Raw genomic sequence first — 70,823 nt, forward strand, 5'->3', positions numbered from 1 at the left:
TCTCTCTCTCTCTCTCTCTCTCTCTCTCTGTGTGTGTGTGTGTGTGTGTGTCTGTATCTCCCTTTATCTCTGTCACTATGCCTTTCAAATAAATAAAAATGAATAAACATTTTAAATGCATTTTATGAAAGCACTATGCATTCATTTAAAATTTTTGCATCAAAATAAATTTATCTTTTAGTATCTTTAACCCAGGAACATTTTGAAGTCCCTTTGCATTAGTTTGCAATGTAAACTAAGTGCATCTGCCTTTCAGATGCTACTAAAAATATTGTATATGTGGGAAATTGTTTTTTCTTTATAAGGAGTAGCTTAGTGGAAAACACAGTTTCTCTTTTTACAAATGTGCTTCAGGCAATTCTCTTACTCCTGTAGTGGAGAAGCATGAATTGTGAGGAGTGTACTCTTAAAAGTTAGAGTATTTTTGGTAATAAGGACTTTCTTTCCTAAGGACTTTCTATACCCACATGTCCTTAATCCTTGTCCCCCTTCAAGAGAAGACTGATTAAGGGTACTGACCTCTGGTGAAATTGAGAGCCCAGAGAAAAAGGAAAGGGCTAGCCACCTGATTTCCTTTAATTGAGTTAATTTGTCACCAAATTTAGAGACTACGAGGTTTGGGTATATTCCAACGGAAGCTATTTTATTTCTTTACTTGTTAAGCTTCACTGACCAAGAGGAACCTCAGGCCCCCAGAAGTAAATAAAAGACTTGCTCCACCATCCTTGATCATACATCACTCTACTGAGCACTCAACCATGAGACTCTATTCCCTTATTTCTGTTCTCCTCCTGTTTGTGACTATAATACCAAAAGGTAAGATGGTGAGTGATTGTAGAGGTAGGTTTCTTAAAGGGCCTACTAGGATGCTCAGTAATACTTCGGTCCCTGTAACTCAGATCCTCATGCATGGCCTTGAGGATTCAGAAGTCTGACAATGATCTGCTTTATTTAAAAAGATTTTAATTTGTCATATTTTATTTGAAAGGCAGAGAGACAGAGGTAGACAAAGATCTTCCATCCACTGGTTCACTCCCTGAATGCCCGTAAGAGCTGAAGCTGGGCCAGATGAAAGCTTGGAGCCTGGAACTCAATATGGGTCTTCCATGAAGGTGGCAGGTACCCAACTAACAGCCATCATCTACTGCCTTGCAGGGAGTGAATTAGCATGAAGCTGGAATTGGAGGTAGAACCAGGACTTGAGCCCAGGCAATCCAATATGGGATATGGACATCACAAGTGACAGCTACTTTGCCAAATACCCATTTCAATCATCTCTTTAGACTAATAAGGTCAGAATTGAGAAGCAGTACAAGGAATTCCAACGTATAAAGGGATCCAAAAGCTCCATGATTAGAAAATGGGGCTCAAATAGAGAGAGGTCTAGAAGCTTTGGCATGCAAACTACCATTTATAGTGTATAAAGCAAATAGCTATCATCACCAGGGGCCTGCTCTCCAAGAAGCAGAATGATGATGACACTTGGTTAGGGAATGAAAGCAATGCAGAGTTGATTAGTGATGAATATTTGTGAAGGATAGAAGTTAAGCATGTAAGACAATGCATATAAGAAAATATTACATCCAGTTATAAAAGACCGATGGAATTTTGGTAGCAGGGAAATTTGAAAAAGGTTTTACACAGTGGAATGAAGTTCTAACGGCAAAATGTTCAGTGTGAAGCAAATCAGGCATAAAGCATTTCAGGAATCCGAGCTGCCTCCGTAGAAGGACCCATGATTCAGAAGCTTGAACATTAAAATGTAGAACTGAAGTGAAGAGGGAATAGTGTCACCCAGATCCAGGCAAGAACTGTTAATGGCAGGATGTTCCTTTCCCTCAACAAATGTCTGGTTATTGAACAGAGAGGTCTTCCTTGGTTCATCTTGCAGACTCTATTAAATATAATCAAAGGTATTTACTTGTTTGCTCTTTGCCTAATTTATGAGCATCTTGGTATCTACCTGAAATAGAGTTGTTTCCTCCCAAAAGAGTTGATGTAATTCTCACTTTATTCTCAGCTTTGGTCAGAAGACACAGCTGTGGTGAGAGATGCTTATAGTAACCACTAAGATAAAAATGATGTCATGTTAATGCTTTAAAATTGGAAGGCACTTTGGTGGTCACATCTTTCATTTTAGATAAGAGAAGCCATGTCCACATGAAGAATGGGATTTTACTATGGCCACGCAAGTAATGGCAACATTGCAGCTAGAATCGCACAAACTTAGTCTGGGTCAGTGTTGTTTTCAGCAATCTATAGATGTGTGTATGCACATCAAAATTGTGACCTTGATTTGTCAGGCTTTTAAAAAAAATCTCTTAATTGGATATTGAAGAAACTGAGGAGGTTTTTCTGCCATACATGACAACATGGCTGAACCTAGAGGACATGGTAAGTGAAATAAGCCTGTGACAGGACAGAGATTAGTCATGATTCCACTTACAGGCAGTACCTAAAATATCAAACTCATAGAAGCAGACAGCAGAACAGCAGTTGCCAGTGGTTGGGAGAACTGGGAAGCTGCTGTTCCATGGGTACAAAGTTTTAATTACACAAGATAAATAAGATCTAGAGATCAAAAAACTTCAAGAGGGCCAATCTCCTGATATGTTCTTACCACAATAAAAGAAGGAGTGAATAGCAAGAGGCTACTTGGAGTTGGAATCAAAGTGAGGTTCCCTACAAATGTGATAAGAAACCTCCAGAGGCCTGCCTCTGAAGTCACGCCATCTTCCTCCAGAACAGGCGATGTCAGCCCTCTTTTGTTCTTTATGTTAGAAGGATGGATTAAGTGAAAGTCTTACAATCCTGCACAGGATGCAATCAAATGGCTTGGTCTCTTATGAACAGAGAATATTAATGCCATATGAAAATGTAAAAATCAAAAGCCTTACTTTTGCATGCTGAGGTGATCCTGGACACATTAGGACATGAGATCCAGAACACTCTTTGGGTCAAAGAAAAGCAATTTGTTAGTACTAGCAGGTTAGTTGCTGAGCTGTTCACATGTTTTTAATAATAGCACACTCCTCAAGGTCCTCATTTAGATCCTTGTTGTGACCTATGGGGAAGTCTAGAATCTGTTCATTGTCTAGAATCAATCTGATAATCTTAGAAACTTTTTATGTGCTATATTAACTTTTATTTCATACAATTTATTTTGCAAAAAATTGAGTGACTGCATCATGAAGAGTTCTGATAAAGACCTTTACAAAAATTCTAATCAGGTAAAACAATTGTTTTCATGAAGAAAATTTCTCCACAAAAACTGTGTAATATAAAATATTGGTTTATCAACCTAGAGTTAAATAAATTTTAAGTGATCATTAATTGACTATCCATCTTCATATATCCTTGTACTTCTCAAAAAAGAATCCATGGTACCACAGAAAAGATTATAAAAATTTGTTCATGCTTATAAACATATGTGAGTATATATATGTTGTATATATTTATTTGTGTGTGTGTGTGTGTACACATGCTGAATGTATGGGCATAAATAGGTAGCAATAGAAAAACTCTTCAATTGATTAATTAACCCCTAGGGAATTAGATAATTATACATTCTTTTTATGCTGATTTTGGAGAATAACATAATACTTAAATAATCGCAATGAACAGGAGCAAAAGACAGCTTGAACTTTATATTATGTAGAGGAAAGAAGTTTGCTATTATTCTATTTTGTAGTTGACAAAGTTTCAAGAAGAATCTATCCCCATCCAAACTCTACCTCCTACCATACAGAAAATTTGACCAGTAAATGACTCAATGAGTTCTGATGCTGAGAAGTCATTACCCCTTTAGGAATTAAGTGCATGTGACCCCACAGGACCTTTTATTGTATTGTGATTCTGTTTTGTCCCTTCCCCTGCAGAAGTTTCGATTGCACTATGAAGTGAGCATCTAAATTGTATCTTTTTCCAAAAGCAATGATTAAATATGTATCCTTTCTGCCACTGCTTTTTTAAATATAACTATTACACATGGTATAAATTCTGAGATTTCTTAGAAAGCCATTCTCTTCTATTGATTTATATGTCTATCCTTGTGCCAATAAGTCTGAAAATAAATTTCTATGTATCTATTCTTCCTTGTGAACCAGATAATTTAATATTATCTTCTTGATTTGAACTAAAGCCTTGGCATAAAGATATATCCCAGACATTGGTGAAAAAGAGATTATAACCCTTTGGCTTCCTATTCAAAAAAATGCCTCCTTAATTAAGTTGCACATTTAGAAGCACTGAACTGACAGGATGAATTGTCCCTCTCCTTTTGGTTGAAATAAAAGGTATTCCCCAGGTAGAGAGACTGACACTACCCTAGGTCATATGCAGTATAAGAAGGCTTGAACTTCACTGTGTAGTGGGTTATGGGTCTCTGCTCTGCTGGCGAGATTAGCTCTGTTGACTTCAGCTACAGACTAGCACATTCTGCTTCATTCTGCAGAGGATGCCTCCTGCTACTACACTCTGCTTCTTGCTGTCTTTCCCAGTTCTAACAACCCTTGGTTTTAACATTAGAAAACCTGACAATCGTGCCAGACGTTGCCCTAAATGCATCGATATAGTTAATGGACAAAGACCAACATCTGGCAACAGGTCCGCTGTGTTTCTGAGCCCGAGTCCATGCTCTATGTAAGATCACACGGCTTCCTCGTTGCCTTCCACAGCCAGCTGCTGAAACCTCAGTTCTCTCCCTGAAAGATAGTCATTTTCTCTCCAAGAATAGTCTTGGCAAAACAGAGATAGTGTCACAAGATATTATCCAGCCCCAATATCATGCCATTCTCTTGCTGCACAGAGACTGAGTTATGGACTGTTAGCTCAGTAGCAAATGGAACCGCAGACTGCATGAGGTTGACGCTTCTAACACAGCACCACACAGGTTGCGAGCACTCAGTTCTGAAAGCCTGCACTGATTTATATGGTTGTGGATATGTTTCCACAGGGTAGAGACACAACAGCGAGAGTCTCAGTTAGGTGCGAAATGACAGTAACAGCAAAAAGATCCAGAGCCCCCCCCCAAAAAAAAATTTAGTCAAGGAATAGAACTTAGGCAACAGAGCAGCCAATCAGGGTTGGTATATTACAGGAGATTAAATGAAAAAACAGGTAGTAGGTTAATGGGATAGTTTGGAAACTAACTACTGTTGGAAAAAAAAAAAGCGCAAGTCTCTCTTAGCTAACACCCACTGCGATCCACGGTGGTGCTGGAAAGGCAAGAGCAAGGAAACTATTGCACTGGAACTCACACGTAGTTATGTGCTCCTCAGGGCCGTGTGAGTTAAGAACACAGACAGACACACTTAGGGAATAACACCTATGGCTCTGAGAGGAATCCTCTTGAGCATCTATATGCAGTGGGCGTTGAACACCATGAAGATGGAATCGAGTTCTGGTAGGCTTTCCGTAGAAGGAGCTGGAGATGAGAACCTGGGTCACAAGATACGGGCGGAGGGAAGCACAGGTCGGGTGGAGGGAGGATGGGTAATTCCCCTGGACAAGCTTCTTAGCGGAGGCACTGTTGGCGTTTGCTCGGACATCTAGAGATGCTGTGCCTTCCCCATGAGATAACAGACAGCTTTCCAGTCGTGGCGACAGCAACAGCCTCACACATTGCCAAATGCTCTGCTCCAGGGGAAGACAGCATCTTTGAAGCCTTTTAGAAATCAGCCTGCTCCCTCCAAGATGTTTATAGTCCCAGATCTTAAGCCCGCATTTTTAAAAAAATATTTATTTATTTATTTGTAAGGCAGAGTTAGAGAGAGAGAGAGAGAGAGAGAATCTTCCATCTGCTGGTTAACTCCCCAGATAGCCGCAATGGCCAGAGCTGGGCTGATCCAAAGCCCAGAGCCAGGAGCTTCTTCTGGGTCTCCCACACGGGTGCAGGGGCCCAAGCACTTGGACCACCTTCTACTGCTTTCCCAGGCCATAGCAGAGAGCTGGATTGGAAGTGAGGCAGCCGGGACTTGAACCAACGCCCATATGGGATGCCGGCACTGCAGGCAGTGGCTTTACTCGCTACGCCATGGTGCCAGCTCCTGAAGAACTCTTGAAAGTTTTCGAAGTATCCTTCATACATTATTGCCTTTAAACTTTATAAAAACTAGTGAAATAAGATTTTATTTTCTATATTTTACAGATGAGAAAACCAAACAGGTAACATTATCTCTCCTATCCCAAAGCTATCTTCTTGGGGCTTAGTGATTTTTAGGGACACCTCCAATAATCTTATGGTGAATTAATGATGTTATTAAATCTCTCTTTGTGCAGGAAACACTGGTGTTATTCCAGGGCAGAAGCAGTGTATTCTTTTGAAAGGGCGGTGCAAAGATGGTGGGTGCACCTCCACAGAAGACACCATTGGCGTTTGCAATGATGAAAAAAGGTGTTGTAGGAAATGGTGGATATTCAATCCCTACCCAACGCCAGTTCCCAAAGGAAAATCTCCCTAGATGGAGGCAGACCATAAACTTCGAACTTCACAACCCATGGACATGTTTTTCAGACTTCTACTAAACCAAACTCATTTTTTCCTCTTGACTGGAAATAAATATCATTCTAATTCCACAGGTACTAATCCTTGGGGCATTTCTTCATGATACACCTGCAAGTCTTTTAGTAACTCAAAGACTAAACAGTAGAAGAATCTCACTCTGTAAAGATAGGGATACAAAATATGAGTATCTAAGAAAAATTCTAGAGCTAAAAATTATAAATTTTTAAATATGTAACAGAAAAAGACTATAGAATGGTGGCAGGTAGTTGTGGGGAGCAACCCGGACTGGACTGAGTTACTGGAATTAAGACTTATTCTATGCATCTGCTCTCCCACAATGTGGCGCTGGGAGAGGAGAAAACAGCTTCTACGCAGCTGCCTCTTGCCAACCTGAGTGATGACCTCCAGGAGCTGATCCTGCTCCTGATTGGAGGAGAGCAGCGTACTCGGCGTGTGGGCAGCCGAGTTAGGATTGGTGGAGGAGGACTATAAAAGAGGAGAGAGACGGCATGCACCAGGAACATCTAAGGGGAACATCTAAGGGGAACACCTGTGCAGCCCCCGAGAGAGCCGGCCAGCGGTGTGCCGCTCCCCTGCGGAAGTGGGGAATGTGGCCAGGGGGAACTGCCCTTCCACGGAGGTGGAAGGGATAGTAGCCAACCCGGGAAGAACCAGCAGCAAACCCGGGGAGGGCCGAGCAGACAAAAGAACAGCGCAGGGTCCTGTGTTGCTCCTCCATGAAGAGGGGGAGCGACATAATGGTGCCGTGACTTGGATATGAAGCCTAGGCAGGGTTTAGTGTCGTTCCTCCACGAAGAGGGGGAGCGACATAATGGTGCCGTGACTCGGATAGGAAACCTAGGACGGATATGAAACTTAGGAGGGAAGAAACGGGAAGAAATGGGAAAATATCAGAGAGAGAGACTAGCAAACAGCCTAGGGAAAAGCCGGACGAAAAAGGTGCCGGAAGAAGCTATTGAAAGCCTAGGCATAGACTCAGATACGGACTACGGGGGGAAGCTGGGAGAAATCTCTAAGGGCGAAAGCGAAAGTGAAAGCTAGAACAAACAGACTCGGATACGGACTGTGGGGAGAAGCCAGGAGAAATGAGGGAGGAGTATTGTTGGAGGAAAGCTTGGGGAAACATACCGGGTAGAGAAAAATGTTAGGGAAATTGAAGCCGCGGGGGGCAGGCCGAGGCGGAGACGAAAGCCACTTTGGGATTCTCAAGTTAGCCCGGGAATAAGGGGCGAAAAGTTGAAACCAGAAGCGGAAACGTAAGCCAGATTGGGATCCGTCTGATTAGCCCGGGGAGCAAAGGACGGGAAGCCAAATCGTGGGGCGGAGACGTGAGCTGGGTTGAATTCGCCAGGTTAGCCCGGGGAACTTAGATTGAATACTAGTGGCGGAGACGTAAGCTACGCTGTGTGACTCGCGGAGGCTGCCGCGCGCAGAGAGAGCGTGCGGGGCACAAGTAGATAGGGAATGCTGGGCTAAGTGCGAGACCGCGGAGTGTGCGCGCAAAGCCGAGCTGCACAGATGAGAGAGGCGCGGGCTGAAGCGGCTCAGCCGGGAAGCCGCTGAGAAGCAGCCTCGGGGCGGGCGCCGGGAAGCCGCAGGGATAAGAGAAACAGAAGTTTAGAAGTAAAATGAGAGAAATAGGAATGTTGGCAGACAGAAGTAAAATGGGAGAAATAGGAATGCCCGGAGATAGAGAAATAGAGAAATAGAAAGGCCTCCCCACAATACTGCAATGAGAAGGCTTGGATTCGGTCTGCCTGATTAGTAAGGTGGTAAGCACCTGCGGGCGGCTAGCAGCTTATGCACCGCAGGTCACCGAAGACGGGCACGTTATTAACATCAATAGTCTCCCCACAATACCGCAATGAGAGGGCTTGGATTCGGTCTGCCTGATTAGGGCGGTAAGCACCAACAGGCGGCTCGACCAGAGTATGAGCTGCAGGTCACCGAAGATAGGCACGAATCAACACCAATAGGCCTCCCCACAATATGGCAATGAGAAGGCTTGGATTCGGTCTGCCTGATTAGTAAGGCGGTAAGCACCAGCAGGCGGCTCGACCAGAGTATCAGCCGCAGGTCACCGAAGACAGGCACGCATCAGCGCCTAAAAACCTGCTCACAACATGGCGAAGAGAGGACCCGGATTCGGTTTGCCTGATTGATAGGACTTGTAAGAACCTGTGGCAACTCTAGCAAGTAGAGCAGAGTGTGTGCCGCGGGACACAGAAGACAGGCGCGTATCAATGCCAAAAAATAAAAACAAAGGGGGATCTGTGGGGAGCAACCCGGACTGGACTGAGTTACTGGAATTAAGACTTATTCTATGCATCTGCTCTCCCACAATGTGGCGCTGGGAGAGGAGAAAACAGCTTCTACGCAGCTGCCTCTTGCCAACCTGAGTGATGACCTCCAGGAGCTGATCCTGCTCCTGATTGGAGGAGAGCAGCGTACTCGGCGTGTGGGCAGCCGAGTTAGGATTGGTGGAGGAGGACTATAAAAGAGGAGAGAGACGGCATGCACCAGGAACATCTAAGGGGAACATCTAAGGGGAACACCTGTGCAGCCCCCGAGAGAGCCGGCCGGCGGTGTGCCGCTCCCCTGCGGAAGTGGGGAATGTGGCCAGGGGGAACTGCCCTTCCACGGAGGTGGAAGGGATAGTAGCCAACCCGGGAAGAACCAGCAGCAAACCCGGGGAGGGCCGAGCAGACGAAAGAACAGCGCAGGGTCCTGTGTCGTTCCTCCACGAAGAGGGGGAGCGACAGTAGTGTTTAACTGTCTGAAGTAGAGTATCAATGCTCTTTCTCATCTGATTTTTAACAAGTGTCATTTTTACTGCTAATGGAGACCTTCTTGGAGGATAAAGGTTAAAATCTACTAAACATGTGGCCTTGCTAGCATTGCACCTGGTTATTTGGCACCTGGATTTGGGCCATAATCCCAAAAGACGATCCCAAAGGCCATAATCCTGAATGCTGAAATTTAAAAAAGATCAAAATCTCTAAAGTGTAAAATTCAGAAAGATTAAAATCACAAAATATACAATTCTGGAAAAAAAAATTTTATATTTATCTATTTACTTTCATTGCATTTAAAGGCAGATAGTCAGAGAAACAGAGGCAGAGAGACAGACACAGAGAGATCTTCCATCTATTGGGTCAATTCCCAAATGCTTACAACAATCAGAACTGGGCCAGGCCATAGTCAGGAGCCTGGAACTCATTTAAGTCTCTCATGTGGGTAGCAGAGACCCAGGCATATGAGCCATCATCTGCTGATTCCCAGGGTGCACATTAGCAGGAAGCTGGATTGGAAGTGGTGGGGCCAGGACTTGAACCAGACACTCCAATATAAGATATGGGCATCCCAAGTGGTAACTTAACTGCAGCACTAAGCACGTGCCCCTGAAAAAAAATAATTTAAAAAAAATTAAAAGACATTTGTTCATATGTTAAAAGGGAGATTTATTTGAGAAACATACAAGACCATGACAGAATACTTCATCAGCCACCATACACAGTAAAATAGACAACAAAAACATGTCTTTTTCAAGCATAAACACTCAGGTGTACACAGTCATACAGTTACACAGGTATGAGACACACTATATTCATTTAAAAAGTCAAAAAACAAAATGTAAGACAAATATTCATGTTCTGCCTGCTATGTGGGAGCTAAATTTTTTTAATCCAAAAGAATGGAACAAAGAAATAAATGTGTGTATCTGTTTTGCTGCCAATACAGTGTTTCGGTATACTGTGTCAAAGCTTTGTCAAATTGCTAGGAATTATATGCCTCTATAGTCTTAATGATTTCTGACTTTTTAAATTTACTTTTTTTTTTTTTTTTTTTTTTTTTTTTTTTTTGACAGGCAGAGTGGACAGTGAGAGAGAGAGACAGAGAGAAAGGTCTTCCTTTGCCGTTGGTTCACCCTCCAATGGCCGCCGCGGCCGGCGCGCTGCGGCCGGCGCACCGCGCTGATCCGATGGCAGGAGCCAGGAGCCAGGTGCTTTTCCTGGTCTCCCATGGGGTGCAGGGCCCAAGCACCTGGGCCATCCTCCACTGCACTCCCTGGCCACAGCAGAGGGCTGGCCTGGAAGAGGGGCAACCGGGACAGAATCCGGCGCCCCGACCGGGACTAGAACCCGGTGTGCCGGCGCCGCTAGGCGGAGGATTAGCCTATTGAGCCGCGGCGCCGGCCTAAATTTACTTTCTATGAGCGAAGTTGAACATCGTTCCATTTGATTGTTGTTTATATACCTTGCCTGCTTTCCCTTCTGACCTATAGTCTTTACTTTTTATTTGTTGAACTCTTTAGTTAGTTGAGCATTAAGGCTTTGACTATAATGTAAGTTTAAAATGTTATCTCAAAAATAATAAAATAAAATTTAAACAAAATAAAAATGTAAAAATGCATGCCACTCTTAGTGTGTGTGTGCACCTTTATAAGTGTGGCCATCTGACATACCAGGATAGACAACTTGAGTTTCTGAAAAGATCAATCAAAAGTCATGATGGGTTACCATTGCAAATGCAGTGTCCCCAAAGGCTTAAATCTTAAGCAATTTCATCTCTCACAAAGGCAGCTATACAAAAGAACACTTCTTCATTTACTGAGAAAGGTGCAGCATTTTCATGTATATTCACAATGCTCACAAAGTTAATATTGTGATATTTAACTTTCATGGTGTCAAAAATGCATAAAACAAATCAGACCTTTCCAAAAGTTTTTATACAATTTATACTTTCAGTACTCCAAATGAAATGAAGACGAAATACATGCCAAAGCACATTACAAAAAAGCAATACTGATCATTTTATTTAATAGGAAAAATAAAACAGAAACAGAAGTGGAAAGGAAATTTGGCACATGAAAGTACGTTACAAGGTCAGATTGTGGCAACTGCATGGTTGCAGTCCGAGGTGGAGGTTGCTTAGCTGCTTTTTTTTTTCTTTAAAGGCAATGTGTTCACACATTGATGTTCACAATTTTTTTAAAAGGCAATGTGTTCACATCTGTTTTCTATGTGATTGTGCTTTTGAGTTTTTCTATCACTTGAGGTACACTGACATTAGCATTCCCTATCACATCTTCCCATCTGTGCCATGTTTCTATGTGAATACTCATTTTACATGATAACTACAGAAGCAACATGGGTGCTGGGACAGCAGCTCTGATGTGCTTGTGTCTTCTTATCCTGCCTGTGTCCATTTCAGACCAGTCAGTAACTGACAGATTCTTCAGGCAAATGTGGCTTTAGCTCATTAAAAGCTCCTGGTATTTATTTGATCAGCCAGAATGAATGTCAAGGCAGCTCAATGGCACAATTTTTTCTTTGAGTAACATTTTATTTAAGGAATACAAACTTCGTGCATTTCATAAATACAATTTAGGAACATAGTGATTCATCCCACTGTACCTGTCCTCCCACTCACACTCCCACCCCTCTTCCACCTTCTTCTCCTTTTCTCATTCTTATTTTTTACTAAGATCTATTTTCAACTAACTTTATACACATACAATTAACTCTATACACATACAATTAACTCTATACTAAGTAAAGAGTTCAACAAATTGTATGGGAAAAAAAAACTTCTCAAGAGTAGAGACAAGGGCTGTCCAAAATCATTGCATCTCAAAGTGTCAATTTCACTTCTATAGATTATCTTTTAGGTGCTCTATTAGTTATCACAGATCAGGGAGAACATATGGTATTTGTATTTTTGGGACTAGCTTGTTACACTAAGTATGATGTTTTCTATTTCGTCCATTTTGTTGCAAATGAAAGGATTTCTTTTTTTTAACCACTGTATAGTATTCCATGGTGTACATATCCCCTAATTTCTTTATCCAGTCTTCAGCTGACAGGCATTTAGGTTGATTCCATATCTTAGCTATTGTGAATTGAGCTGCAATAAACATGGGGGTACAGATAACTCCTTCATTTGCTGATTTCGTTTCCCTTGGGTATATTCCCAGGAGTGGGATGGCTGGGTCATATGGTAGGTCTGTATTCAGATTTCTGAGGTATCTCCATACTGTCTTCCACAGTAGCTGTACCAGTTTACATTCCCACCAACAGTGGATTAGGGTACCTTTTACCCCACATCTTCACCAGCATTTGTTGTTTGTTGATTTCTGTATGAAAGACATTTTAATGGGGGGGGGGGTGAAGTGAAACCCCACAGTGGTTTTGATTTGCATCTTCCTGACAGCTAGTAGTCCTGAGCATTTTTTCATGTGTCTGTTGACCATTTGAATGTTCTCTTTTGAAAAATGCCAATGGTACATTTTAAAACAGTTTTTGTCATTGTTGTATGGTGTGGCATGAACTCCACAAAGAGGGTGATAATCTTTTAGAATGGGCCCAAATGACTTCACAAACAAAATTCGAGTCTTCTTATTTTCTTAAACACAAAGCTTATCAATTAATTAGAAGAGGATGAGTTTCACCGACAGCAGAAGAGACCATCAGAGGGCCATTAAAATAACTCTAATCCAGGGCTGGCACTGTGGTGCAGCAGGTTGGAGCCCCAGCCTGCAGTGCCGGCATACCATATGGGTGCCAGTTTAAGTCCAGGCTGTTCCACTTACAATCCAGCTCTCTGCTATGGCCTGGGAGGGCCATAGAGGATGGCCCAAGTCCTTGGACCCCTGAATCTGTGTGGAAGACTTGAAAGAAGCTCCTGGCTTTGGATCAACTCAGCTCTGACCATTGTGGCCATTTGTGGAGTGGACCAGTGGATGGGAGACCTCTTTCTGTCTCTAGCTCTCTCTGTAACTCTGTCAAATAAATAAAATAAATCTTTAAAAAAAACCTCTAATCCAATTTTCATGGACCTGTTTCTTTAATAATAAATACTCTTTCTAGAACCTTTTAGTACCACTCAAGAACAGTTTACAGTTTGGTCTTAGAATAATACATTAGTTAAATCTTCACCAGGTACACATTGCTAAACATTGCACCTTATACTTTTAAGTAATAAATATTCTCCTATAATAAATATCAACTCTCCTAAAAATTTACAGGCAGAAATGAAAGTTCTGTTTAAATAGATTTTTAAATTAATATATAGAGAACAGATTTTATATATTTCATAGATACAGTTCTAAGATAAGCATACCTTCTCTCCCTCCCCATCTTTCTTCCTCAATCTCCCCTCCTTCCTTCCTTTTTTTCTTTAATTTTTTCAAAGAAATACTTTGAATATACTCTAAAATCACAGACTTAATTCACCACTATCCACAAAATTCAACAAATAAAAAGTAGGAAGAAAAATGACCCGTAGGAATATGAGCAAGTGCTGAAAACAACAATCATATCACAAGATATTCATTTCATTCCCTGATATTTTTGTTTTCTATATTAACTGTGACATATCAGAAAATATATATTATAGCTGTCTTTTTGGGATTGGCTTATTTCACTATACTTAAGTTGCTTCCATTTTGTTGCAAAAGACAGAACTCTATTCTTTTTTATGGCTGAGTAATATTCCATAGTGTATATATACCACATTTTCTTTATCCAGTCATCAGTTAATAGACATACCTATCAGTTGATTCCATACCTATCTATTGTGAATTGAGTTGCAATAAATATGGGGGTACAGATCACTCTTTCATATGCTGATTTCTTTTCCTTTGGGTAAATTCTCAGCATTGGGATGACTGGGTCATATGGTAGATATATATGCAGATTTCTGAAGTATCTCCATACCGTCACCCTCAGTGGCTTCACCAATTTACATTCAACCAACAGTGGAATAGAGTACCTTTTCCCTCGCATCCTCTCCAGCATTTGTTGTTGCTGATTTCTTTATGAGAACCATTCTAATCGGGGTAAGGTGAAACCTCATTGTGGTTTTGATTTGCATTTCCTTGATGGCAAATGATCCTGAGCATTTTTTTTTTCATTTGTCTGTTGACCATTTGAATTTCCTGTCTTGAAAAATGCCTGTTCAAGTCCTTTGCCCATTTCTTGACTAGATTGTTTCTTTTGTCATTGTTTAGCTTTTTGAGCTCTTTATAGATCCTGGATAGTAATCCTTTGTAAGTTGCATAGTTTGCAAATAGTTTCTTCCATTCTGTTGGTTGCCTTTTAACTTTGTTGAGTGTTTCCTTTGAAGTGCAGAAGTTTCTTAGTTTGATGTAATCCTGTTTGTCTATTTTTACCTTTATTGCCTGTGCCTCTGGGGTCTTTTCCAATAAGTCTTTGTCTATGCTAATATCTTACAGAATTTCCCTGATGTTCTCCTCAAGTAATTTGATGGTATCAGGTCGTAGATTTAGATCTTTGATCCATTCTGAGTTGACTTTTCTATAAGGTATAAGGTAGGGCTCTTGCTCTACATGTTTGCATGTGTAGATCCAATTTTCTCAACACCATTTGTTGAAGAGATTGTCCTTTCTCCAGGAATTGATTTTAGCCGATTTGTCAAAGATTAGTTTATTGTATATGCATGGATTAATTTCTGGGGCCTCTATTCTGTTCAGTGATTTATATGTCTATTTTTGTTTCAGTAACAGGCTGTTTTGAATATAACTGCCCTGTGGTATGTCTTGAAATCTGTTATTGCGATGCCTCCACTTTTGTTTTTATTGTTTAATGACTGAAGACATTAGAATCCAATTGAATTACTGCTTGAATTGAACTTTCCTTCTTGTATTAATATCCAAAGTTCTTATCTCCCTAAATAAAAAAACATCATCACCCATTTCTTACTGTTTTAGTTAAATTTCCTTCAATGATTTGAGAAGTGATATTAATGTAATGTCAAGTCTTCTATGATGTCACTTAAAGCTTATTTATTTATTTTTAGTTATTTGAGAGACAGTGACAGACATACAGATAAAAAAAAGCACCTTTCACTCCTCAAATGCCAGCAATAGCACAGGCTTAGTCAGAATCTAAAAGCCAAGAACAAAAGCCAGGTCTCCCACACAAATGGCAGGGACCCAACTGTGTGAACCATCAACTACTACCTCCCAAGTTCACATTGTTGGAAATTAGGAGCTCAGCCAGGACTTAAACAGAGGCACTCAAACATGAGATGTATCCATTCCTACTGGCATCTTAACTGCTAGGCCAAATGCCCACCCATGACCCTCAATTTTAATCTCTGAGCAAGAGGAACAAATAGAAAACAAAGATGGAAAAGAAAGTAAAAAACGAAAATCATTCCAGGAAATCTAATATCTAATTCCAATACCTTTTTTTACTAATTTCTATTCTTACAGTGCTCCTTTATGTTGTATAGTATTGGGCCTAGCACTGTGGTGTAGTGGGTAAAGCCATCACTTGACATGTCAGCATCCCATATGGGCACTGGTTCGTGGTCCTGGCTACTCTACTTCCAATCCAGCTTCCTGCAAATGCACCTGGGAAAGCATCAGAAGATGCTTCAAGTGCTTGGGCCCCTGCACCCATGTGGGAGACCAGAAGAAGCTCCGGATTCCTGGCTTTGGCCTGGCGCAGCCCCAGCCATTGCAGCCATTTTAGGGGTGAACCAATGAATGGAAAATCTCTCTCTTCCTCTGTGTGTGTGTGTGTGTTTTTGGTGTGTGTGTAACTCTGTCTTTCAAATAAATGAATAAGTTTATATTGTATTGATTCCATTCAACAAGAAAGTTCGGGGACCAGACAGTAAGATACACAGTAGAGCAACATTTCTCGACGTTAACACTACCAACATTTTTAGAAGAGCAATTTTGCTATGGGGAATTGCTCTGTATATTGTATTACAACTCTATAATGAGAAAATCAACAATGCAAATGCAAATTAAAACAATTGGCAGATCAAGACATCAGCACAGAAGTTTCCAGTATTCAATACTCCCTACAAAAAGCTCAACTAGCAACTGTAACACACAAGAAAAATAAGAGTGGGGCCGCATTGTGGTGTAGCGGGAAAAGCCACTGCCTGCAATGCCAGCATCCCATATGGGCGCCAGTTCATGTCCTGGCTGCTCCACTTCTGATCCAGCTCCCTGCTAAGGGTCTGGGAAAAAGCAGCAGAAGATGGCCCAGGTACTTGGGCCCCTGCACCCACGTGGGAGACCTGTAAGAAGCCCTTGTCTTCTGGCTTTGGCCTAGCCCAGCTCTGGTTGTTGCAGCCATCTGGGGAGTGAACCAGCCAATGGAAGATCTTTGTCCCTCTCTCTCTCTCTCTCTGTAGCTCTCATTTTCAAAATAAATAAATAAATCTTTAAAAAAAGGAAAGACAAATAAGAATCTCCAAATTGTAAACATCACTCTTGTGATCCCCATAATTGAATAAAAACACAGAAAATGTAAGAGACGTGGTCTCACTTTGTGTCAACCCACAGGATTTGATTGATGCTGCTTTCAAGGTTTTCAAATGTAAATATTTTACATTACATTTTTGTGTTAGCCCAAGTGTTGTGCCTGAGAGGTCTTCAAAAGGTTTACAAACATGCTTATTAGGAAAAAACTGCATGATTTCAAAAAAATTTACACAAAAATAAACTCACTTGCTTGGGGCAGTCTCATAGCATTTCAATAGCAAAAGGATAAACGCAGAAGAATGCCCAACAATGAAAAAATGCTTACATGTGTTATAGAATATTGCCTAGCAATTAAAATTGCTGTTTTAAGTATATAAAGTGACATGAGAAAATGTTTATGATGAAGTAGTAATTGTAGAACAAAGCTTCAGGTGAATCAGGAGAGTGACAGAGACAGGGAAGTTGAATGGAAACCAGTAGACCAAAATAGTAATGAAGTGGTAAAATAACATCATATTTATATTATATTGATAATCTTTGTTTTCTGATTTTAATAAAAATGGAAAAGTAAAATAGACACAAACTCATATAGGCATTATGTACATTTTTTTATTTTATAGAGAAAGATTACTGGTGATTTAGTGAAAGTGTAGCCAACACAAAGATGAGGGAAGATGTCAAGATCCTGTATGTAAGAGGGGAAGAAAAGTTCAAGTAGAGCATACGGGCTGTTATTTTCCTAAGGAATTGGGAAAAATGCGTGTCTTAGGTAAAAAGCAAACAGAAAACAAGGAAAGTAATCTTGGTTTTTGTTTTGAAAACACAGGGGCTTGAGGAGGTTTACAAACACAAGTAAGGAAACAATGAATTTTGAAAGTGGTAGCAACAGGAGGGAGAGGGAGCGCAGCAAGGACTCCCAAGTTCCCGCTCCTGCTGAGTACATGGAAAGAAGGTAGGCAACGGAGGCTTCGTTTTAGCTCGTTTGTTGAATAACTACCGTCTTCGTGGGGAGCTATGTTCAGTAAACCCCAGGAATTCCTAGGTCAGCTTTACTGTTTGAGGGTGAGCGGACTCCTTTCTCCTTCTGTGACACCGTGTACTTGATTGCCATCTGCCTTTCTTCTCTGTGTTCTTTGAAGAAAGGGCATTTAGCAAAGCACCTTATCTGTCTTTACTGAGACGCTGTGCAGTCTGGGCAGAGGCTACCTTGCAACACTCACCTGGGGCTGCCAGCCCGCCCCTGGCATGCCGTGACCCTGCCTCTCACTCTGCCTTTGATGCCTTTGATTGCCAGCCCATGGATCACACAGTGTTCTTGTGCGTCCTGGGCAGCACTCCAAGCCTGCCTCCTGGCTCCAACTGTATCAGGCTGGAAAATCAATTTTTATAGAAAATACCAAGGAGTCACCACAAATTCTACCCTTAGTGTGCCATAAAGGATTTCAATTGCTTGTACTCAGATTGTATTGCTTTGCTATGTAAACTGTGTTTACAAAGCATTTTCTTGTGATCAAGAAGCCTAGAAAACACCAAGCTACATGAGAGAAATCAGTGAGCTCTGGATTCACGGTCAGAGATGCTAAAGATTCTGTGTCAGTCTAGTTTCAGTGAATGGAACAGTTGTCAACAACCAGAACACGCTCCACTAACCCTGAGATTCCTCTTTGAGTTCCTAGGGTCCTGGGAGAGCTTTGTGCCCGGGTGCAGCTGCCCCAGCCATGAGAGTGGAAAAGACCTGAACCCAGATCTAGACAAAGTCATTACCAGAGCTTTCACTGCCCTTAGTGGCCCTTCTCTAGGCTAAGCTTTATGAAGTTTGCCTCTTCCAGGGCCCCCAATATTGTCTCCAAAGCTGCCATGCATCCCTCATCCCCAGTTCAACCCAAGATTTTTGTTTTTGATATCTCAATAGCCAGTCAAGACCAGCTTAAGTATTATAACTGCATATTCCACTCATGGAAGCCCTAAAGTAGAAGGAGCACCCACAGGAAGCCCTGGCAGAAAGAGAGCTTTCTTCATGGTACCTAACACAGAAAGAGACCATCTAGAAAGTTGTGAAGATCAAATAATATCAAGAATGTATGTCACAGTTTCTAAAGTTGGTATACTTACCAATGCATTGGTAAACACTCCCTAGTCCTTGTTGCGATGTTTCGTTATGTTCATTTATCTTAGTGTTTAAGGGGTAATTTGTGCCACTTGGTAAGAAATGTTCCATTGCCATTGTTTCTTCTATATTGTTTGTCTTCCTAAGTGCCTTGTAGGGTCCCTGAGGCCCTCTCTTGTTTCCTTGTTTCCCCTCATATTGCATATTAGTGGGCTGTGTAAAAAATTTGTGTTCATTGAAGCTTTAAACATGAAAAGTCATTCATCTCATTCAGTTTATTGGGCAGAGAGAGAATTAAACCAAAGCTTCTCTCCATCTCACTAAGCTGAGTGTGGTTTCCAATCTAATCTCGTTGCTTAATTATGCTTACATTCTCTGAAATCTTAGCAGAGAGGCCTGCTGTTCAACCTGGCGTGTCTCTTCCTATTTCCAGGGAAACAATGAATCTGCTACCTTAACATTTACAGTTCCTCCAGAAACCATAAGACAGTGCTCATTTTAACAGAGTACCCTGACTTCACCCTGGCTGCTCCTTCTGTTTCAGTGCTGTGCATCCTAGTATCTTTGCCCAGCCCTGTCAGCGTTTGATAAATCTTTGAGTGGCTGATAGTCATGCCCATTGCATGCTGTCTCCTGATTTAAAGTCTCATTGAAACACAAAACTGTTCTTGCCACTGAAAGGTTCAATAAGCATACAGCAGGTCACCTCTGGAGGACTAAATATATAAAGAAGTTCTTCTCATCCCAGCTATTGATTCTAACTCACCTCCTCAACTATGAGAGTCTTGCTTTCTGTCCTTGGAGTCCTTGTTCTGTTGTTGGCTGTAGTTCCACCAGGTAAGACAGAAACTTTTCATCCCAGGGTTATAAAACTATAAATGCAAGAGAATACAAGGTCTCCTGAGATTTTGAAAATAAATTAGACAAGGGTAGATTTTACTGTATCATGAAGGTGTTCAGAGGATTGAAGAGTTGATGCCCGGACTATCTCTGAGGCAGATCCCCTTAGTGACAACCTGTAACCTGAGGGTTCTGTTTGATCCAGAGATGGTGGGAGGATGTGCACAGGACACAGGAAATTAGAACTGTAATGGATAGTGAGTGGTGGCTGTAAGAAGGGCTGAGGGTGAAGAAGGGCTGAGGGTGTTGCTCCATCACAACCCTTCCTTCACAGAACACTCTAATTATGGATTTAAACAAGGGTCTGGGTTAAGATTTTCTTTGAAGTTGGATAAAACTTTTATGATTTATTTAATATATGTGACAATTATTTTATTTGTGATTGGAGTTAAGATTTCACCTAAATTTTAATCAAATAATTTACCAACGTTATAGACATATTTATTGAATGATCAATCTAACATTCCTAAACTAAGTTTGAAGTCCACTAATACTGTACAATAAATATTCATCTTTGGATTTACACCTGTCATTTATGTTATTATCTCTTGGCACTTATTTTTTCTGAAGCACATACTACCTTAAAGCACATTTTAATGCCTCATATGTCAAGATGTCTCTGACTCTTGCTTTTTTACTTTTATGAAGTTATAATTCACCATAAAACTCACTCTTAAAAAGTTCTCCTCAGTAGTTTCCAGTACATTCATAAAATTGTGCAACTGTCACCACTGTGTAATTTCAGAATATTTTTATAACCTCTAAAAGAATCCCCATATCTATTCCTCTCCTCCTCCCACTTCCTGGACACCACTAATCTGCTTTTTGTCTCTCTGGATTTAATATAAATAAAATCATACAGTATACGATCCTGTGTCCCTGGCTTCATTCCCTAAGTATAATATTTTCAAAGTCAATCCATGCTGCAGCATATGCTAGTTTATCATTTCTTTAAAATGCTGAAAAACTTAATTGTAAGGATACCCTACATTTATTAATTCATATCATTGTTAAAATATTTAGGTTGTTTCCTGGTTTGGGTCACTATTAATGTTATTATTACTAAGATGATTCTTGTTGCATATGTGAGTATATTTCTACTGAATATATACACAGGACTTAAAGTGTTTGACATGGGATATGTATAGCTTTAATTTTGGGGAATTCTAGACAACAAAAAGAAATAAAAGGAACCCAAATAGGAAAGGTGGAAGTTCAGTTGTCTTTATTTGCAGATGACATGATCTTATGTACAAAAACCCTAAAGACTCCACCAAATGAATATTAGAATTAATGAGTTAATTCAGTAAAGTTTATAGGGTACAAAATCAACATACAAAAATCAGCAGTGTTTCTATACATTAATAATGAGCTATCCAAAATATTAGGAAAATACCATTTACAGTATCTACCAAAAAATACTTAGGAATAAACTAAACCAGGAAGGTGAAAGACCTATGAACTTAAAATTACAAAACATTAATGAGATGAATTGAGATTACACAAATAAATGGAAATATATCCCTTGTTCATGGACTAGAAGAGGATTCTCTTCCAAATTTATGTTGAAAAATTTGAAAACACGCTTGAGGTATTGATTTCCTAGGGAAATATAAATGAGTAAATTTCAATCAAGGAGATTTAAAAGTAGCAATAATTATATAATAAATCAAAAATTTTTATAGAATTACCACCCACAAAAATAGCAGACCAGGGAATTTTACTGATACTTAAGGTGTATATAAATAAAACACAAGCAACGTTATTTTAAAAATTTATTGTGGAATTATCACAATGGCCTTCAGGCAAAAGCCTGAAAAAGAGAACTTAGGAAAAAACTAACAATATCTAACAATATCAAGTACGAATACCAACACTAACAGCATTCCCACTAAACATTGAACAAGTGATGAAACTTGTGTTTATTAAGAAAAGACACCCTAATAAAACAGAGAGAACTTAAATCACTGTAATATAGACATGGTAAGAGTATATTCCTGGAAATCATAGGAAATTGACCAAAACACTATCAGGAGAAAATACAGGTATCAAATAGATTGTAATAAACTGGTTATTTTGGTTTTTGGTTTGCATATGGTTCCTCTTTGCTATCGGCCAACATTTACGTTTTCAGTGTATTTAGGGGCCTGAGAAACAGAAATTACACTCCTTAGGTTTCCTTCCTACGTGACTGCCAATTATATTCTGCAGTTACTGGCAGCAACCAGTAGTTGTGGTAAAAGCATTAATGGTAAGGCGATTCAAGGCTCCAGCAAGTTAAGCTAGGGGACCCTGCCTGGTCACGTCAACGCCTTTTTGGCAGATCCTCAAGTAACAGCAATTGCATCTCAACCAGCATGGCAACAGGGAAGGTCTTGCTGGTTCTAACCCAAAGGCCTACAAAATGTAATAGGCAGAATTAAGGATTTTGGGATCTTTTGCTTCTCCATCGACCCTATCTTATCCTGGTTCTCTCCCTTCCAATTCCCACGTTGTAAATTTCTTTTTAATGAAATACTTGGAGCAGCAGCTGTTTACAAACTGGCCACAAATGGTAGCAAAATCAGCAATTATAAAATTAATCTATTGTGTATTAAATAATTTTAACCTGGAAAATCATAATAGAAAAAAATTAACTCACAATAGAAAAATCATATAATAAGCAGAATCATTCCTAGAACCTATATGAAGAAAGTAGAATATATAGTACAAAGTCATGAGTAATTGTGAATAAATAACTTGTTAGGAATATTGTTCAAAACAGAAATTCTTTCTCTTTTTCAAAGATTTATTTATTTTACTTGAAAGTCACAGTTAGAGAGAGAAGGAGAGGCAGAGAGAGAGTGAGAGAGAAAGAGAGAGACAGAGAAAGAGAGAGAGAGGTCTTCCATCTGCTGGTTCACTCCACTCCCCAGTTGGCCACAATGGCCAGAGCTGAACCGATCCGAAGCCAGGAACCTGGAATCCCTTCCAGGTCTCTCACACGGGTTCAGGGGCCCAAGGACTTGGGTCATCTTTTACTGCCTTCCCAGGCCATAGCAGGGAGCTGGATCGGAAGTGGAGCAGCCGGGACTCGAACCAGCACCCATATGGGATGCTGGCACTGCAGGTGGTAGCTTTACCCGCCATGCCACAACACCGGCCCCCAGAAATTCTTTCTAATTGAACCTATAAATTCAAACTCTAATCAAAAGCAAGAAAAGATTTTTTTTATTTTAGCAATAGCAAAATTATTCAATGTATCTTGAAGAATACCCAAGGAAACAGTTGTACATAAATATAATGAAAATAAGCTTGTATTATTATTATCTTCAAATGTCAAAATAATTTAGGGGCAAGTGTTTGATGCAGCAGTTAAAATGCCACTTGGTACATCCATATCCAATATCAGAGTACCTGGGTTCAAGTTCAGCCTCTGCTTCTGATTCCAGCTTCCTGTTAATGCACATTCTGAGAGGCAGTGAGTGATTTTTCAAGTACTTAGATCCCTGTCATCCACATGGGAGACTCAGATTGAGTTCCAGGCTCTTGGCTTTGACCTGACCCAGTCCCAGCTATTGTGGGCACTGAGGGAGTGAACCAACTGAGCTGATGTAAGACTTCTCTCTCTCACTCCCCCACACATCACTCTAAAAAATCTAATCTCCATAAAATATTTTATAGCTAATAAGTTCAGTAAAGTTATAGGATACAGAGTCAGCATACAGATACCTGTTGCAATTCTATACATTAACAACAAGCCGCCAGGAAACAGATTAAGAAAATAATCCCATTTCCTATAGTAAAAAGAATAAAATACTTTAAACTTAATCAAGGATGTGAAAGAACATACACTAAAAAGTATACACACTTCTGAAAGACATTAAGGGGCCTGCACTGCGGCTCACTAGGCTAATCCTCCGCCTGCGGTGCCGGCACACCGGGTTCTAGTCCCGGTCGGGGCGCCGGATTCTGTCCTGGTTGCCCTTCTTCCAGGCCAGCTCTCTGCTGTGGCCAGGGAGTGCAGTGGAGGATGGCCCAAGTGCTTGGGCCCTGCACCCCATAGGAGACCAGAAGCACCTGGCTCCTGGCTTCGGATCAGCGTGGTGGGCCGGCCGCAGTGCGCGGGCCAAGGCGGCCATTGGAGGGTGAACCAACGGCAAAGGAAAAGCTTTCTTTCTGTCTCTCACACTGTCCACTCTGCCTGTCAAAAAATAAAAAATAAATTAAAAAAAGAGATCTTTATTTCATTTTTTTTTAAACTTTTATTTAATGCATATAAATTTCCAAAGTACGACTTATGGATTACAATGGCTTTCCCCCCATACCGTCCCTCCCACCCACAACCCTCCCCTTTCCCACTCCCTCTCCCCTTCCATTCACATCAAGATTCATTTTCGATTATCTTAATATACAGAAGATCAGCTTAGTATACATTAAGTATGGATTTCAACAGTTTGCTCCCACACAGAAACATAAAGTGAAAAATAATAGATGATTTTTTAAAATGATGATGAAATCAGAGCAGACCTATTGTCATGTTTAATCCCAGTGAGAGTCAAGTTGGGAATTGATAATTTCTTTTTTTTTTTTTTTTTTACAGAGGATCAGTTTAGTATGCATTAAGTAAGGATTTCAACAGTTTGCACCCCCATAGAAACACAAAGTGAAATATATTGTTTGAGTACTCGTTATAGCATTAAATCTCAATGTACAGCACATTAAGGATAGAGATCCTACATGAGGAGTAAGTGCACAGTGACTCCTGTTGTTGACTTTACCAATTGACACTCCTGTCTATGGCATCAGTAATCTCCCTATGCTCCAGTCATGAGTTTCCAAGGCTATGGAAGCCCTCTGAGTTCTCCGACTCTTATCTTGTTTAGACAAGCTCATAGTCAAAGTGGAGGTTCTCTCCTCCCTTCAGAGAAAGGTACCTCCTTCTTTGATGGCCTGTTCTTTCCACTGGGATCTCACTCGCAGAGATCTTTTGCCAGAGTGTCTTGGCTTTCCATTATTTCATTTTTTAAAAAAGATTTATTTATTTATTTATTTATTTATTTATTTATTTGAAAGACAGAGTTACAGAGAGGCAGAGGCAGAGAGACAGAGAGGTCTTTCATCCATTGGTTCACTCCCCTAATGCCCGCAATGGCCAGAGCTGGGTTGATTCAAAGCCAGGAGCCAGGAGCTTCTTCCAGGTCTCCCACACGGGTGCAAGGGTCCAAGGACTTGTGCCATCTTCCAATGCTTTCCCAGGCCATAAAAGAGAGCTGAATCAGAGGTGAAGCAGCTGGAACCTGAACCGACACCCAACACCCAAATGGGATGCCGGCACTGCAGGCAGCGGCTTAACCAGCTACCCCACAGCATCGTCCCATGCATCATGAATCTCTACCTGCAATTGATCATTCTCGTTAGGCAGAAATAATTAGAAAAATAGCTCATTCAAAGCTCTGTGCCTTGCCAGCTACTGCCTCACTTATCTGTTGTCTTTGTAGAAGTCATCGTTTGTTTTTATTATCTGTCTCTGTCTCCACTTCTCACACACTCTTTTATCATCTTCTTTATTGTTATTTTCAGTTTGTTCTGATACATTTCCAACATTAAAAATATCAAATAAGTAATATGTGTAATATAATTGTCTTCTCTTTTCAAAGCCAGTTTCTTTTTTAAGACTGGATGTCCTGCAGCATTACATAATTGCAGAATGAAGTGCAAAGCAAATGAATTTGCAGCTCGATATTGTGCCGACTGGAGCATCTGCTGCAGAGAGAAGATGGAAAAGAAGAAAAAAAAAGAGGTGGTGAAACGTCTAATCCATCTTCTTCAGACTCCAGGAAGAGAAAACTGAAAATGCTTAAAACTCTCTTATTTATCTAAGAACAATTAATATGATGGATAAAAGGGAACTCATGACAACTGCATGTTTAGGGGATCAGGTCAAAATAAATTTCATAAGGGCTTGCATTCTTTTTTGTGTGTACACTTAAACATTCATTTCATCGGTGAATGCCCACAACTCCATTGTTGCTTCACCTGTAATACTCTATCCCAGCCCTACCACTTGCTAAATGTTTGACTTTGGGCCAGCTATTTATCTTGTATCTCTCTCAGTTTCCTTGTCTGTAAATGGCATGACAACACTCCCCAGACTGTGGTATTGTGAGAATGATATGGGTCGGTAAAGGTGTTAAGTAGCACTTTCCCTACTGCAAGCACATGTCAGTGTTAGCTATAATTGCATGGACCAGAGAGTCTGATCTGTCCTATTGCTTTTTGGAATTTGCTGAATCATTCTTAGCTCCTAAGAAGCAGTTTATATGTGCTGAAATGCCACCTGACTGTGAAAACAAAGTATGTTTTGATATTTTATTTAGCGTTCTTGATTAATATTTTAAGTTACATGTTTGCAAGGTACAGGGTAATCATTCAATACATGTATACAATATGTGTTGATCAAATCAGGGTGATTAGGTTTCCATGTCCTTGTCCTTACCTTATTTTTTTTTAAAGATTTATTTATTTATTTGAAAGTCAGAGTTGCACAAACAGAGAGAGAGAGAGGTCTTCCATCTGCTGGTTCACTCCCCAGATGACCACAACGGCCGGAGCTCTGCTGATCTGAAGCCAGGAGTCAGGAGCTTCTTCCGGGTCTCCCACATGGGTGCAGGGGCTCAAGGACTTGTGCCATCTTCCACTGCTTTCCCAGGTGATAGCAGAGCGCTGAATCAGAAGTGGAGCAGCCGGGACTCAAACTGGCGCCCATATGGGATGCCGGCACTGCAGGTGGTGGCTTTACCCACTACGCAACAGCACCAGCCCCCTTACCTTATTTTTGAAGGCTTTGATTTCCTCTCTTCTAGTTATTCAGAAGATATATAAGAGACTATTACAAACTACCTCTTGTTGTCTATTCAATTGTTGATAAGCTTCTAGGCTGATTCCATGTCTTAGCTGTTGTGTATGGAGTGACAATAAACATGAGAGTGCAGCTATTTCTTTGGCATGCTGATGTCATTACACACAAGCACACACGCACACACACACATCAGGTATATGTATGTATGTATCTCCAGAGATAGGATAGCTCAATCATACCATAGATCTGTTTTCACTTTATTGAGGAAATCCGTGCTGTTTTCCATGATAGCTGTACTAATTGACATTCCCACCAACAATGCTTAAGAGTTTCCTTTTCTCCATATCCTCATCAGCATCTGTTACATTTGTCTTTTTGATAATAGCCAACCTGAGCTAGATGATCTCCATCATCTGTTAATGTAACATCATCCCACTTCAGTGAGCTCGGACTGGAACACTCGTGTGAAGTTTGAAAACAAAGAGAAGATGCGGGATGAGTTTCTGAAGTAAGGTTGTTAGGATTTATTGGCCATATGACACGATGAGAGGGATGAGAAATGGCACTGAGATTCCAACGATGATGAAGACATAGAGGCAATGAAGCTCACTAATCTATAGTCAGAAGAGGAAGAAGGCTGAGTGCCAGGATGGGGTGGAGACAGTCAATAAAGAGATGTTTGTGAGTAACAGAGTTAAGTCACGTAAGGGATATGAGTGCCAGTCCACCAACCACGTTTACCAAGGTGGAGGTTTATTTGCTTATAAATTAATTCCCATTATGAACTTCATTCTACCTGGTCACAAAAACTTAAATTTAGTCAATTCAAAGTTAGTCATCTTCTCCCAATGTTACTTTTATGTTCCAGAGGAGATACGCAGTGCAATAGCATCTGGGTGAGCATTGATAACGCTAACATGACTAAAACATTCTGATTTTCAGGTGATCTTACCAATCCAGGTGCAACTGTTGAGTTACCTCTTACTCTTATTCTCAATAAAATTCCTGGGGCCAACACTGTGGTGTAGTCCGTAAAGCCGCAGCCTACAATGCCAGCATCCCATGTAGGCGCTGTTTTGTTTTTTTTTGTTTGTTTGTTTGTTTGTTTTTTGACAGGCAGAGTTAGTGAGAGAGAGAGACAGACAGAGAGAAAGGTCTTCCTTTTCCGTTGGTTCACCCCCCAAATGGCCGCTACAGCTGGCGTGCTGAGCCAATCAGAAGCCAGAAGCCAGGTGCTTCTTCCTGGTCTCCCACGCGGGTGCAGGGCCCAAGGATCTGGGCCATCCTCCACTGCACTCCCGGGCCACAGCAGAGAGCTGGACTGGAAGAGGAGCAACTGGGACAGAATCTCGTGCCCCAACCTGGACTAGAACCCTGGGTGCTAGCGCCACAGGCGGAGGATTAGCCAAGTGTGCAGCGGCACCAGCCGGGCACTGGTTCTAATCCTGGCTGCTCCACTTCCAATCCAGCTTTCTGCTATGGCCTGGGAAAGCAGTGGAAGATGGTCCAAGTCCTTGGGCCCCTGCACCTGTGTGGGAGACCTGGAAGAAGCTCCTGGCTCCTGGCTTCAAATTGGCCCAGCTCCAGATGTTGTGGCCAACTGGGGAGTGAACCATCGGATGGAAGACCTCTCTCTCTCTCTCTCTCTCTCTCTGCCTCTCCTTCTCTCTGTGTGTAACTCTTTCAAATAAATAAATAAATCCTTTTAAAAATAAAATTCCTAAAGCTCTTAGGTGCAATGTGTTACTGTTACTTCATGTGCATTCTAGGTCATCAGGTGGGAATAGCAAGGTTTCACTACCTTCGTGTGGCCCTGAGTCATCCAATACTTTTATTTCCACCCCTTCCCACTGGGAGAACCTATGTGAGGGAAGGGAAACTGAAACTCTGAGGTTGTCTCCGATCTATCGACTGAAGAAGGCAGTGCGACCGATGCTATGTGTAGTCTGGCCACCCAATTCTCCCCGCTTCTTGTTACCCGAATCCCAGGATAGGAGAAGAAGCAATCACCCTTCCCAGCTAAGCTCCCCTTCTTTCTTCACCCCTACATTCTCCCTCTGCCGCAACTCCATTCAGTGCAGACTTTAGAGCAGTCATCATGCTGTTGATCTATCGCCTCCAAAATCTATCACAAACCACGAATCCAAGCGTTCCTTCCAATGCCCAATGAAAACAGTCTCTGAAATGCAGAAGCCTGCTCGTGGCTTCTCTGTTTTTGAGAACAAGAAGTATACATTGCATACATAGAATACAAGCATGAACTAAGTTTTTTAGACTTTTGAAAATTAAAAAAAAGCAGTTGAAATGTTTAAATGTTCTTAAAAATGATGAAGATCTAACAAATTAGTAAGAAAATTCTCGAACAAAATCTAGAAGCATGGTGGACAGTCTCTCAGAGGGACCCCAGAGATCCCTGCTTCGTAGTATTTATGCATTTATGTGGTCATCTCCCCTGGAATATAGGGCACCTTAGTGAATTACTTCACATGGACATAATATAGCAGAAGTGATGGGGTGTCACTAGAGAAACAAGAGGAAAGATGTGCCTTCTCATTCCATAAGGCTAACAGGTTTGACACAAAAACTCAAAGGACAATGTGAGAAAGGAAATTTCAGGCCCATTTCACTCATAAATACACATGCAAAAATTCTAACAAAATAATAAATTAATCCAGCAATATAAAAACACATCTAAATTTGCTTATTGCAGAATTGGAAGATTAGCTGTAATATTCTAAGCCCAATCAATGAAATTTGGCACAAGTCTTAGGGTTGCCTCAGAAGCAAACTTTTAGACAAAGAGGCAAAAGAAGCCCGGCGCCGCGGCTCACTAGGCTAATCCTCCGCCCTGTGGTGCTGGCACACCGGGTTCTAGTCCTGGTTGGGGCGCCGGATTCTGTCCCGGTTGCTCCTCTTCCTGTCCAGCTCTCTGCTATGGCCAGGGAGTGCAGTGGCAGATGGCCCAAGTGCTTGGGCCCTGCACCCCATGGGAGACCAGGAGAAGCACCTGGCTCCTGCCATTGGATCAGCGTGGTGCGCCGGCTGCGACGGCCATTGGAGAGTGAACCAATGGCAAAGGAAGACCTTTCTCTCTCTGTATCTCTCACTGTCCACTCTGCCTGTCAAAAAAAAAAAAAAAGGCAAAAGAAAATAATTTATTTGCAGTGTGATCCTAGAGAGTACCAGTAAGAGAATTGGAAAATGCAATACGGAAGGGAATGAAGCAAAGCTAACAAGTTGTGTTGTCAAGTCAATGGCCACTGCAGGCAACTGGGGCTCAATCTCTGTGGGAAACCCCATGAGACAATGCAGAATCTACCGCAGAAGTATCCCAAAGAAGGGATAAAACATCTGGGTATCTACCTGAGCCACCAATAATTCGTTGTATTTTTTGAATTTATTTGACAGACTGAGAGAGATCTCCCATCTGCTGACTCACTCCCCTGATTGCTGACTCACTCCCCTGATTGCTGACTCACTCCCCTGGTTGCTGACTCACTCCCCTGAGGACTGCGACGGCTGGGGAAGAGCCAGGGCTGAAACAGGTTCTGGGAACACAACCCAGGCTACCATGTGGTGGTAAGGAACCCAGTTACCTGAACCATCATCACTGCCTCCCAGGGTTTGGAGTCAGGAGCCAGAGACAAGAATGGAACCCAATTACTTTGATACAGGACATAGATATCTTAACTGCTAGGCTAAATGCCTGCTCCCTACATCATTCATTATCTCCTTAAATTTGAATTTCCTTAAATTTTCTTAGATTGGGGAGTAGAAAGTGATGATTCCATGGTACCATCAGCTTGTCCCTTTGAGTGAAATCTCGTGCTCTCCAGTTGACTTCAATATTTGCAGTTTATTGCATGTCATGTATGCCTTAATAAGGATTTTTAAATAGTGACAATTATTTAAAATTACTTTGATGGAATATTGTGCATCATTCAAAATACTATTTACAAAGAGTTACAAAGATATTCACACACACACACATACACACACACACAAATATATAGTCAGAGTACCAAATTACAAGAATAGTGAGTTTATGACCATGTAAAACAAACCATCAAAAAACAAACTGGGCATAGACAAAACTTTATTAAGAAACACACACAAGTGGTCTCTGAGAGACAGGGCTCAAGTATAATTACTCTTTCTCTGTCACTTTCAGTATCTCATGAATCTTCTAAAAGTAGCATTTGTATTTTTTGTAAGAGAGGAGTAAAAAGTGAGCAAAAAAATATGTATTGTTACACTTGAGACAGAGGAGGCCTGTTGCCCTCAGGCCTCCGTTAGTGCTTCTGTTAAACCCAGCTAGGGGACGGTGCCTCTGTCAATGGGAAAAGCTGTCCAACAGGAAAAGGCTGCCAGTTCTGTTGGCAGATGAGCTGCCTCGGGGGTGTTCAGCGCAGCCTGTCTGCCTGGAGTAGGGCATGTCCTCAGCCGAGAGGTTGTGCAGGAGTGCGTGCTCGACCTCCCCTTTCCCTCTGTCCTCTGGCACCCAGGGTCAGACTCCGCCTCCAGCCCCTTCGGTGGAAGTTTGCAGCCATGAAGCCTCTCCTCATCCTGTCTGTCCTTCTGTTCTTCTGGAATGCAGCACTGGCAGGTAAAATGGGAATCTTCCTGGTAGGGGAGGTGGGGCTTCAGTGAGGAGGTCCTGGTCAGAATGAGGAAAGAGGAAATCTCTTTAAGAGGGTGCAAAATGCTCGCTTTACCCCAAAAGTTACCTTCAGCACGATGAAAGTGCCGAATCCCACTCTTGAGTTTGCAGTTTTATCACAAGAGTAGCAGGGCAGCAGTGACTCTGCCCAAGTTTTGGTTTATCATGAGCCTAGAAAGAAGTTACCAATCACACTCTCTGATTGCTTCTTTGCTTTCTCACGAGCAAGCTGGACAGGATAGACAGGATTACAAAGCCAGCCTTTCAATGGATGTTGTCCCCTCCCTCTGATTGTTAGCTGATGCTCTGGTTATTTTTCCCCAAAAAATTGTGCTTAAAAGACTCGACCGTCACAGTTTCTCAGGTCTGCCTCTCTTGGAGCCTCCTCCTGGCTGCGTCAAGAGGAGGTTTCTGACTCAAATAAATCTTGTTTTGCTCACTGCCTTGTCCACGTGGAAATCCTCTGTCATGTAAGACAAGAACCGACGTCGCTGTTTCACCCATAACACTTTGACTAGCAGTGCAGTTCTATGAAGCAACCTTATACATGCACTCCCACTGTGGGCCCTTTAATTTCCCAAGTAGAAAAAACTGTCAACCAGCTTTGATGTCAGCAAAACATGACCTTAACTCTTGGCTCTCTGACTTATTAGCACCATAGCTTTGGATAAAAGTCTGAGCTTCTCTGAGCCTTAGCTTCTTCATTTACAAAATGGAAATAATAACACTTTTAACCTCAAAGTCTCACAAGGATTAAATGGGAAAATGTGTAGATTATTCCTATGCACAGTGGGAAAAGTATCCAACTCATGGCCGGCGCCGCAGCTCGCTAGGCTAATCCTCCGCCTTGCAGCACTGGCACACTGGGTTCTAGTCCCAGTCGGGGCGCTGGATTCTGTCCTGGTTGCCCCTCTTCCAGGCCAGCTCTCTGCTGTGGCCAGGGAGTGCAGTGGAGGATGGCCCAAGTACTTGGGCCCTGCACCCCATGGGAGACCAGGAGAAGCACCTGGCTCCTGCCATTGGATCAGCGCGGTGCGCCAACCGCGGCAGCCATTGGAGGGTGAACCAATGGCAAAGGAAGACCTTTCTCTTTGTCTCTCTCTCTCACTGTCCACTCTGCCTGTCAAAAAATTTTAAAAAATAAAAAAAAAATCCAACTCCTGCTACCATGCATCATCACATACTTTCATTAAACATGCCCCACCCTATTTTGCTACTGTTGTTTTTCAAACTCAAGAACCTATCTGGGTATAACAGTCAGCATACAGGGCTAACACAATTTATTAAGCTTTCTAAGATATTGAAACTGCTTATAGCTAATTTAGTATCTGTGGCTCTTTTAGGTACCTGAGGAAGCAGACTGGAAACTGCTTGCTCCATGAGATCTACTGCACTTTCTGTGGTAGAAGAAATGCCCAATCAGATGAGGTGGCCTCTAGGGAGAGCATGAGGGAAGCGTGACTGATCCTGCACTCTGGCTTCACCATATCCTTTTCTGAGTGTAGAAATCTCATCTTGAGTTACTGAATCACTCCAAACCCTTTCATTGTAAAGGCCCATCTGATTTTTCAGACTCCCTGAAGTATTCTCTAGGCAGATGAACCAGATTTCAAGATCATATGGCAACAAGTTGAATTAAGAACTGATAGGATCCAGGTCTCTTGAAGTTCTTGGTGGCATCAATTCTACCATGGTTGATGACAACTGATTCATGACCTCCTAATGATCAGCAGCCCCATTGGTCTACAATATTCCATTCCATTGTCACATCCCTGGGAATGTCTTCTGTCACTATCTAGACATGATAGTTTGTCTTCCCAACAGTGTTACAGATTCTCCTCTTGGGTTTCCATCTTGCCAACTAATTAAAACTAACCCCTCCTTTCTCCTGTAGGACAATTATCTTCAACGGCATGTTGACTTAGATTAGGTATGTGTTGGCTAATTTACTATGGATGGCCAAATAATCACACTCTTTTCCTCTGAATGCCTTCTTTCATATGAACATTTATATTTGTTTATTCTAAGGGAGAGTATGTGTACAAAATTCAGAATTTATTTCAACCGTCTTCAAACTCACAAGACCATTCCATGTTGCAAACCCTGCACAGCACTTTTCATGTTTTCTCCTCTCAGATGTTTTGTGTTTCTTGTCTTTTTGTCTGGACTGAAAATTCAGTGACGTTAAGATCAAATTTACCTCAACAGTGCCTGATTCACTGGATTCATAAAAACCTGCTTGAAATTAATAAATCCTAGTGAGTAAATAACTAAATATGTAAATAATTAAATATGGAAGGAATGACAATACATGCATAGCTAACTTGTTCTTTGGATCATATTGACTGAACAATTCAGGAAAACTTCCAAGTTCCTAATTGTCTTACTGAGCTCGGGCTGCCATAGCAAAAAATTGCAAACTGAGCAGCCTACATAAAATTTATTTTCTCCCTGTTCTAGAAACCAGAGGGTCCAAGATCAAGATCAATTGACTAAGTTTCTGGTGAGGGCCTTTGTCCTGGTTTGTAGACAGCCATCTTCTTGCTATTTCCTCCTCTTATAAGGCCATCAATCCTACAGGATTAGGCTACCAATCTTACTGGTTTAGAAGATTACCATTATTATTTCATTTAAATTAAATTACCTCCAGAGAAAGCCTATCTCCAAATATTGTCACTTTGGGGTTTAGGGTTTCAAAATATGAATTTTGGAGAATGCAATTCAATCTGTCACTTAAATTTTTTTTCAAGTCACAGAGGCATTTAACTTGACCAAGCCTATTTGGAAATCGGTTGCATAAAAATTGAGGTAATAGTCATGCTGTAGTCCACAGAAGACCTGGAGTGAATTGTCTTTCCACTCTTTTTCCTCTTAGGTTTGAACCCAGTATCATCAGAACTGCACAAGAAATGCTCTGAGAATGGTCTCTGCCGACTTGAGTGCTATGGGAGTGAAATGCTAGTTGCCTACTGTATGTTTCAGCTGGAATGCTGTGTCAGAGGAAACCCTGAGCCCTGACATGAGAAACTGGTCAATGCCTGTCGACTTGCAGCCCCTTGACCCTCCCATCCTTCAAAAAGCTGGATAATCTGGTTAAGCTATAGCACTGTGATGTGCCCCAGCCAAGTGGTTGGTATGTTTTCATGAACCGCTAGAATCTCATGATCTGGATTTGAAGAGGAAAGCTGCAGCCTTCTCAAACAGACTGAGGCGTCTCACGAAGACCACATCTAGTATATTTTCTCACTCAAAGTAATATCCATTGCTCTCCTCAGTGCCTATTTCCCTTCTGTAATCACAGAAAGGATGCCTTAGTTCTGTGGAAATCCCTCAGTGTTTTATATCTAGGTATCTACACTAGATATACCTTACACTCTGTAGAGGAATAGACCTGACTCAGTTTTAACTGAGCCTGTCACTGAAGTTCTTGAAACAGGAGAAAGGCCGTCTTGTGAGGGGTTCTTACAAGGTACCTTCTCATCCACCTCCCTAGTTTCAATTAAGCCTGGAACTTTCCATTTCTGCCCCACAGTATCCAGCTACAGGCTGTAAGACTGCCTGGGTATGAGTCAGTGTAAGGCCCATCTTCCCGCCTCTCTGGTTGGGTGCCGTAGGCCTAGTATCTAACACCACACTGTGTGGAGCAGTTTTCTTTAGCATCAGTACTGGCTATGGCTTGGCCTCCAGTGATTCTGAGAGTGTGAGGCTCTCACTGCAAATAGGCAATTATTGATCTGGTACAAGGCTAAAGAATCACTGGCTAAATTAAATTCTTCATCTGAAAGGACAGTGCTTCCTGGTCACATACTGCAAGTGGGAAGAGATGGAAGGAGAGCAGTGTATGAGAAAGAATGAGGGATGTGAGTAGTTCTGTACCCCCAGACGATGCTCAATCTTCGAGCAAATCAAGCATAGGTGATTTGGGAGGGAACATAGTAAAAATTCATTAGAGTGTGCCCTCCTCTCAGAAGCACAAACACCTATAGTTTCTGGAGGGGAGGTAGGTTAAAGTGGAATGGGCTAACAGATGGCCTAGAAGAGTTACCATGGTTTCTGAGAATGTGGAGAAAATTCTTCCAGAAAGACTCCAGGAAAACTGTCAGTCTCTGAAGAAGGCAGGGGACTCCTTACCTGAAGACTCATGGACCTTATATGAAACTGGCCTCACAACATCCCAGACAGCCTGTTTCACTCCATTTTGCTTTACAATAACAAAATACCCAGAGCCAGCATTGTAGTGCAGAGGGTTAAGCTGTTGCTTGCAACCCTGGCATCCCATATCAGAGCGCTGATTCGAGCCCCTGGTGCTCCACTTTCAATCCAGCTCTCTGCTAATGCACCCAGGGAAAGCCGCAGAAGAAGGCCCAAGTGCTTTGGCCCCTGCCACCCACATGGGAGACCTGGATGGAGTTCCTGACTCTGGGTTTGTCCTGGCCCAGCCCTGACTGCTGCAGTCATTTGGGAAATGAACCAGCAGATAGAAGATCTCTTTCTGGATCTCTCCCTCTGGTCACAATACCTTTCAAATAAATGAATAAATATGAATAAAAATATCTGAGCCTGAGTAATTTTTATTAACGTAAGAGGTTAGGAGGCTTGCAATATCAGCATCCCATAAGGCAGTTCCAGTTTGCATCCTGGCTGCTCTGCTTCCAATCCAGCTTCCTGCTAAAGCACCTGGCGAACAGCAAATGATAGCCCAAGAACATGGGCTCCTTCTACCCACAAGGAAAATTAGAGTTCCAGCCTCCTGGCCTCGACCTGGTCTAGTAGTCCCAGCTGTTGTGGCCATTTGGGGAGTGAACCAGAGAATGGAAGATCTCTCTCTCTCCCCCACTTCCTCTTTCCCTCTCTAGCACTTTGCCTTTCAAATAAAAAAATCTTTTTAAAATAGGTTTATTTAGGTCACAGTTTTGGAGGCTGACAGCCCAAGATCAGGCAGCCCCCTTGCTTTCACGTCTGGTGAGGACCTGATGGTGATGGCATCGTGGCGGGGGGCACACGTGGGAGTGAGAGATCACATCACCAGACAGGCATCGGGAGAACAACTCAGAGTCAAGCTTGCTCAAGAATTAACTTGAAGGGTTGGCATTGTGGCGTAACAGTTAAAGCTACTGCCTGTAATGCCAGCATCCCATATAGGTGCCAGTTTGAGTCCTGGCTGCTCCACTTCTGATCCAGCTTCCTATTAATGTGCCTGAGAAAGCAACTGAGGCGGTGGCCCACGTGCCTATGCCCCTGCACCTACCTTGTTTTTTTAAAAAAAAAAAAAGAAAGAAAAAAAAAGAGATGCTGTCTGAACAGAGTTTCTTTAGATTTATTTTTATTTTTTTAAAGGCAGAGTGACAAAGAGAGGGAGAGACAGAGAGAGAGAAATCCTCCATCTGCTGATTCACTCCCAAAATGGCCACAACAACTGGGCTGGGCCAAGCCAAAGCCAGGAGCCAGGAGCTTCATTTGGAACTCCCAGGAAGGTGCAGGGGCCCAAGTACTCGGGGCATCTTCTATTGCTTTCCTAGGCACATTAGCAGGGAGCTGAATTAGAAGTGGAGCGGCTGGGACTCGAACCAACACTCCAATACTGGAGGTCAGCATCACAGAAGACAGCTTAACCTAGTGTGCACAATGCTGTTCCCTGATCAGGAATTGTTATAACTGTTCATTAACCTGACTATAGTATAATAATAATGATTATTAATTTTTTAATTTATACACATATTATTTTATGTGTATAAATGCAGTTGCTTTGTTTAAGAAATATTTGACAGCTGCTTATGTGGATCAGTGGGTTTGCTTTATTGATTAAAGTGAGAGTAATGACTAGTATATTTATTTCTAGGCCTATTCAGGTTATTAATCAGTGCATGCTAAAAATTATAATTATGGATCCTGTGATAAGAATGAATAGAATAATGAATAAAAATTGCAGGATTAATTAATATGGGAAAGATTTAAACCAACATGCTGCAGGGATGAGCCTGGGAGTATTACTAGCTAATGCTTGAAGCAGCTCAAAAGTCTTTCCTGCGACTCATTTCTTCTTTTCTTTATAAAGATATATTTTTTATTTGGAAGGAAGAGTTACAGAGAGGGAGAAGCAGAGGCAGAGAGAAGGGTCTTCCATCCAATTGTTCACTCCCCAAATGACCGCAATAGCTGGAGCTGGGCCAATCTGAAGCCAGGAGCTTCTTCTGGGTCTCCCACATGGGTGCAGGGGCCCAAGGACTTGAGCCTTCTGCTATTTTCCCAGGCCATAGCAGAGAGCTGGACTGGAAGAGGAGTGGCTGGAACTCAACCTGGCACCCATATTGGATGCCGGCCCTGCAGTCTGAAGCTTAACCTACTACATAGTGTCAGCCCCCCTTGTGACTCATTTTCTTTCAAGACCCTAAAAACACTGGATGTTCTTCAAAGCTCTCAGGTTTTCAGTCACATTCCAGGGAGAGATGCCAGCCTTAGCCACAATGGGCTAGTCCAGACTCTACTGCAAGAGCAACACCTGTGCAGATGGGTTAAATGGTGTCCAAAGATCACTTTTTGCTTCATTTCAATACTGAAGTCTTGGCTCTAGAAGTAGCTTAAACTTATAACCTGAAGCATATTTCTGAACTGCACCAGCGTGAACTTGTCTCCATCCCTATATGTGATAAAGAGTTTTCCCTCTTACATATTCATTCCACCCCCCAAAAAAACCCACCCATTTCCCCTCCTTGTGGAGTCAAAACTTTGGAAATTATTCCCTGTGGTTTACTTTGCATGACAACTCCTTCTGGTGTGTTTTTTAGAATTTGCCAGGAAGCAGGCCCACAATTTTGGGTGGGTAACAGTAGTTTATCTAGTTGACCTTACTGTGGACTGTGTTGTATTGAGTTGCATCAAGAATTTTGAGTTCTTAAGGGTAGGCTCAATTCTGAAAATTCTAGAAATGAGAGGATTTAAGCCTCTACTATTTATAAAAATTACTCTTTCTTATGTTGTGGTAGAATGCTTGATAATAGGATTAGGAGTAAAATATGTCATATGCATAGGGCTAGTGATTGTCAATAGTAAAAAAAAATTTCATAGGAGGTATAGGAGTTGGTCATATCAAAATTGTGGATAGGATGCTCAAATTTATTAAAACAAACAATGGTTGAAAGGAAGCTTTTGACAGTAAAATTAATTGTATAAGGTGGTATTCGACACAGCACTTAAGACACCTGCTTGGGACACGTGCATCACATATTGGAGTGCCTGGGTTTGAGTCCCAGATCTGCTTCTGATTCCAGATTCCTGATAATATGTAGCCTAGGAAGCAGGTAATAACCCATGTACTTTGGTCCCTGCTGTCCACAGGAAGATCTGGATTATTGAGTTCTTGGCTCCCAGGTTCAATCTGACCCAGCCCTGTCTGTTGTAGGCATATGGGGAGTGAAGCAACAGATGGGAGATACCTCTCTCTGTCTTTGTTTGTCTGTCTCTCTCTCTGCCTTTCAAATAAATGAAAATAATTGTTTTTTAATTATTAAAAAATTAATGGTATAAGTGCCTGGGTATTGGACTCATGAAGGACATCTATTAGAATAATTGCTAGTGTTTTCTGCTAAAAAGAATAAAGCAAATGTGTATGTGGCATATTCAACATTAAAGACTGATACTAGTTCTGACTCATCTGTTAGGTCAGATGGAGCTCACTTTCTTTCTGTTAATGTTGAGATAAAACATTTTATATCTAAAGGCCATGATTATATGTTCCATTTTTAAGATGTATTTATTTATTTGAAAAGATGAGTGACACAGAGAGAGACAGAGAAGCACAAAGAGATCTTCTTTCTATTGGTTCACTTCCCCCAGATGGCCACAACAGGCAAGATTGGGCCAGGAACTCTATCTGGGTCTCCCACATGGGTGGTAGGGACCCAAGTATTTTGGCCATCTTCCTCTGCTTTCCCAGGTGCATTGTGGGAAGCTGAATCAGAAGCAGAGCTGTTGGGGCTTGAACTGGCACTCCAGTATGGGATGCCAACATCAAAGGCAGCAACTTACCCTGCTGCACCATAACACTGGCTTCAATCATATATATTCTTAAGTAGTGATTAGGGTTGATGGTATGAATGACCCATTTATTAGACCTTTCAGAAGAATAATGGTTCGGGTTACTTAGTTTGAGACTGTGTTACTGCTTGTAGGGCTCCAATTAATGCATATTTTGAATGTGATGCTCATCCTGGTCAGAGAACGGAGTGTGCATCTGCCTGGATGTAGCTCGAATCAGTAGAATCCCTATGTTTATGTTGACTCAAGGGTGTGACATAGGTAATGCAATTATATGGTTAATGCAAAAACGAGGGCTTTGGAAGTACAATAGTAGTAAAGCATAGATGAGGTTAATGGCTGCAATGGTTCTTTAATGAATAGTTTTACTACAGGTACAAGTTATGTCATGGAAAAACCTAAAAATATTCTCTAAATGCAGAGGAGGGGAGTCTCACATGTTAAAGAACATCCTCTAATAATGTTAGTGTATGATGCTCTAGAACTGGCAAATCTAACCTATGGTTAATATAAGCATAATAACTATTGCTTCTCAGAAAATAGAAAGTTAGTCATATGTATCAACTGGAAGATGGTATGAGGGAAATTTCTGGAGTAATGAAAATGTTTTGTATCTTGATAAAGTTTAGGTTACCCAGGTGTATGCATTGTCAAAATTCTCCGAGTGAGGGTAGGCATTGTGGCATACCCATTGACTAGGGCACCTACATCTGATATTGGAATGCCAGGGACATCAACACATGAGGGTCAGGCACTTAAATCACCTAAATCTGTATATGGGAGGCCTTAGCATTCACCAGTCTCCTGGCACCACAGAGGATGAAGAGGCAGTTGTACACAAGTAGATGAGCACTTTCCAAGGCTCTTCCTCTTGGGCTTAGCACAGAGAGAACAGGCAAAAATACCCAGTTCCCAGCTTCTCCCTGGAAGGAATTTGCACACTCTTCCAGCTTCTGCCTGAGGGTCAAGTTTCTCAGTAGCTCGCATCTGGGAGTCCACAGGGTGTTATTAGCAGAGCCCCAGAAGCCTGAATAGGCACATGGGCACTGTCTGTGCCTTCTGCCCAGAGCTGACCCCAGAAATATACCACTGAGAATGACCAGCTACAATTATGTGAAATATGACTACATTTCTCAAAAATAATGGAGATAGAAGTCAGACACAAGGAAGTACTTACTGTATGATTGTACTTATACAAAATTCAAAAGCAGGTGCCAAGCCATAGAAGTCAGGCTAGGAATTATCTTTTGTGAGGCAGTAACTGCCAGCACTTGGGATAGTCTTTCCTTTCTTTCTTTTTTCATTTATTTCCATTTTATTTGAAAGGTGGAGAGACAGACAGAGAAGTCTTCTATCAACTAGTTCATGCCCCACATACCTGCAACAGCCAGGGCTGAGCCAAAGTGAAGTCAGGAGCCCAGAACTCCATCCAGGTCTCCCACATGAATGACAGGGACCCAAGTACTTGAGCCGTCACATGCTGCCTACCAGACTGCATGTTAATTAGCAGGGAACTGGAATTGGAAGCACAGGGAGGACTGGAACGGAAGCAATCCAATATGGGATACGGTCATCCCAAGTGGTATCTTCATCACCGCACCAATGACTGCCACACATATTGGTTTCTTGATCGGCATGCTGGTTACACCAGTCTATGAATGAAATTGGTGAAATTCATCACAATCTATTTCTAACTTGTACACTTTTCTAATTGTATGGTATGCTTCAAAAAGAAGTTCTCCTGAGACTTGGTAAGTAATAAATTAATAAAAAGAAAAATACCAAAGACAAGGAATTTAATTCAGAAAGTGTTTCTACAGGAGGGACAATCAAGAGAAGCACAGCAGACACAAAAGCACTGCTGGGTTGAAGCCATGGTTTTAGTGGGATGGTGCAACTGAGAAGGATCTGGAAGCCCAGGAAAAACGAGCAGGAGCCTTCACGGTCTCACAGCTACCTCCCAACAAGGATAGGTAAATTGGATTTGGAGATGCAGCACAGATACTGAGTATTACAAATAATATGATATAATTCACTTCCTGTACATTTCAACTTGCAAGTCCCTTTCAATCGCCAGCATGAAGAGAAGATCCTGTTGATGTAAATATTCGGTCCACTTTTCACTGCCAATAGAAACAAAAGTTCAGGCAATCAGTGTCTGGCTAGGGTCATGCTATTATGGATACTTTAACTCAGGGCTATACCTTAAAACTCTTTAAAGGTAAATTAGACATCATCAAAGATACCCCAAACACTTATGGCTGGACGCACCCTTTTCAGTTGCTCTTACCTTGTTTTCCAGGGACCTTGTTAGAGACCATGAGCTTCCATGGTCCACAATTACATGAATCACTAAACAACCAACTCCAAGTACCAGGGTCCCTCAGATTCACCTGGGGACTATATGCTACGCAAAGCTCATTCAGATGTCAAAAAAAAAGTCTCAGGTGTCTACACAGGCCCCCAGTTGGGAAACATGCAGGGTTTGAGACTCAGGGCATTGTGTGATTATCAGTACCTGCATGTAGAAAGAAAGAGCACTGAACTAGAATTTCAAAAGTCCATAGTCTTAGCCTTGAGTTCCCCAATAGCATTCTTCATGACTTGGGCCAAGTGCTGTCCTACCTGCCCTGGCTTAACCACAAGGTACTCAAGAGAATCCCATGCAATGAGTAGAGAGTGGTTTTGCATGGTAACTTACCAAGCTGTTAAGTTTAAGACCCAGCTACCTCTGGAAGCCAAGGGGTGGGGGAGCAGTGGTAGGCGGTAGTTTAAGAGGGTGAAGGTGACCCTGAGTCACCCCATTTTTGTGTACTAAGCCTTAACACTGTCTCTTATCAGTCAGCCACATGGGATCGTGAACTGGGCCTTTGTGGCGTAAAACAATAAATGCAGCGAGCCCACTGGCCTTGGCCAGCAGACTTGCCCGCTCTGTGCTTGCTGGCCCTGGGGCACCTCTCTGGGGACAGAGAGGTCGAGCGGAGAGACAGCGGAAATTCATGGAGGTCATCTTCTCTAAGACAGCAGCAGAGTTTCCTCCTCTATGTCTTTGTGAGATAGTTCACAATTGAACCTTCAGTGGTCTTTTGAATGTGAAGGTTTGAGGCAAGGGGTAGGCGCTCTCTGCAGATCCCAGAAAAAAAAAAAAAAAAACAAGCAATTTTGAGAACGTTAATGACTCAAATGGTATGTTCGCGATATTACTGACTTGGTGACTTCTGTCCTGAGAGTATAAATTCTGGTCCCTCAAACTGATATTCTGTCAGGTCTTATCATGCTGTAAGCTAATCGGATAGGTTTTAACAACGAGCACTGTTTATGAGCCTACTAGGCATAAACACTGCTTGACTTCTAAATGACTGAAAGACAAGATGGATAGTGAATTTGGGAGGAAGTTCTCCAGGAAGAACCTCCCTTCCATCCCCACCTGTCTTCTAAAGACCTCATCTTTTTTGCTCTGCCCCATTTCTGCCAATGCCAGCAGTCCAACCTTCCCCTCTAACTTCATAGACTCCCCAGACCAAAATCCAGAGGGTGATTCTTCTCCAGAGAGAAACACCTCCAACATGTTACACAGCATTGGCATCTCCCCTCCAGTGCCCGGACAAGCTCTGTGCAACCATCTCTGTTCGCATCTCTGCCTCTTGCCGTTTTCTTTGGCTGAGTCCTTGTTGTTGTTGTTGTTGTTTTCTAACTCTTGTAGTACCTAATACTCCTTCAACTTTCACCATTCCTAATTCCACGGGGAGGGGATTCCGTTTTACCTGGTGGAACGTAGGAGAGCAAGACAAGGACCACAAGGATCAAGATTGAGCTCCTCATGGCCAAACCAATCAGCAAAGAGGCAAGTGAGATGCCAAGGGGAGCCACTGTATATGTAGCTTTCGAGAGATGGGGAGACATGTGGCTAGTGAACCTTTAGGAACAAGAACACCTGCTTGCTCCACTGAGCAGCCCAATAAGCGAGCATTCTCATGTTGAACCTGACATCTCACCATCAAAGCCACACTTCCTGGGTGCCACTTGTGTTCTAAGCAACTGAGTTCACACCACGTGAACAGCCCTATTCTTGGCCTGGGAATGGTGCTTTGTACACGTCTTTTATCTTTATTGTACACTCACTGAACAGCTGCCTTTTGTGCACAGAAAATCATACTTTATGTAGTTGACCAAATGTTTTTAATAAAGATGGTAGAAATGTTGTAGAAATGGTAGAAATGTTGCTCCTCCAACTAGATAGTGAAAGAGCCAGTTCTTCCATCAGTCTGTCCCATGTGTTATTCACCATAGTATGGATGGATGGATAGATAGATAGACAGACAGACAGACATAGACATAGACATAGACATAGACATAGACATAGACATAGACATAGATGATCACCCTTTGGTGAACTCTTATTTTCCAGCTTTGGGAAGTTTGTGCTGTGGTTGAAATTACATATCTACAAAAGACTCATAAAAGAACTAACAGAGCAGAAAATCACTAAGTAGAGAAAGAGTAGAAGACGCAAGTCTGGAGGAGCCCCAGGGGGAACAACCAGTGAGCATGAATGCACAAAGGAGGCTTCTGAGGACCACTCTGCAACCTAGGGCATTAGGGGCAGCCAGGCATGCACTCCCCAGCTCACACAGTTCTGGCGTTCTCTTTTCCACCAGTCTCCTTAGGCTCTGTCTCACCCCTTCCTGCTGTGCCCTTCAGAACCAAGTTCCACTGAAAATTTACCTTTTACACCCTTCTTCTCCCCAGCACAACCTTTCACTTCTGTGTCTCAGTACAACGGTGCGTCCTCCCCTGAGGACGCTGCTTCTTGGAAGCCTTTGGTGATTGGAAGCTGTGCATCTGCCCAGGCTCTCCACACCATTGGCCAATCAAGTAGCGTGTCTCAATCTCCTAACAGCCCCCATTCCATGGCCAGAACAATAACTGACATGATCCTGTCCCTTCCTTGCTCTTTCCCCATTTACATTGAATTGGTTATCAAATTTTACCCATTTTGCCTTCACCATATACTTCACGCCACCCAGTTCCCTCCATCTCCACCACTGTCACTTGATCCAAGTCACAACCTGGCTAAACAGCCTCCCATATCAATTTCCAGACAGTTATCTTTCATCTCCACTCAGTAATCAAAACGACCTTTAGGAAATTGAAATTGGTTCATAAATTTGCCCTGTGTGATAGCCTTCAGTGGCTTCCTTTTGGGTTAAAGTAGAAACTGCTTAGTATGGATCCAGGTCTGGTCCTTGGTTTCTTCTCCCCACTCACCTCCTCTTTCTCTCTCTCTCACTGTATTGCACCCCACTGCCTTTCCTGTTCCCAAACGTGCCTACGTCAGCACTTCCATGCATGCTGTCACGTGGTCTGGACACCTGCATCACTCCCCTCCCTCATCTTTACCTAACACAGACTTATTTAGAGTGAAAGCCTCCATCTCTGCTACAGATATTCCTGAACCTCCATAAAAATTGGGTTCCCCTTTGTAAACCCCCATCATAGACCCTTTTTTCATCATTAGTATATAAAACATTACAATGCCATGATGTACATTCATGGTTTTCTTTCTTCAACATTTTCTCCCTGCATTTGACTATAAGCTCCACAGTAACATGGACCATGTATGTCAATATGCATGACACCACATAAATGAAGTCTGATTTTCTTTTTCTAGAATGCTATCACTTTTCTAGGACTACAGTAAGGTAGCAACAAAGTAGGTGGCTCAAACAGCAGAAATGTATCGTCTCATAGCTTTGGAGACCAGAAGTCTGAAATCAAGATGTCAGTAGGATTGGTTCCTTCTCAGAGGCGGCAGAAAGGGGTCTATCCCAGGCTCCTCACAGAGCTTCTGGGAGCCCCAGGCATTCCTTGGCTTGGAGAGGATGTTATTCCCCTGGGAGACTCATCATTTTCCCTCTGTACACATCTGCGCCCGAGTTGAATTCTTCCCTTCTCAGAAGAATAGAATCATATTGGACTAGGGCCTACCCTAATGACTTCATCTTAACTTGGTCCTCTGTAAAGTCACTGTTCTCACGGGGTCGGCGCTGTGGCTCACTTGGTTAATCCTCTGCCTGTGAAGCCGGCATCCCATGGGGGTGCTGGTTCTAGTCCCGGTTGCTCCTCTTCCAGTCCAGCTCTCTGCTGTGGCCCAGGAGAGCAGTGGAGGATGGCCCAAGTGTTCAGGCCCTTGCACCCGCATGGGAGACCAGGAAGAAGCACCTGGCTCCTGGCTTCGGATTGGCGTAGCGCTGCCGGCCATAGCGGCCATTTAGGGGAGTGAACCAACGGAAGGAAGACCTTTCTCTCTGTCTCTCTCTCTCACTCTCTATAAATCTATGTGTCAAATAAATAATAATAAGCAAAAGACACTGTTCTCAAATAAGGTCTCAGTCACAAGAACTAGAGATCGGGCTTCAGTGTATTTTATAGAGAAAAATTCAACCCAAAACAAACATAAATCTTCCCTGTTCCTGGTAGTAACTGCGACCTCAGGGACATCACATCAACCATGTTTTTTTCTAGAACACCAATTTACCTTTTCCTTTCCACAGCCTCCATTCAGGAGAAATGCCATCTTTTTTTTCTTTTCTCTTCTTCTTCTTTTTTTTTTTTTTTTCTTTTTTTTTTTTTTTTTTTTTTTGACAGGCAGAGTTAGACAGTGAGAGAGAGAGACAGAGAGAAAGGTCTTCCTTCCGTTGGTTCACCCCCAAATGGCGGCTACAGCTGGCACACTGCACAGATCAGAAGCCAGGAGCCAGGTGCTTCCTCCTGGTCTCTCACGTGGGTGCAGGGCCCAAGCACTTGGGCCATCCTCCACTGACTTCCCGGGCCACAGCAGAGAGCTGGACTGGAAGAGGAGCGACCGGGACAGAATCCAGAGCCCCAACCGGGACTAGAAGAGACAGAATCCTGGACTAGAACCCTGGGTGCTGGCACCACAGGCGGAGGATGAGCCTAGTGAGCCGCAGTGCCGGTTGAGAAAAGCCATCTTTAGCACTGCTTATATTCCCAGACTTTTGAAAGCCACGGGGCCAGCACTGTGGCTTACTAGGCTAATCCTCCGCCTGCGGCGCCAGCACCCAGGGTTCTAGTCCCAGTCGGGGTGCCGAATTCTGTCCCAGTTGCCCTTTTTCCAGGCCAGCTCTCTGCTATGGCCAGGGAGTGCAGTGGAGGATGGACCAGGTCCTTGGGCCCTGCACCCCATGGGAGACCAGGAGAAGCACCTGGCTCCTGGCTTCGGATCAGCACGATGCGTCGGCCGCAGCACGCTGGCCGTGGCGGCCACTGGAGAGTGAACCAACGGCAAAGGAAGACCTTTCTCTTGTCTCTCTCTCTCTCACTATCCACTCTGCAAATCAAAAAAAGCCATGGGAGAGTATCACACAACCCAGCAGAATTTAGAAATTAGGCCATTCCTGTATACATTCTTTCTTTATTTATTTTTGACAATGGCCGCTACAGCCAGCGCGCTGCAGCCGGCGCACCGTGTTGACCCGAAGCCAGGAGCCAGGTGCTTCTCCTGGTCTCCCGTGCGGGTGCAGGGCCCAGAGACATGGGCCATCCTCCACTGCACTCCCGGGACACAGCAGAGAGCTGGACTGGAAGAAGGGCAACCGGGACAGAATCCGGTGTCCCGACCAGGGCTAGAACCCGGTGTGCCGGCGCCGCAGGCGGAGGATTAGCCTATTGAGCAGCGGCGCCGGCCAATTCCTGTATGCATTCTAATCAGCATAGCACACACCATAGCCCACCCTACTCTCATTAGATGTTCTGGCTTTTCATCTCACTGAGAAAGCAAAGGTTAGAGGGTTTAAATTAATTACCTTTACACACCATTCCCACCCTACTCACCCAACAATCATATGCCTATATACATATATATATATACATATATATATATATGCACCTTTCCTTTTCTTTCTTCCTCAGAATAACAGGTACCAATTGTCTTCCCCAAGTTGTATCCTTCTACCCATGCTCTAAGTACATTCCATTACTTTGTCAAAACCTGTCCTTCAAAGAAAATTAAAGTGCGGCTGGCATTGTGGCACAGCTGGTTACACAGCCACTGTGACACATATATCTCATAGAAGAGGGCCAGTTCAAGTCCCAGCTGTGCAGCTTCCAATCCAGCTTCCTTCTAATTGGCCTTGGAAGGAAGTAGATGATAGCCCAAGTGCGTGGGCCCCTGCCACCCAGAGTAGGAGCCTGTGTGGAGTTCCAGACTCCTGGTTTCACCCTGGACCAGACCCAGCTGTTGTGGTCATTTGGGGTGTTAACCTATGAAGAGAAGCACTTGCTCTCTCTTTCTCTCTGCTTTTCAAATAACATAAATAAATATATAAAAAGAAATATTAAAGATTGTATTTAAAGTATAATACATGGATACAAAAATCCCTTAAAAAGATAGTTTCACAAATTGTCATAATTTTAATCCCATTGTAATCGCCACTTAGATCATGAAATAGACCTTTGGGGCCGGTGCTGTGGCGTAGTGGGTGAAGCCACCACCTGCAGTGCCAGTATCCCACATGGGTGCTGGTTCGAGTCCTGGATGCTTCACTTCCAATCCAGCTTTCTGCTATGGCCCAGAAAAACAGCAGAAGATGGCCCAAGTCCTTGGGTCCCTGAACCCACGAGGGAGACCCAGAAGAAGCTCCTGGCTCCTGGCTTCAGATTGGCACAGCTCCAGCCATTGCAGACAACTGGGGAGTGAACCAGCAGATGGAAGACCTCTCTTTGACTCTCCTCTCTGTGTAACTCTGATTTTCAAATAAATACATAAATCTTTTTTAAAACAATGTAAAAACAGGGGCTGGCATTGTAATGCAGCAGGTGAAGCCTCTGCCTGAGACACCAGCATCCCATATGAGCACCAGTTCGAGTCTCGGCTGCTCCACTTCCAATCCAGTTCTCTGCTGTGACCTGGAAAAGCAGTGGAAGATGGCCCAAGTGTTTGGGCCCCTGCATCCACATGGGAGACCCAGAAGAAGCTCTTGGCTCCTGGCTTTGAATCAGTGTAGCTCCAGCCATTGCAGCCATTTGGGGAGTGAACCTGTGGATGGAAGACCTCTCCCCCCACCCCCATAATCTGCCTTTCAAAAAATAAATAAATCTAAAAAAAAAGAAATAGACCTTTGTGGGTATCCCAGAAACCTCTTCTTGTACAGTCACCACAATCACAATATCTTCCTTCCCCCAACTTCACACTGTCCTGCCTGCTTTTGTAACCACACGTCTGAATTTCTTTAAGTTTTACCACCCAGTGTGCATCTCACAAATTAAATTTCATTTTTCCCACTTTTGCCTTATTTTTTATCTCTTTCTGTTGACATGTTTCCCTTCCCCTTTCTGATAATTTATATGTTGAAGAACCTGGGCCATTTGGCCTGCAGGGTTACCCACAACCTGATCTTGCTGATTGCACATTCCTTCATGCTACAGTTTAACTTTCACCTCTGGCCTCATAGTTCCTGAAAATTGAAGTTGGATTCAAAGCCTTGATCAGATTCAGGTCAGTCCCTTTCGCAGGGTCACAGGTTTTCTTGTAATTTTCATTAAGAGGCTCACAATATCTAGTTGTCTCTCTTTTCATGATGTCGGTCACTGTTGATATTCAATGCATAGATCCATTAATTCATCAAAGATTACAAAAGGGTGAATTTGTAATTCCTATCATTATGCAGATATTTGTTGGAATATTTAAAGATTCCATGCAGACACTTTTCCTCGCCAGGATCAATGTCAAAATAAGTATTTTCCCATCCTTTACTTACTGGTTTTCCAAGCAGTGAATTGGTTTTCTCTTTCTTCAAAGGTGTCCAGTTAGATTTTTCTACTATGATGAGATCATGGATTTAAATGTTTTGATAATGATGCAATCATCATTATCACTTAAGCTCAGTTCATCCTATTTTTGATCAGAGAGAGTCTCTTCAAATTGGCCGCTAGTGGTCTTTGATGAGTCCCTTGCTATCTGGTATGACAAGATAGTCCAGATTCTTCTTACAGATCTCCCGCCCCAGATCTGGAATAATCATTTGTACAAAGGCCCTAATTTACTTTTCTAGGAAGTGGTATTTCAAGACCACAATCTGAGCACAGAGATTATCAGGGCTACTGGGTTGATCACTGTTTCTAGATATTGGGTGGAAAGAATAGTGATAAATACATACATATTTGAGTTGTAAGTATCAGCATGTACTGAAATCACCACAAGGCATTAGCTGTTGAATTGAAAAAAAAAATACCCTCCCTTTTTAGCTACTCAGTTTTTTTTAAATTATTATTTCACAGATAGAGTTAGGCAGTGAGGGAGAGAGACAGAGAGAAATGTCTTCCTTCCGTTGGTTCACCCCCCAAATGGCCGCTGCGGCCGGAACTATGCTGATCCGATCCTAAGCCAGGAGCCAGGAGTTTCTTCCTGGTCTCCCATGCGGGTGCAGGGCCCAAGCACCTGGGCCATCCTCCACTGCCCTCCCGGGCCACAGCAGAGAGCTGGACTGGAAGAGGAGCAACCGGCACTAGAAGCCGGCCCCCATATGGGATGCTGGCACAGCAGGTGCCGGCCCCAGCTACTAAATTTGTAAACTGCTCTCCACAATACAACTCTTGGTCTCAGATCTGTCAGACACTTTGGCTTCTTTCTGTTCCCTACCCCACACAGAGACTGGTATCATAAGCTCTTCTCATTGATTTTTGTTTTATTCCCATCTGCTTGTATTTTGGGGGTTGAGGATACATACAGGTTCAGTCACCAAGTAGTATTGAAACTTTGCCCACATCCTGTATTTCTTATTTATCAAACTATTGATGTCCACTTGGGATGCACATTGGAGGGTATTTTAGATACTGCTATGGCATGAATTTTCCAATAACTCACCAATTCCACATAGTTTTTATGTACAATTATGCACCATTTAAAGATGCAGGTATGTTCTGAGAAATGCATCATCAGGCAAATTCATTGCTGTCAAACATCACAAACTAAGATGGCTATGGCATCACTAGGTGATACAATCTCATGAGACTGTCATATGTGTGCTCAGCTGCTGAAGAAAAATGCAGTCTGTTGTCCACTGAAATGTCATTATGTAGTGCATGACCGTACTCAGATTTTTTAAAACTCTACCTCAACATCTAACTCAAACTCTTCCAGCAAAACTCTCATTTCACCTTACATTCCTAAAATACCTCTCATTCTCTCACCACACTTTATAAGAATTTTCTGTACCCATGGCCCCAACTTTCTATCACCCTGTTCACTTCTCAGCCATTAAAATCTTGTTTCTGACTTCATCAGCTCACTAAGACTTCTGTTGCGTTATCTAATAAGACCCTACTTGGCAAATACAATGCACATTTTTGGTCCCTATCTGAGTTGGCCTGTCCTGCCACCCTGCCCCGTTTTCTCTGTCTGAACACTGTGTACTGGTGGGTACCACAATCACACTCTTCCTCGCTGGCTTCCTTCCTTTCCGACGGCTTCAGAGTCTTTTCCATGACTCTACCTTCCTGTGCCTCCTTGTAAATATCCACATGAGAAGTGTTCCTCATTCTTCTCTTCCCACTCTTGAATCTCTCTTGTTGAGCCCATCATTTTTGTGGATTTTTAGCTACTGATTCTAAAACTCATATACGCAATCTCAAGATCTGAAACCACACGCTATCTTTTCAGATGATATTGTTCCATTGTACAGCCACCGGAGGTGCTGCTTCCACCCCAGAAATCTGTGAATTTGATTTAAATGAAGCTTTGCAGCCACTGTTGTAAAAAGAAAGAAAACATCCCTGAAAAGAGCAATTGCAAAAACATGTATAAGCTTCTGTCTTTGATTACCTTGCTCATGGTTTTTTGTCACTCTATTTGCCTTTTTTGTTTGTTTGTTTATTTTATTTATTTGAAAGTCAAGAGTTACAGAGAGAGAGAGAGAGAAGTCTTCCATCCGATGGTTCACTCCCCAATTGGTCGCAATGGTCGGAGCTGTGCTGATCTGAAGCCAAGAGCTAGGAGCCTCTTCCAGGTCTCCCACGTGGGTGCAGGGGCCCAGGGACTTGGGCCATCTTCTACTGCTTTCCCAGGCCATAGCAGAGAGCCGGATTGGAAGTGAAGCAGCTGGGTCTCAAACCAGCACCCATATGGGATGCCAGCACTGCAGGCCAGGGTGTTAACCTGCTGCACCACAGTGCCGGCCCCCACTCTATTTGCTTTTAATTTTCGTCTTACTAGTCATGCTCTTTGGGGTCTCTGTAAACTACATGAACTCTGCTAACAGCGGGACTGTACCTACCCAGTCACTGACACATGTTGTGTTTGAGTTTTTTCATTCCTGAATTGGAAGATGTATGAAAACATGTTACATCATGTGTGCAAAAAGACACACCATTTTTTCAGGACTGGTTCACTCTGTGAAGCCTAAATCTAAAGCTAGCTAACAGATAATGTGACTGCTGCTTCAATGAAAACAAATTTATATCTGTAAGAAAGAAAAGCAAAACTATTAAATGATAAGACGTTAAAGTTACCCAGATTGGGGGCCGGTATTGTAGCATAATGGGTTAAGCCACCACCTGCAGTGTTTGTATCCCATATGGGCACTGGTTCCAGTGCCAGCTGCTCCACATCCAATCCAGCTCCCTGCCAACTGGCCTGGGAAAGCAGTGGAAGACGGCTGAAGTGCTTGGACCCCTGCACTCTTGTGGGAGACCCAGATGAAGCTCCTGGCTCCTGACTTTAGCCTGGGCCCAGTCTTGGCCATTGTAGCTATTTGGGAAGTGAACCAGCAGATTGAAGATTCTCTCTCTCTCTCTCTCTCCCCCTATCTCTCTCCATATAACTCTTTCAAATAAAAAAGTCTTTTTTTAAAAAAGGTACCCAGTTTTACAAATTAGCCTTTATTTTGATGCCTTGTAGGGTTTAGGTGTCCACAGTGTTGAAAGGACAATTACACAAATTCCCCATTTCGTCAGGATCTGCATTAATGAGTATTCAGCAATGCAGCTGTCTTTCCTGCACCCCCCACCAACTGTAGTTGAAAACACTTTTCTTCATACAGGTCAGTGCATATTTACGTGGGTCATAGGCTAGAAAACTGGTCCCATCTGAGACTTTTTAAGTATCTTCTACCTCTTTGTTCATCATTAATCCTAAGACACGTAGCTTGAACCCATGGTAATGTTCTAAATTTGTACAGTCAAGTATTTACACTGAATACATGTGAGAGAAAGCCCGCTACACTCTGTAGAAAAAAAGAGTTCAAAAGAACTCTTGCTTAGAGAAATCATTACCTTTGTGATTAATCCTGAACTTATTCATACAGAAAGTTAACAAAATAGTATTTTATACATTTTCTTCCTCTGACTCATCACTCATCATATGTTTTCTACTTGAAATATGAAAAAAGCATGTAAAATGTATTAAAATGTTTGTACTTTTATCATTGACTATATTTAAGCTTAGGGCAATATATTTATATTTTCAGAATGATACCAAAAGTTGATTTAGGGGTGGTGCTGTCATACAGAGGGTTAAGCCAGCACATGCACATGCGATGCTGGCATCCCACATATGAGCACTGGTTCAGGTCTGGCTGTGTGACTTACAGATACAGTTCTAAGAACATAATGATATTCCCTCCTCCCCTCCTTATCCCCCATCCTCCTTCCTTCTCCCTTTCTTCTTTTTAGTTTTTGAGATAACATATTTCAAATTTACAGTACAGTAAAAAGGCTTTTTTGAGCAGATAAAACTGATCTTTAGCTGGACTGAGAAAGAAGTTTAAAATAAAATGAGAGATGAAGAGGCATGGCGACTGACACCACAGAAATACAAAGGAGCATAAAAGACTCTTACAAGTAACTATACACCAACACATGGAAAAGCTAAAGAAATGAGTAAACTCTTAGTGCATGCAAACTGCCAAAATTGAATCACGAAAGAAATAGAAAACTGAACAGAACAATTAGACAAAGTGATAAAACAGTTAATAAAAATCCCAGGGCCTGATGATTTGATTGATGAATCCCATCAAGCACTTAAAGAACTCATACCAGTTCTCCAACTATTCCAAGAAGTTGACGAGGAGGAAATCCTTCCAGACTCATTCTAAGAGACCAGCAATATCCTGATGCCAAAACCAGATGAGGACACAACACACAAAAAAAAGGAAGCTACAAGCCAATATCCCTGATAAGCCTGCATTCAACACACTAGCAAGCCTCACACAACAACACCTTTGAACAATCATTCAACATGATCAGGTGGAATTTATCCCAGAGACGCAAGGACAGTCCAACATGTAATACATCACATTAACAGAATCAAGTACAAAAACCATCTGATCATTCCAATAGGTAAAGGAAAATTCAACATCTTTCCCTGAAAAAAGTCCCAACAAACTCCGCATACAAGAAGGATACCTCAACACACTGAAAGCCATATATCACCAACTCATAGCTAAGATCAGACTCAGGGAAAATGAACATCTTTAGGGGCTGGTGTGTGTTGCGGTGGGTTAAGCCACCGCTTGCATTGCTGGCACCCCAGGGTTGGGGTAGGAGACATGAGTTTGAGTCCTGGATGTTCCACTCTGGTCCAGCACCCTGCTAATGTACCTGGGAAAGCAGAGAAAAATGGTCCAGGTCCTTGGGACCCTGCCACTCACATGAGAGACCCAGATGGAGTTCCAGGTTCCTGGTTTCAGCCTGGCCCAGCTTTGGCTGTTGTAGCCATTTGGGGAGTGAGCCAAGGAAGATCTCTCTCCCTCTCTTCCATTCTCTCTGTTACAACTTGCTGCCCTTCAAATAAACACATTAATTTTTTTTAAAATGTTCTTCCTAGATCCATTCAGGAATGCCCGTTTTCAGTACTTTTGCTCAAGCTAGCACTAGAAGTCCCAATCAGAGCAATTAGGCAGGAGAAAGACATAAAAGGCAGCCAAACTGGAAAGCAAGAAGTCAAAATGCCCTTGCTTGCAGATGACATATCATACACAGAAATCCCTAAAAAATGCAACCAAAAAACCGTTGGAACTAATGAATGCATTCGGGAAAATTGCAGGTTCAACTTAACATTAGATTTTGACAAGTGAAAAAAGTACAGGTAGTAAAGTGTAGGATAAACAACAACAAACAACAAATGGAAATGAAATTAGCATAATAGTGATATAAAACACGATAGAGACAACACAAGAAAGGAGAATTACAGGCCAGTATCACCCATACACACAGTAGCAAAATTCTTCCCATAATATCAACACGTTAAATACATCAAAAATGATCATGTACCTTAGAACAAATCCAGCAAAAGATGTGCAAATCCTCAGTGGAAAAATCATAGAAATGTATTAAGTGAGGGCCGGCATTGTGGCATAGCAGGTAAAGCCGCTGCCTGCAGTGCCAGCATCCCATATGGGTGCCGGTTCGAGTCCTGGCTGCTCCACTTCCAATCCAGCTCTCTGCTGTGGGCTGGGAGGACAGTAGAAGATGGCCCAAGTCCTTGGGGCCCTGCACCCACGTGGGAGACCCAGAAGAAGCTCCTGGCTCCTGGCTTTGGGTCGGCTCAGTTCTGGCCCTTGTAGCCATTTGAGGAGTGAACTAGCATATGGAAGACCTCTCTCTCTCTCTCTCTGCCTCTGCCTCTGCAACTCTGCCTTTGAAATAAATGAATAAATCTTAAAAAAAGAAATGTATTTTGTGAAATTAAAGAACTAAACAACTTAGAGTGTTTCAGCACATGGCCTGAAAAAACTTGATCATGCAAAAATGTTTATTGTTGGGGCAGGCTCTGTGGTGCTGCAGGTTAAGTCACCGTCTGTAGCGCCAGCATGCCATGTGGGTGCTGGCTTGAGTCCCAGCTGCTCCATTTCCCATCCAGCTCCCTGCTAATGTGCTTGGGAAAGCAACAGATGACGTTCCAGGTGCTTGGGGCCCTGCACCCACATGGAGATGTGGAAGAAGTTCCTGGCTCCTGGCTTTAGCCTGGCCCACCCCTGGCCATCGCAGCCATTGGGGAGTGAACCAGCCAATGGAAGATATCTCTCTGTCTGTCTGTCTGTCTGTCTCTGTGTGTGTGTGTGTGCGCGTGCATGTGTGTGTAACATAAATAAATAAGTAAATCTTCAAAAAAATAAAGTGAAATAAAGCAGTCACATGCACATCCCCTTTTAAAAATGCTTATTGTCTACAAATTAATCTACAGAATGAAAGCAAATTAAATAAATATCCAAATGACACTGGGGGGGTGGATATCTGAAAAGTTGATTCTGACATTTCTATGAAAATGCAAGGAACCAAAAATAGCCAAGACACACAGGAAAAAAGAAAAGTTAGAGGATTTGTTTTATTGAAGACAGGTGATAAATAGAGTGAGAAAGATAGTTCTTACTTAAAAGCCTATTAGACTTATAAAACTGTAGCAGTTAGGACAGTGTGGTATCAGTGCAATTATAGACTAATAGGGGCCAGTGTTGGGGCGCAGTGGGTTGAGCTGCCACTTGTGACACTGGAATCCCATATGAGCACTGATTCGAATCCTGGTTGCTCCACTTCCAATCCAGCTCCCTGCTAATGCACCCTGAAAAGCACCGAAAGATGGCCCGAATGCTTGGGCCCCTGCACTCACGTAGGGAATCCAGCTGGAGTTCCAGGCTCTGGCTTCTTCCATCCACTGGTTTACTCCCCAAGTGGCAGCAATGGTCAGGGTGGGACAGGGCCAAAGCCAGGAGTCAGGAGCTTCAACGAGGTTCTCCCACATGGGTGCAGGGGCCCAAGCACTTGAGCCATCTTCTGCTGCTTTCCCAGGCACATTAGCAGAGAGCTGGATCGGGGAGCAGCAGGGACACAAACTGGCATCCATATGGGATGGCAGCGCTGTATGCAGTGGCTTAACCCACAATCCCTCAATCCCTATCTCTTTATCTCTATCTCTGTATCTCTAAATCTCCCTCTCTCTGTAACTCTGCCTTTCAAGTGAATAAATAAACCTTTTCTTAAACATATATACAGGGGCTGGTGCTGTGGCTCACTTGGTTAATCCTCCGCCTGCGGTGCCGGCATCCCATATGGGCATGGGTTCTAGTCCCGATTGCTCCTCTTCCAGTCCAGCTCTCTGCTGTGGCCCGGGAGAGCAGTGGAGGATGGCCCAAGTGTTCAGGCCCCTGCACCCGCATGGGAGACCAGGAAGAAGCACCTGGCTCCTGGCTTCGGATTGGTGTAGCACTGCCAGCCATAGCAGCCATTTAGGGGAGTGAACCAACGGAAGGAAGACCTTTCTCTCTGTTTCTCTCTCTCTCACTGTCTATAACTCTGTCAGATAAATTAAAAAAAAAAAAACATATAGACAAACAGAGCACCAGAAGAGATTAAAGTTCCCAGGTCAAGAACCATGGCTGTGATGAAAGGGTAGGCAGTTCCCTTCAATGCAAGAATTCGTTAGCATGTGTAGATGTGGATTGGATGCTTTTTTCTTAAAGGTAGACACAATAGGGGCCGGGGCTCTGATGTAGTAGGTAAAACCCGTCTGCAGCACCGGCATCCCATATGGGCACCAGTTCGAGTCCCACCTGCTCCAGTTCTGATCCAGCTCCCTGCTAATGTGCCTGGGAAAGCAGAAGAGGATGGCCCAAATTCGTAGGCCCCTGCACCCACGTGGAGACCTTGAAGAAGCTCCTGGCTCTCAGCTTTGGCCTGGTCCAGATCCAGCTGTTACGGCCATCTAGGGAGGGAACCAGTGGATGGAAGACCTCTCTCTCTCTCTCTCTCCCCCCCACCCCGCCCTCTGCCTCTCTATAACTCTGCCTTTCAAATAAATAAATGAATCTTTTTTTTTTTTAAAGTGAGCAACAATAATGGGAAGAAAAGGAGGCAGTTTTCATTTCCCTGGCAATTTTTCCCAACAAGCTCTCAAGCAGGGTCTGGGAACACGCAGCACCACTGGGAAAAGAGGCACCTGCCACAGATGAGGTAGGTGGCTTATCAAGGACATGAGTGGGTGGGAGGGAAAGGCCTGTCCTGAGCATGGAGTGATCTCCAACCACGTTTCAGGTCTGCTTTTTCAGAATCATGTCTAGGAGTGGGCTCATTTTATTTAGAAAATGTAAGAATCCGACTTTGCACCTTCCCTAATAAGGCAGTGAATGACTTAAAATATATGGAGGGGGTGGGGCCAGCGCTGTGGCACAGCGGGTTAAAGCCCTGGCCTGAAGTGCCAACATCCCATATGGGCGCAGGGTTCTAGTGCCGGCTGCTCCACTTCCAACCCAGCTCTCCGCTATGGCCTGGGAAAGCAATAGAAGATGGCCCAAGTGCTTGGGTCCCTGCACCCACATGGGAGACCCGGGAGAAGCTCCTGGCTCCTGGCTTCAGATCAGCAAGGCTCTGGACATTGTGGCCATCTGGGGAGTGAACTAGTAGATGGACAACCTCTCTCTCTGTCTCTACCTCTCTCTGTAACTCTGTCTTGTAATATGTTAAGCCTCCACCTGCAGCGCCAGTTCATGACCTGGCTGCTCCTCTTTCAGTACATCTCTTTGCTAATTCTCCTGGAAAAGCAGTGGAAGATGGCCCTAGTGCTTGGACCCTCACCCATGTGGGAGACCCAGAAGAAACTCCTGGCTCCTGGCTTTGGATCAGTCCAGCTCTGGCTGGTGTTGGTGTGGCTATTTGGGGAGTGAACCAGCACATGGAAGACCTCTCTCTGCCTCTTTTTCTGTTTGTAACTCTACCTCTCAAATAAATAAATCAAATCTTTAAATATATATATATATATATATTTGAGAGTAAACCAAATATATACTATATGTGTATATATTATATATCTGGGGAGTGGACCAGCAGATGGAAGATCTCTCAGTCTTTGTCTCCCCCTCTCTCTATAACTTTGCCTTTTGAATAAAAATAAATAAATTTTTCAAAAAATAAGACATATGGAGGATAGGGTTCTGAACCAAGAGATCTGAATGGGCAACTCCCCACAGCCTACTGTGTGCTTCCTCTCTCACAAGCCCATCTCTGAGCCCTGTTTTCTCCATCTCTCATAGAATGAGGGGAAGCCACAGAGCCAGGGCCACCACCTGTGGCAGCGGGTTGTTGATATGAGGCCTGAGTAATACGGGGCTGCTACAGTGATAGGATTTAATAGTAATGAGTACCTAATATATACCAGCATTGTATAAGCTTTACCGCATTTTATCTTCAAAAAGCCCTCTTACAACACAGTAGTTAAGAGAGGGCCCTGAGACTCAGAGATGCTAAATGACCTACCTGGTGGCGTGCGCCTGCATAGCAGGTGTAACCAACAAAACCATGCTCTGCTGCCTCATCAGTCTCAGAATCCTACAGTCGTGGGCCACTTGGACACGCTCTTGCCTCAAGGGGCAGAATAAAATCAAAGTGAGTGTTTTCTCCACTCTTGGTCACTCATCGCCACACCTGGGGGGACAGGTCTTCCCCAGGGCTGCATCTCAGTAGCTGCAGGGAAGTGCTGTCCGACCCTGGCCACCCAACCTTGAATGCAGCACTGAATCCACTGTCCTTGTGAGAGATCAAGGGACTGGCCCAACCCATGTACTTCAAAGTGGGCCCTCGCCCAGAGCCTTCACAGTCCGCAGCTCCTGGCCAACATTTGGAGAACAGAGGCCGTCGGAGGCCGTCTGGGGCCATCCTGGCAGTATTGCCTCCAGCAGGGCCAGTAGTCCCCTCCCGGAAGAGGAAGCTGTCAGTCACAGCTTCTGAACTCCCGCCCACTCTTGGTCAACAGTTGATGCCTTGAGACCCTTCGAGTCTCGAAGCCATGCCCAAAAGTCCTTGCGCACACCCTTCCCGCGTGGGAAACGAACACCACGTCCCTATGCTCCGAGCTCTCTGTGGGACTCCAGAACGTTCCCTGTCATTCTCATGCCAGTGTTCATTGGAAGTAAGAGGGCGAGTGCTCGGGGCTCGACCGGAGGAGCTGGTCTTTGGCCCTGCACTGCTGGTGGGAAACATTTGAGGCTTGGCAGAACCTCTTCATCTCTCTCTCTCCCTTTCTCTTCTCTCTCTCATATGTGGAAAAGAATACGGCAGTGAGCAGCCCCAGGGCTGGTCTTCCCCTAGCCCTTCAAACTCCCTTCCAGAAAGCCTTGGGCTGGAGGCCAGCCCCACCCACTGCTGCCCATCGCTATAAAGGAGGCTCTCAGAGCCACCTGCAGAGGCTCCCGCCCTGCGACCTGCTCAGCCATGAGCCTCCCTCTCTCGGGGCTGCTCTGTCTCCTGCTACTCTGGCTGCCCTCAGGTAAGACAGCCGATCTGGGTCAGAACACGAACGTGGAGGTCTCCCGAGGACTGAGGCCTGGGACATGACATGGGCATCACCCTGGCAAGGGGGCCACAGTTCCGAATAGGCCAGTGGGCTGGCCGCAGGGGGCAGGGGGTGCAGGCGGGTGGGCGAGTGCTGCCTATCTGCAGCTCCTCACGCAGATCTGCCAGTGCCTGGGACAGGAGGGTCGGTTTTGGGGTGCACCTGCAGAGTCCTGCTTCCACTCACATTCCTCCGGTGAGCTTTGGACTCAGGCGCTTGGCTGGGATGTGACAGGAGTGGGGAGGATGGGGCGCAGAGGAGAAATCCCGAGACAGTACAGCCCGTTCCCAGGAGGCAGATCTCGGACTACTTCCAGCCTTTTGGAGACCAATTATGCATTTCCATCTTTCCTTTTTTCTTTTTTCCCCCTTCAGGGAACGCTATGTTTGGGAATGATGGAGTAGAAATTAAAACTTGCACCGCACTCCAGGGCAGGTGTTTCTTCGGCTGTAGACCAGGGTGGACCTGGATTGCTTTCTGTCACAATATACTGTCTTGTTGTAAGAAAATGGAAAACCTTGCACCCCCCCAAGCCAGAGATTTTTGACCCTCACCTCATGGGTCCAGTTAAAGAGATCTGTGAATGGCTGAAAGGACTCCCTCTGAATCTCTTTGTAAAGATCTAAGAGCTCACTAACGGGTCCTGGGTAGTGCCTGGGGCACCAGCTGTCACCAGCTTCCTGACGAAATTCCACCACTATTTGGTAAAACGAGGACTGCAGTGACCCGCACCTCCTATTCAGTTTTCTGCCCCCCCATCTCCGATCACTATTCCCGTTTCAAAATAAAAGTCAACTGACTACTACAAGCCTGCTGGCCAGAGGATGTCGCATATTCTGAGCATGAAAACGATGGTTTGCCACATGCCACTCTTTCAAGTGGTTTAAAATGTTAACGCACTCAATCCTCCCCACAAAATCTATGATTTCTCCTCTCTTGCACATGAGGAATCTCCTCCAAGGTCGCACAGCTAGTCAGAGTTAGGTAGCAACGGGGCCCTCCACGCCCACCCTGTGGCTGCCTAAGCTATGATGCTCCTGCTTGCCGAGTCACGCTGCTGGCTCCACACCCAAGAGCTTTGACGTGGCAGTTGCAGTGGTACCCGAAGCTGCCACACCTCAGACACTGCTACTCTCCCCACTGTGCTGAACGCAGTGCATCGCTCACCCCCACACCCAGACACCAGGGGGTGCACTGGGCCAGCCATTGCACCCTGCTGCCCCCGCCAGTGTCCCCACCTCCGATCTTTGTCAAAACCCTTGCCGTTCTCTGTGAAGACGAGTGCGGCTGACTCTCAGACCCCGCCTGTTTCACAGAGCGCCGAAGGGGACACTGGAGTTTTCTGCTCTGCTCAACAGGGAGCACCTGCCTGCCCAGAGCACCCCAACCCTCTTCCCCCCAATTCCAGCCAAAAAAGAAAACCCGGAGTTTGCCCTGACTCCACCTGGCTAGACGCCTAGGCACTGTGCTTTATCGGGCACTTCGGACACGTCTGGAGAAGCGCCATAGTATCGGGCAACTTGCATTTGCTCGCTCACATCTACTGTTTTATGAAAATAAATAAATAAGGGGGTGTGTGTGTAAAAGTTCATAAAATACTATAAACGTGATGGCATTGACATAAAATATAGAAAAGTGGGAATTGGGTGAATGAAAAAAGCAGCTATTCCTTCACCAGGCTTCAATAGGATCCATAACTCAAAAAAAGGTAAAAAAAAAAAAAAAAAAAAAAAAAAGATGCAACCTCTTCTACAGTCACCAAGGCCATGGTCGCAGCAGCCTGGGGTCGGCGCTGCTCTGACCCTGAGAGTGGGGCGCAGGACGGACACGCAAGGCCGCGCTGCAGCACAGCAGGTTCAGCCCTTGCAGCACCAGCATCCCATGTCAGAGTGCCGCTCTGGGCCCTGGCGACTCCGCATCCAGTCAGGCTCGCGGCTACTGCGCCTGGAGAGCAGCAGCAGATGGCTCAAGTGCTTGGGCCCCCGGTGAGGCAGACCAGGGCGGAGTTCCCGGCTCCTGCTTTCGGCCTGGCCTAGACTCAGCGCTTGCAGCCATTTGGGGGAGTGAACCAGCACACAGAAAATCTCTTTCTCTCTCTGACTCTCCCTGTTCCTCTCTGCCACTCTGCCTTTCAAATAAATAAAATAAATCTTTTTTTTTAAATAGAATTGATACACAATCCTTTTCAGCAGAGTTCAGAGAGGATTGGAATATTTACTTTTTATTTATTTATTTATTTTTTGACAGGCAGAGTGGACAGTGAGAGAGAGAGACAGAGAGAAAGGTCTTCCTTTGCTGTTGGTTCACCCTCCAATGGCCACTGCGGCCAGCGCACTGTGCTGATCCGATGGCAGGAGCCAGGTGCTTCTCCTGGTCTCCCATGGGGTGCAGGGCCCAAGGACCTGGCCCATCCTCCACTGCACTCCTGGGTCACAGCAGAGAGCTGGCCTGGAAGAGGAGCAACCGGGACAGAATCCGGCGCCCCGACCGGGACTAGAACCCGGTTGTGCCAGCGCCGCAAGGCAGAGGATTAGCCTAGTGAGCCCTGGCACCGGCCAGGATTGGAAGTTACAAACCCACACAGGAAACTAATTAGAGGACTGGAGTACCATACATAAGCTCATGCCATACTGACTGTGTGCCCCCACGGTTGTTGCCTCAGAGGTAACGGCCAGCCCCTCTGAGAACACCAACTGTGGAATTCTTGCTCTCCATACCACAAGGCAGCTATGGCAAGGTCTCTAGTTCAAGCTCCACAAACCAGACATGCGGCCCCAGAAGTTTGCCTGGAGCGAGCAGCACCCCCCACCCCAGGGTGCTTTGTCCTCGCAGACGGCACAGGGCCAAGCTTGAGCAGGGCTCGTCCTGCTCCCCAGGTGCACGGCCACAGCCTGATCTGAGGCCTGGCCATCTTCCAAGTGCACTCCATCAGGTTTTAAACCCTCAGAGTAGACGCTCCAGCACTGAGCACGGCCTCCACGGTACCCCGCCAGAGAAGACTGGGCCCGCAGGCTGGGGGAGACGGCTCTGCGGCCTGAGATGGCATCGTGGAGCGAGAACTCCACACAGCAGCACCAGGGCTCATTCTTCTGTTCACTGCCACCGGGACTGTGTCAGACCCTAAGAAAAGAAGAATTCTCTAAGAAGACTAGCTAGCCCTGCCCTGGGATGCCCAGAGTTCCACAGTAAGATCAGCAGCCCCATTAGTTCCCTCTAGACTGGCCACTGGCAGGGAATGCACGTCTCCTAACCCCAGGATAACGGCTGTCATGCTGACCTCATGCTCAGACGTCTCAGCAGATGGAGCTAACTGTGGCATCGCTGATGCATCACAGGCAGATCCCAGGGTACAGGCCTGGCCAGCTGTATAGCACAGTGAGCCACAGCTGTGGCCCAGAGACTGCATTCCTGCACTCCGTCCCCACCCTGTGGGGCTGTCGTGAGCTCCCACTGTCAGACCCAGACCCAGGCAGTGTCATCCTGGTGAAGTCCAGGCAGAAGCCCCTGCTACTTCTCCTTTCGCCACCAGGTGGAGCTTCTGAGCCTGCAAGATGGGAAAGACCGCTACCAGTCTGTTGGAACTACAGAGCCTCCTACATCTGCTGGAGGTTTGATTTGGAGACTTGAGCAATTTTCTTCGCAAATTACAGGATGTCCCAGCTCATCCTACAGGACCCATACATCTGCACTTGAGAACAAGAGTGACTGCATGGCACAGAGATGGTGGGAGTAGTAATTCCTTAAGCTCCCTCCCCAGAGTCCCCAAATGCTGTGTGTTCACAGTGGCTCTCACCAGGGCACCAGTCCTGGCAATGCCAATGGCCACATCCTGAGAAGACAAAGACAACTCTTACAGATGTCAGCTGCCCAGAGTCTCGGCTTCGTCACTCAGAGGCAGGGTGAAATACAGGGGCGATTTACTGTGAGATCCAGATGTTTGCACAGGTCCCTGACCCCAAAGTCTTCCAATCTTGTGTTCTAAAAGTGAAGCAGGGGGGTTGGATTAAGATGGCAGAGCAGGGAGGGAGCTTACTGCTCTAGTCTAGGAGAAGATAGTTTTAAAAAAGTAGAAAGAGTGGAGTCTCAGGGAAGAGTTAGGGAGAAAACAGTAGAAGAAACACTACACAAATTAGAGGGATACTGTGGACCTATGTGGAGGGCATGGACACCCACAACTCAGAGCCCCAGCAGCCGAGAGCCTCTGCACCAGCGTTGGAGAGTGAGGTGAGATCAGACTACAGCAGCCCAAGCCACTGATGAAAAAGTGAAAAGGAAATCTGGCATGGAGCCCTGTCGGGGATAGTGTACCTGCCAAACTAGAGGAGAAAAAACAAAGCGGGGGCACATTTCTCTCTCCCCAGCCACCTTGCAATGGCGTCCTGTGACAAGCTGATAGAGAGCAGGTGCCATTTCAGACAAACGTAACAGCTAGGGCAGCTCGTGTTCGCACCCAGCAACCAGCCAAGCAGACTCCTGAGTCTGGTGGGGAGAACAGACAGGGGCTTGGGTGCTCAGGACTGTAGGAGGCTTGTGAGAACACTGAGGCTGCATGGGAGGACTCAGGGTGTGGCTGGGACTCTGGGCAGTCACCGTGGGAAGCTCCACACTCTCAGGGCTCCTGGTTACCTGCTGAGGGGCACTGCTGAGAAATAAGAGCTTACACTGAGGACTGCGTAGATTCTCTGTGTGGTCCTTGTGGCAGAGCAGACGAATAATATACCCACTGGGGCTAGCGCCCAGGCACTGGTCTCTGTTGAGGAGAGAAACTCAGCTGAGTCTATGCCAACAGACAAGAACAAACCTCCCCTCTGATTAAAAAAAAAGAGAGAGAGATTTACCATGCCAAACCTGGGTGTGTCTCCTCAGACATGCCCTTCACCCTGGAGAACTGAACAGAGCTCCCTAGCCATACCCACCATATGCCTCTAGGTATTCACTGAAACCAGACACTACACTAATCTGTAGAGGAATAGTACAAAAAAGCCATCACAGCATTGTATAGCTCTGCATACATTCCTATAGACTTACTTCTAATGGTGCAATTTAAAAACTTGTCATGGGACCCCAAATTCCATTAAGCTAGGTGGTAAAATGCCATCTTAAGAGTTAAAGTGATCATATTAATTGTTAAAGTGATCCTATAAATAGGATTAACTGTTAAAGGGATCATATAAATAAGGTCAAGTGTCTGGCCATAATAATAGAATTAAAAAGGAGAGAATGTTCCAACATGGGAAGTGGTCCACACAGCAGACTCACAGAATGACAATTGCTTTAAATAGCACTCTGACCTCAGAATCAGCTCTTAAGGCATTCTGGTCTTGCTGAAAAGCTCATGAGAGCATTTCAGGCATGGAAAGCCAAGACACGTTGGCAAAAAATGTCCTACATGAAGGATCTCTATGAGACCCCAGAAGAAAGAAGTGGCCATCAAAGAAGGGCGTACTTTTCTCTGAAGAGAGGACAGAACTTCCACTTTGCTTCAGCCTTGTCTAAATACTGAAGGAGTGTGGGGAGCAACTCGGATTATACTGTTACTGGAATTAAGACTTATTCTATGCATCTGCTCTCCCACAATGTGGCGCTGGGAGAGGAGTGTACAGCTTCTACCCAGCTGCCCCTTACCAACTTGATAAGCTGCAAGAGCCGCTCCTGATTGGAGGAGAGCGGCGCGCTCGGCGTGTGGGTAGCAGAGCACGGATTGGAGGAGAGGACTATATAGGAGGAGAGAGACGGCATGGTGGTGTGGGTTGGTTGGAGAGTGCGTTGGAGAGTTCGCGGGGAAGTTCGTTACTTCGTTCTTTCTCACTTCTCTCTACTCATTCTTGCTTTGGGAGTTTGCTGTTTACTTATTCTTACTTTACTATAGAAAGGACTTGTAAAAAAAGGGAACAACAAGCGTCCAGTCCGGTGCGGCTCCTCCGCGTGCGGAGGAGCAGCAAAGGAGTCTGTGGATTCAAAAGTCTTCCACAGCCTAGGCAGCTCATGTCAAGAATCTCGGGTGATCACTGACATCATACATAAGAGTGATAATTGCTAAATTAACATTAGGAGTCACTGTGCACTTCCCATGTAGGAACTCTGTCCTCAATGAGTTATATTATAAGAATTAGCTATAAAACTTGTTCTCAGATAGTTTGTGTATGTGTGTGTGTTTGCGTGCAAATTGTTGAAATCTTTACTTAGTATAGAGTTGGTCTTCTGTGTATAAAGTTAATTGAAAATGAATCTTAATGGAGAAGGGGACTGGGAATATGAGAGGGAGGAGGAGGTGGGTGGTAGTGGGTGTGGGAGGGAAGGTATGCTGGGAAGAATCAATATATGCTAAAGTTGTACTTAAGAAATTTTTACTCCTTAAATAAAAGGTTTCTGGCATCCCATATAGGCGCTGGTTCAAGTTCCAGTTGCTCTGCTTTCAATCCAGCTCTCTGCTATGGCCAGGGAAAGCAGTGGAAGATGGCCCAAGTCTTTGGGCCCCTGCACCCATGTGGGAGAGCCAGAAGAGGCTCCTGGCTTCTGGCTTCGATCAGCACAGCTCTGGTTGTTGCAGCCAACTGGGGAGTGAACCAGCGGATGAAAGACCTGTCTCTCTCTCTCTCTCTCTCCCTCTCACCCACCCCCCCATAATTCTGCCTTTCAAATAAATAAATAAATCTTTTTTAAAAAAAAAAGTGAAGCAGGTTACTCAACAACCAGCCAATCAAGTGGCCTGATGCTCTACAGTCCTTCATAGACAAACATCATGACACCACCAAATTCACTAACAGAGCAGGCAGAATCATTATCCAATCAACAAACCGACAGGTCTTAATTCTTACCTATCAATACTAATCTTGAATGTAAATTGATTTAATTCATCAACCAAAAGACTTAGGTTGGCTGAATGGATAAAAAGCCATGACACCACTATACGCAGCCTACAAGAAACTCACTTCACAAACAAAAAAGTGAAGAGCTGGCAGCCATCCCACTCCTGGGAATTTACCCAAGGGAGATGAAATCATCATATGAAAGAGTTATCTGTATCCCCACGTTTATTACAGCTCAATTCACAATAGCTAAGATATGGCATCAACCCAAATGCCCTTCAGGTGAAGACTAGGTAAAGAAATTATGGAATATGTACACCATCAAATACTACACAGTGGGAAAGAAAGAAAGAAAGAAAGAAAGAAAGAAAGAAAGAAAGAAAGAAAGAAAGAAAGAAAGAAAGAAAGAAAGAAAGAAAGAAAGAAAGAAAGAAAGAAAGAAAGAAAGAAAGAAAGAAAGAGAGAAAGAGAAAGAGAGAGAGAGAAAGAGAGAGAGAAAGAGAGAGAGAGAGAAAGAGAGAAAAAGAGAAAGACAGAAAGAGAGAAAGAGAGAGAGAGAGAGAGAGAGGAAGAAGAAGAAGGAGGGAGGGAGGAAGTCCTGTCATTTGCAACAAAATGGACGAAATAGAAAACATCATACTTAGTGTAACAAGCCAGTCCCAAAAGGACAAATACCATATGTTCTCCCTGATCTGTGATAACTAATAGAGCACCTAAAAGGTAATCTATAGAAGTGAAACTGACACTTTGAGACACAACGACTTTGAACAGCCCTTGTCTGACTGTTGAGGAACAGTTTTTTTTCCATACTATTTGTTGAACTCTTTCCTTAACACAAAGTTAATCATGTGTATCTAAAGTCAACTGGAAATAGATCTTAGTAAAAAATAAGAATGGGAATAGGAGAGGGAAGAGGAAGAGGGGTGGAAGAGTGGGTGGGAAGGGTGGACCCTGGTTCATGTCCTGGCTGCTCCTGTTTCGAACTGGCTCTCTGCTTATGGCCTGGGAAAGCAGTAGAAGATGGCCCAAGTGCTTGGGCCCCTGTACCCACATGGGAGACCCGGAAGAAGCTCCTGGCTCTTGGCTTCGGATAGGCTCAGCTCCGTTGTGCCATTGGGGAGTGAGCCAACCAATGGATAGAAGAGCTTTCTCTCTGTCTCCCTCTCTCTGTCTGTAACTCTACCTTTCAAATAAACAATTTTTTTTTTTTTGACAGGCAGAGTGGACAGTGAGAGAGAGAGACAGAGAGAAAGGTCTTCCTTTTGCCGTTGGTTCACCCTCCAATGGCTGCCGCGGCTGGTGCGCTGCGGCCGGCGCACCGCACTGATCCGATGGCAGGAGCCAGGTGCTTCTCCTGGTCTCCCATGGGGTGCAGGGCCCAAGCACCTGGGCCATCCTCCACTGCACTCCCAGGCCACAGCAGAGAGCTGGCCTGGAAGAGGGGCAACCGGGACAGGATCCGGCGCCCCAACCGGGACTAGAACCTGGTGTGCCGGCGCCGCTAGGTGGAGGATTAGCCCAGTGAGCCACGGCGCCGGCCCTCAAATAAACAAATCTTTAAAAACAAAAACAATAACTAGATGTAGACTCGCCATATGATCCAGCAATCCCACTGCTGGGTAAAAACCCAAAAGATTTAAATGCAATGCATCAATGAGATATCTGCACCACCGTGTTTATAGCAGCACTGCTCACAAATGCCAAAATGTGGAACCAACCAAGATGTCTATCGTCAGATGAACGGTTAGAGGAAATCTGGTATATATGCACAATGGACTATTATTCAGCTATAAAAAAGAATGAAATTCTACCATTTGCAGCAAAATGGATGCACCTGAAGGACATCATGTTGAATGAAATTAGACCCAGAAAGACAAATACCGCAGGTTTTCCCTCATATGTAGGAGCTAAAATTTAAAAAACAAACAAAAAAGAAATGTCCCTGTGTATCAGTATTGCTGCAAGTATAGTTTTGAGGTTTTTTAAAGATTTATTTATTTATTTGAAAGTTAGAGTTACACAGAGAGAAGAAGGAGAGGGAAAGACACAGAGAGAGAGGTCTTCCATTCACTGGTTCACTCCCCAATTGGCTGCAACAGCCGGAGCTGAGCCTATCTGAAGCCAGGAGCCAGGAGCTTCTTCCAGGTCTCCCACGTGGGTGCAGGGTCCCAAGGACTTGGGCCATCTTCTACTGCTTTCCCAGGCCATAGCAGAGAGCTGGATCGGAAGTGGAGCAGCTGGGACTCAAACTGGCACCCGCATAGGATGCTGATACTGCAGGCAGCAGCTTTACCCACTATGCCACAGGGCCGGCCCTGCAAATACAGTTTTTTTTTTCTTTTTTTTTTCTTTTCTTTTTTTTTTCTTTTTTTTTTTTTTTTGACAGGCAGAGTGGACAGTGAGAGAGAGAGACAGAGAGAAAGGTCTTCCTTTGCCATTGGTTCACCCTCCAATGGCCGCCGCGACCGGCGCGCTTCGGCCGGCGCACCGCGCTAATCCGATGGCAGGAGCCAGGTACTTCTCCTGGTCTCCCATGGGGTGCAGGGCCCAAGCACTTGGGCCATCCTCCACTGCACTCCCTGGCCACAGCAGAGAGCTGGCCTGGAAGAGGGGCAACCGGGACAGAATCCGGCGCCCCGACCGGGACTAGAACCCGGTGTGCCGGCGCCACTAGGCGGAGGATTAGCCTAGTGAGCCGCGGCGCCGGCCCGCAAATACAGTTTTGTACAACTGTCAAGTATAGTTTTGTAAAACTGTCAAACCAGTGGTTAAGAATGTTTTACCACTATAGTTTTAACAATCTGTGAGTACTTTAAAATTTACTGTATATGGGTGAAATGGTCATTTTTCCAGTCAATTATTGCTTATAGCCATTGCCTATATTCCCAATAAACTATAGCATTTTTGCTTTTTGCTTGTTAAACTTCTTATTTGGCGAAGTATAAAGCCTTGTTGCTAGCCGGCGCCGCAGCTCAACAGGCTAATCCTCCGCCTAGCGGCGCCGGCACACTGGGTTCTAGTCCTGGTCGGGGCGCCGGATTCTGTCCCGGTTGCCCCTCTTCCAGGCCAGCTCTCTGCTGTGGCCAGGGAGTGCAGTGGAGGATGGCCCAAGTCCTTGGGCCCTGCACCCACATTGGAGACCAGGAAAAGCACCTGGCTCCTGGCTTCAGATCAGCGCGGTGCGCCGGACACAGCGCGCCGGCTGCGGCGGCCATTGGAGGGTGAACCAACGGTAAAGGAAGACCTTTCTCTCTGTCTCTCTCTCTCTCACTATCCACTCTGCCTGTCAAAAAAAAAAAAAAAAAAGTCTTGTTGCTGTAATTTCAAAATATGTTATTTCAAGAACTAAAAGAGAAAGAGAGAAGGAAAGAGGGTGGGAGGGGGGTTTGGAGGGAGGGAGGGAGAGAATATCATTATGCTCTTTAGAATTGTGTCTACAAATCACATTGAATCTGTTAAAAATTAATTAAAATTTAAATATAAAAAAGTGTGAAAAAGAAAATCCTCGTAGCCTGAAGAGCAGGTACAAAAACTTCCATTCCAGGAACAGGCACGTGGCACAGAGGTTGTTACTGCTTGTGGGGTGGGACGTGCTGTGGTGGCACAGCAGGTTAAGCCATCACTTGCTATGCAGGCCTCCCATATGGGCACCGATTCAAGCCTGAGCTGCTCCACTTCCAATTCAGCTTCCCGCAGATGTGCCTGGAAAGGCAGAAGATGACGGCCCGAGTACTTGGGCCCTGCTGCTCCTCTGAGAGATCCAGATGGAGTCCTGGCTCCTGGCTTCCACCTGGCCCAGCCCTGGCTGTTGCAGCCATTTGGGGAGTGAACCAGCAGATGGAAGATCTCTCTTTCTCTCTCTGTCGCTCCATTTCAAATAAATAAATAAATCTTTAACAAATGTTGCTTCTTGGGCTGCCTGCACCCCATATCAGAGTCCCTGCTTCCAGTACCAGTTATTGTGCTTCTGATCTAGTTTCCTACCAAGGCACATCCTGGGAGGCAGCAGGTGACAGCTCCAACAGCGGGGTCCCTGCCACCCAGACGAGGTACCCAAAAGGAGCTCCAGTCCTCTGGATTTGGCCTGGCCCAGTTCTGACTGTTGTGCGTATTTGAGGAATGAACCAGCAGATGGAAGATCCTCCTCTCTCCTCTCCCCCATGTGTGTGTGTGTGTGTGCCTTTCAAATAAAACCAAAATGTTAAAATTTTTTAGAAACTAACACTCAGAGCAGGCGAGACATCGTCCCAAGACCAATTATTCAAATGGGGCAAAAACAGGACTCAGAGATTAGCTGTCCCTCTGTTTCCTGACCTGTAAGTGGAGCCCCTGGTTCCCTGAGAGCCCAGCTGCACTAGGGGG

At 44.1% G+C, this 70,823-nt stretch overlaps 4 protein-coding genes across 5 annotated transcripts; 3 read left to right on the forward strand and 1 right to left on the reverse strand.

The window, feature by feature from the left end:
* Positions 1–758: 758 nt before the first annotated feature.
* DEFB130B (defensin beta 130B) lies at positions 759–6,524 on the forward strand. Its single transcript, XM_017340964.3, has 2 exons — positions 759–816; positions 6,280–6,524. The coding sequence occupies exons 1-2, from the start codon at positions 759–761 to the stop codon at positions 6,459–6,461; spliced, it is 240 nt and encodes a 79-aa protein (XP_017196453.1). The 3' UTR covers positions 6,462–6,524.
* Positions 6,525–31,003: 24,479 nt separating this feature from the next.
* On the forward strand, positions 31,004–35,839 carry DEFB134 (defensin beta 134). Of its 2 annotated transcripts, XR_016229587.1 has the most exons (3): positions 31,108–31,226; positions 32,624–33,210; positions 34,156–34,290. XR_016229587.1 is itself a non-coding variant. In XM_017337690.4 (2 exons), the coding sequence occupies exons 1-2, from the start codon at positions 31,004–31,006 to the stop codon at positions 34,296–34,298; spliced, it is 366 nt and encodes a 121-aa protein (XP_017193179.4). In that variant the 3' UTR covers positions 34,299–35,839. The 2 variants fall into 2 exon arrangements, 1 of the variants encoding a protein (XP_017193179.4); XM_017337690.4 differs by lacking the exon at positions 32,624–33,210 and having other exon boundaries at positions 31,004–31,226; positions 34,156–35,839.
* A 5,222-nt stretch (positions 35,840–41,061) lies between these two features.
* On the reverse strand, positions 41,062–43,204 carry DEFB135 (defensin beta 135). Its single transcript, XM_017337693.4, has 2 exons — positions 43,079–43,204; positions 41,062–41,437 (listed from the first exon to the last, which is right to left on the reverse strand). The coding sequence occupies exons 1-2, from the start codon at positions 43,134–43,136 to the stop codon at positions 41,268–41,270; spliced, it is 228 nt and encodes a 75-aa protein (XP_017193182.3). The 5' UTR covers positions 43,137–43,204; the 3' UTR covers positions 41,062–41,267.
* Positions 43,205–59,427: 16,223 nt separating this feature from the next.
* On the forward strand, positions 59,428–60,460 carry DEFB136 (defensin beta 136). Its single transcript, XM_017337699.4, has 2 exons — positions 59,428–59,586; positions 60,027–60,460. Exons 1-2 carry the CDS (start codon positions 59,532–59,534, stop codon positions 60,197–60,199), a joined length of 228 nt encoding a protein of 75 aa, XP_017193188.1. The 5' UTR covers positions 59,428–59,531; the 3' UTR covers positions 60,200–60,460.
* Positions 60,461–70,823: the final 10,363 nt, after the last annotated feature.

The sequence above is a fragment of the Oryctolagus cuniculus genome, chromosome 2, assembly GCF_051225735.1.
Source record: "Oryctolagus cuniculus isolate XC-2025 breed Fujian yellow rabbit chromosome 2, ASM5122573v1, whole genome shotgun sequence".
NCBI classification, from domain to species: domain Eukaryota; kingdom Metazoa; phylum Chordata; class Mammalia; order Lagomorpha; family Leporidae; genus Oryctolagus; species Oryctolagus cuniculus.

What these genes read in the sequence shown, in the direction of transcription:
- DEFB134 (XM_017337690.4), top strand. Translation starts at nt 31,004, where the DNA reads ATGAGCTGCCTCGGGGGTGTTCAGCGCAGCCTGTCTGCCTGGAGTAGG. An exon ending in CTGGAATGCAGCACTGGCAG is followed by an intron (nt 31,227 to 34,155) that starts GTAAAATGGGAA and finishes TTTTCCTCTTAG; the next exon opens with GTTTGAACCCAGTATCATCA.
- DEFB130B (XM_017340964.3), top strand. Translation starts at nt 759, where the DNA reads ATGAGACTCTATTCCCTTATTTCTGTTCTCCTCCTGTTTGTGACTATA. An exon ending in TGTGACTATAATACCAAAAG is followed by an intron (nt 817 to 6,279) that starts GTAAGATGGTGA and finishes CTCTTTGTGCAG; the next exon opens with GAAACACTGGTGTTATTCCA.
- DEFB135 (XM_017337693.4), bottom strand. Translation starts at nt 43,136, where the DNA reads ATGAGGAGCTCAATCTTGATCCTTGTGGTCCTTGTCTTGCTCTCCTAC. An exon ending in GCTCTCCTACGTTCCACCAG is followed by an intron (nt 41,438 to 43,078) that starts GTAAAACGGAAT and finishes TTCTATTGGCAG; the next exon opens with TGAAAAGTGGACCGAATATT.
- DEFB136 (XM_017337699.4), top strand. Translation starts at nt 59,532, where the DNA reads ATGAGCCTCCCTCTCTCGGGGCTGCTCTGTCTCCTGCTACTCTGGCTG. An exon ending in GCTACTCTGGCTGCCCTCAG is followed by an intron (nt 59,587 to 60,026) that starts GTAAGACAGCCG and finishes TTCCCCCTTCAG; the next exon opens with GGAACGCTATGTTTGGGAAT.